This window comes from Arachis hypogaea, chromosome 3 (assembly GCF_003086295.3).
Source record: "Arachis hypogaea cultivar Tifrunner chromosome 3, arahy.Tifrunner.gnm2.J5K5, whole genome shotgun sequence".
Lineage (NCBI taxonomy): Eukaryota > Viridiplantae > Streptophyta > Magnoliopsida > Fabales > Fabaceae > Arachis > Arachis hypogaea.
In genome coordinates, this window is record NC_092038.1 from 114,456,642 (window position 1) to 114,528,730 (window position 72,089).

General features: G+C 38.3%; 1 non-coding gene across 1 annotated transcript; it reads left to right on the forward strand.

Moving 5' to 3' along the window:
- The first annotated feature begins 29,786 nt into the window (after window positions 1-29,786).
- On the forward strand, window positions 29,787-29,894 carry LOC112793890 (small nucleolar RNA R71). The gene has a single exon (XR_003198578.1). It is a non-coding gene; the product is annotated as a small nucleolar RNA R71 (small nucleolar RNA).
- Window positions 29,895-72,089: the final 42,195 nt, after the last annotated feature.

Consider the following 72,089-nt stretch of genomic DNA (forward strand, 5'->3'; position numbering starts at 1 on the left):
ATATTATATAATATAGATGGCAGCTGGGGAAAGACACATCGTTTGAAACGGAAAGAAGCTAATAAGGAATAATCAACGAAAAGGAAAGGGTAGAAAAGTTAATTGGGGCGCTTGTTGGCGCTGTCGTTCATGACGGGTAAACGCATAATATATATATAATTTTGTTCACTAAATAATATGAATCATCACTGTTGTTTCCTTCATATAATATTCAGCTTTTATTAATTGGTCATATAGTACATAACCCACCACTTGCCTTCTTAGGCCAATTGCGGTATCTATTTTATTCTCTTCCAACAATTATAGAAGCAATTTACTTTTAAACTTGGGATTCCATTCGATCGATATAAGTCCTGATTAAATTAAATCATAATCTGTGTGTATTACTATTCACTTTCAGTCATGACGACATGGCATCATTTGTAATTCCACACATGTTATCATTTTAAGAATATAAAAAGAAGATTTATTGGTTTTATTCCATGCCTGCATCTTAAACTTAATTTATTTTTCAAATGTGAATGTTGACCGCTGTTGCCAAACCCAAATCATATCATATAAATAAATAGTGTTCATATCTAGATATCATTGGGAGAAAACCAAATGTGCTTATAATGAGTGTCAAGTGGCTATGTTTTATTCCTGCATGCAAATCCTCCTTTTGCTTATCGGATTAAGTTGAATTCTAAGTTGCGCCAAAGGGACGAATTATAATATGTTCCATTAGTAATTTATAACATTTGATGTTCTAGTGAAAGAATATTTAATTAATAAATTAATTATTTATTTGTTGCGCATATAAAGATGTTTTAGAAACCAAAAAAAAAAAAAAGTTGAGAATTACCGTTGAGCCGTTGATTTTTATTTTTTGACAAATAAACTCCTGATTTTGCAATATTGTTCCTTTTATGCCATTATATAGTAATTTTACTTCTTAATATAATAATAATTATAATAATAATAATAAATATTTTATATGTTGATAATGATAATAATATTTTAAGTTAATAATTTTTTATCTAGTTTATATTTTTAAAAGTGTTATTTATAAATACTATTATATATTTACTTAATTATTAATATTACTAATGTTTAAATTTTATGCTATTATACTTTAAATTTATAAATGATTAATTTTAATCTTATTATTTTTATAATTATTCGTAAAATGCTCTCCAAAATATAAAAATATCGTATCACATATAATCTCATTACAAGAAAGATGTAACTCTTTTTTGGAAATATATGAAAATAAATCAATTTAAACATCTGCAATAGAAAAAAATAAAAACTTAAATCAAAATTATGCACACAACTATAGGGGTGGTAACACTATCTGAACTTGTGGGTACCCATCCTATTCCTACCCGTTCGGGACGGATAATTACCCACCCCCACATTGGGGCAAGGTTTTAATGAGGCGAGTTCTTGGGCGGGACAGGACGGAGTCAGATTTAGGTTAAACCCACCCCTACCCGCCCCGGTATATATAATATATATAAAATAATTAGTAAAATGATTAATAATATTGTATCATATTTAAATTTTCACTTTAATTTATGTTATGTATGTAAATGATGGTTATATAATTTTTAAAATTTAATTTTATTTATTGGATTTAATAATTATAGGGGCGGATAAGAGTGGGACAGGTACCCATAGAGACAGGTTAGGGTTTAACATTTTACTACCTACGGGTAAGAGCAGGACGGATTCGATGCGGATTTTTATAGAGCGGAGCGAGATCGGATAGAGTAAAAACCTGCCCCTACCCACCCGTTGTCACCCCTACACAACTACATAAATATCAATAAGTAATTAAATAAATAATACATAATATATATATATATATATATATATATATATATATATATATATATATATATATATATATATAAAGAATAATTGACTAGTATAGACTTCACTTAAAATAAGTTTATCTAGCTTCATTTAGGGGTGTTTTTCAAAATCACGTTGCAAATAATTAAAATCAAACTTATCATTAAATTCTCTCTAAAATATTAGTTTTTCTCTTAAAAAATGCATCACTTCTTTAATTTTTCATTGTTATAGTTAGAGAAATCCAATCATTCAAGTTTATGTCATCTATTAATCTAATATGTTGTATATTATTATAATTGAGTATGAATTTGAACCCAAATATAAGATATTGAGGTAGAAAACAAAAAATATCAACCAATTGAATAACTAATACTCCGACATGTCTACATATAACAAAATTACTAATTTTTTTTTCAAAAAATTTGGAAGGATCATGATCCTTATTGTCAAAACAAAGATCTGCCACTATATATATACAGGGGATATATCTGTTGTTTTTTTTGTCTCTGAGTTGTTAGTTATTATCGTTTATTTATATTCAAGTAAACAGAGTTGTATTTTTTTTTTCTATTCATATGTGTCTTTTTTTTTGTGATTGTAGTCAATATTTTTCTTATGAGTTGTGGTATGTTGTTAGTGAAGTGATACATGCATAATGGATGAGGATAATTTTATTGTGATGAATTGGTACTATTTATGACTCATATGACACTTGATCTGTTTTTGATGGCAATGTCAAACGGATGGGTCGTGTATTGTTGCTTTCTTTTTCTCAAAGTCTATATATATATATGTGTGTGTGTGTGTTGGATTCTAAAAAATATATCAACCCCAGCTGGATGGTAGGCAAGTGTTTTAACAATAAAATTGTATTACAAAGGCCTTGCAAGTTCATGTTGCATTACAATTACTTTGTGAAAATTTCCATAGGTTTGACTATTTATCTCGACCGCATGTGCCCATGTATTTTGAATATAAAAAGCGACTTGAGACTTGAGAGTTACGTCTTCACTCTTAAGTATTAGAAACTAATGAAATGTACAGGAATGGTCATTGTGTGCATGTTTGAATCTATGATTGCATTCTGACTAGAACGGGTAATGACATAATGAGGTATGATCCATCCATCAATTTGAAGTTCTCATCAGTATCTTCTCTGATGAAACTAACTGAGCCATATGAAAGGGTTAGAGTTAATACAACATAAACAATCTTCTTTGATTTTGTTTTCTTGCATCTCAAATCAGTGATAAAGGAAGACAATGCAGGAAAGTCAACCATATACAAACCCTTCTGGCACAAAAATTATAAATAATAATAATAATAATAATAATAATAATAATAATAATAATAATAATAATAATAATTATAAATTTGTTAGTTATATATTCAGCTCCATGAAAGTTCAAGAGCTTGGAATATAATCTGGACAAAGCAATTCGTGAAGTCTCAGGCAGAGCAAGTTGGATGATCAAATAATCATATATGAGAAGTAAAGAACCAAAAGAAATTTGATGCTGTGATGAAATGGTTTAAGACAATTATTTATATACTATAAGATGTACCGATGTATGAGTCAAAATGGACAATGATTATTGAAGATTGGAGACAGTGTGATAGATCATCATAATTGATAGATCGAAAGAATTTTGCAAGCTACACGGAGAAGGAAAATTTTAGCTTGTAAAGAGAAATATAAAAGAACTGAAAAACAATTGTTGAAATATGAACTCTTGAACATAGAAAGCATCCAAATAAATCTAGCACAATGAAAAATCTAATAACACCTTCAATCAAAATGGGAATAGCTTACTCTGTCGAAAGCAAGCACCATTTAACGTCTACATCTCCTTCTAAGCCTGCATTTAGAAGACAACTCACTTTAACATCATAGAAATAGAGATTGTAAAAGACATGGCACAGAAATCTGACATACCAGTTGTTGCACTTTCAAATTTCTTCATGACTGATGCTGTCAAATTATTAAAAATTGACCGACATCTGAAGCAACTTGTTAGGGGGTAGATCTTCTTTTATCAGCATAGCTTAGTAATGAAACATGCTTGTTGCTCCTGCTAGTTGCCATAATAGCAATGTTACTGTTATCTCGCTTTGAAGAAACAGAAGCTGCTGTTGGTTTGACAAGTGCAGAAGCAAAGTTGGAGGTTCTATTGCTCTTTAGCAATTTGAAGGAAAAAATTAACCGTTTCTTCTTGCTAATTGAAGACAAAGCTTCTTCATTATAGCTGAAACCTTGCTGACATAATAAATATTAAATCAATGTTATGGTCTTAATTCATAAACAATCAAAACAAAAAAAAGAAGATTAAATTTACATGATACTTCCTCCATAATGTCTTTTATGTGCAAGATTAAGGAAATGGCTAAATATTGTAGAATTTTATAAAAAATAGAACAAAAAAAAAACATAAGTAAATGACAAACTATCCGTAGATCGGGGAAAACAAATTACTATTGATTTGTGATTCCTTCTAATAATTTTCTTAGTGAAAATTTTCACACCCATGGATCCTGTCATCATATTATACTCTCCAAAAGCCTTTGCAGTTTTGCTGTCTGATAGTCTGCCCATTTATATTTTTTTTTCAAAACATTCTATGAAGTTCTGGTTGTTAGAAATCATACTCAAAAATATTTTAGTGAAATCAACATATCAAAAAAGAACCGTAAAAAAACTGATACGGCCGTTATAACTTGGCTATACGTCATGACTCAATTATATATATTATAAATCGGTTACCACTAACGGTCATCAAAATAAATACCAAAATACTCAAATATACTATTACTCTCCATTTAAAGCAAAATTACTCAGAAACATAATCGTTACTCTTCATTCCAGATATAAAGGAAAAGGTAAGAATATTGTTCATATTATTACAATTTGCAAAGCCTATTATTCACTTATTGACTTGAGCGTCGGATTGCCTTTTGCAGATATCTATCCTCTTGTTCTCTCATTGTCGACTATAACTCATCCCGACGAAAAGCTTGCAGATACTCATCGGCAGACGAGCTATACAACGGCCAACCTCTACAAGAACAATTGGCGCCTACCGTGGGATCTAGAGATAGAAACCCTTCTTTTTTTAGGTCCCAAAAACTCTCATACCTGTTCATGGCTGACCAGCCTCCTCCCACACCATCTAAACTTCTTCGGATGGTAACGGAGCTATAACAAGCTAATTAGCGTATGGCAGAAGAAAACCAATGAATGGCAAATCAAATAGCCAAGTTAACTAATGCTCAGATTGAAAATAATGATAATCACAATGAGCAACCAGAGGACGATGAAGAAATTCTAATCCAACACACATCTCTAAAACTCAACAATCGGAGAGAGATCAACAAAACGATGACGATGACGAATTGGACAACGCTGTTGGACCATTTTCAGCCGACGTCATGAATTTCAAACTGCCTAGATACTTCGCATTACCAATCACTTTGACTCCCTACGATGGCATGGGAGATCCAAAAAAATACGTCAAAAAATTCTAATCTATGATGATAGTGAACGGTGCTTCTGATCCTATTTTGTGTTGTTATTTTCCTACTTTTTTAAACAGTCCTGCACTTGATTAGTTTACATTTTACCTGCAGGTTTAGTTTCACGCTTTTAGGAGCTCGCTAAGCAATTCGAATATCAGTTCACTGCATATTCCATCTATTTACATGATTCCGATTATCTAAACACTATCAAACAAGGGGAAGCATGAAAGCTTAAGAAAGTATGTCACCCGCTTCACCAAAGTAGCAATGAGCATCCCAAACCTTCACCCTGAGATACACCTGCATACTATAAAGAGTGGACTCTACCCGAAAAAGTTCTAAAAGGCCATCATAGTGGCCAAACCCAAAATCTTGGCCGAGTTTCGAGAGAAATTCAAGGGTCAAATAGAGATCGAAGAGCTGCGCCAAGCTCAGAAATCCGAGAAGAATCAAACCAATAAAGATGATGATAAAGCTCGAGACAATAAGAAACCTTTCAGATTGACACCGCGTTACGATTCATATACACAATTCAATACCAAAAGGGAGTAAATCATCAAGAAAATACTGAATTCGAAGCTAATCAAACCTTCTCGAAAGGCTGGAACCTACCAAGATATGGAGAATGTGGACAAAACAAAGTATTGTGCTTTTTATCAGAAACACGGGCACACTACTGATGATTGTGTTGTAGCGAAAGACTTGCTCGAGCGCTTAGCTCGGTAAGGACATATAGACAAATACATCGGTGGCCATATCCTAAACCAGAATACATATCCATCTGACTTATCCTCTGCATGTCAATCTTCTCGGGACAAGGGCAAAGCACATACAGCTCAGCCTAATCAACCCCGAGGTGTGATGAATTGCATATCTGGGGGCTTTGCTAGTGGTGGAGCATCAAGCTCTGCTTGCAAACGCACTTACTGAGCTATGCTCACTGTAGAGAGCACCATAAACAATCATCAAACTTTGTCCAACTTCCCTGAAATGATGTTCCAATCGGCAAATTTCAATTCAACTGAACTCAACTTAGATGACCTGGTTGTCATCTCTATTCAACTGGGAGACCTAATAATTCATAAAGTATTTTTGGACCCAGGGAGTAGTGCCGACGTTCTATTTTACTCCATATTTCAAAAAATAAAGTTAAATGATAACATACTGCAACCATCCACTAGAGACCTAGTGAGATTTTTGGGTGAACGAGTACCTGTGTTGGGACTAGTGTGGTTACAAATCACACTTAGTGAGAATCCTCTAACCAAAACTCTGGATGTTCAATATCTTGTGGTTGATTATTTTAGTCCTATACAACCTAATACTTGTGGTGCACGAAATTGTGATCTCAATGGCGCCAACAACTTGGTACATACAATTGTAATCTCAACTCTTTTTCACAACTTCGCACAACTAACCAGCAAGTGCACTGGGTCGTCCAAGTAATAAACCTTACGTGAGTAAGGGTCGATCCCACGGAGATTGTCGGCTTGAAGCAAGCTATGGTCATCTTGTAAATCTTAGTCAGGCGGATGCAAATGGTTATAGAGTTTTGATAATTAAAAGATAAATAAACATAAATAAAGATAGAGATACTTATGTAATTCATTGGTGGGAATTTCAGATAAGCGTATGGAGATGCGTTATTTCTTCTGAATCTTTGCTTTCCTACTGCCTTCATCCAATCCTTCATACGCCTTTCTATGGCAAGCTGTATGTTCAGGTATCACCGTTGTCAATGGCTAGGGGTGTTCAAAACCGATCTGGACCGAACTAAATCGACAAACCGAACCGAAAAAATCGAAAACTGAATTAACCGATAACCGAAAAATTAAAAAAATTTATTTTGCTGTTTTTTGTGCGGTTCGGTTCGGTTTTCGGTTTTGAATCTGAAAACACTAACTGAACCGAACCAAACCGGTTAGGAAAAAACCCTAAACATTACCCCCACCCCCCAAACGAAACTGCGTGACCCAAACCCCCACCCCCCAAACGAAACTGGCGTCAACCCTAACCCCCAAATCCCCAATCTCTAACCTAGTCAGTACTCATTGCTCCCTCTTCTCCAAATCTCCACACCTGCCGACCTGCGCACCCAGCCACCCACTACTGCGAAGCCTTCGGCCCGTCGCAGTCACTCTTTCCTGCTCTCAGTCTCGCCCTCGCAGAGTCGCAATCCCACCAGCCACCAACACCGAAGCCTTCTTCCCAGTTCCCAGCAGGCAGCAGGGTTCTTCCCAGCATCGCCAGCGAGCACCGGCCCAGGAACGTTCTTCCCAGCAGCGCCAAGCCACCGACCCCAATTCCCACCAAGCCTCCATCGTCTTCTGTAATGGAGGCTAAGCCTCATGTTTGTTTTTTTGTTCTGATTCTATTTTTATTTTTAAATTCTGGTTTAGCCTTCTTATTGATTCTAATTTATAATTAATACTTGGTTGAGTTGTTCTTGATTCTATGGTTGAGTTGTTGATTCTGATTTTGTTTTTCAATTCTAAACTTTTTGTTCTATTTTGATTTAGGGGTTTAGGGTTAATTCTGATTCATGATTTTCAATTCTATTTGTATATTTTGGTTCATAGGTTTAGGGTTGTTGGTTCTGATTTTTTGGTTGAGGGTTGTTAGATTTTTATTCTCTGTTCTGATTTTGTTTGTTGTTGATTTACTAAATAGTTGTTTTTCTGTTCCCACTGTATGGAATGGATGTTAGCAAGCAAAGTTGTATTTACTGATCATGATATCTGGAAAGCTGTTTTTGGTTTGAAGCATAATTTTAATATACAGAACATGGATGCTTTATGTTGTTTTCCTAACTCGCATTCTTTCACTGCAGATCTTCAATCTGCTTATTTGGGTTAAAGATCTCTGTTATTCTCAATCATGGCCACTAGTAAGCAATCATATATGCCTTCCCTACTTTAGTCTTCCTTACTAGAACTCATTTTTTCTTTTTTGAGATAAGATATTGAATGTATATTATTTCCTTGCAGGACTACAATTTGAGAATAATTGTGAAATTGGAGTGTTTTCTAAACTTACTAATGCCTATTGTTTGGTTGCCAAAGGAGGATCTGAAAACTTCTACAGGTTTTCATTCTTTTTGGATTAGTGATGAATTTAATTTTAACTTATTTAAAATTGTCTTCAAATGGTTTGCCTTTTTTAAAATGGTTCTAGTTTTAACTTATTTAAAATGCCCTTATTGTGTTTTGCTTCAGTTCTTACTTCTGAGTTCAAGTTTATATTTCTTTGATTTTCATGTTTATTAAGTATGGTCATGTTAGCATAGGTGTATTATGGTACTGTAATACTAACAAAAAAATAAAAAAATGTAACATTAATTTTAGCTATACTTTTTAAGTGTTATCATCAAAATATATAATCACCATAAGTCCATAATTATTGGAATAATAACTACCATAAAATTCACCTTAAAATATATATATTAATTACATAAATTAAATCCTCTTACATTTAAATTTTTGCAGGAGTGTATTTACCAAAGCTATGTGAGAAGCACAAGACAAACCCTCACTGTGCCATGGATGAGCTAATGAGCTCAGGAGAAGCAGTCCCAAGACCTATTTCTAATCTCTTTTAAGAAATTTTATCAGTATCTGCCCCTTCTCCATAATGATCATCATCATCCTTTTTCAATCTTCTCTTCAAGAGATGGTGCAAATTTTAATGGATTGGGTTCGGATTTAAACATTGGTGTTGGTATAGAGTTTAGCATTAAGTATGTAACTAGTTATATATGTGTTATCCAAATTTGTGAAATTTTGGAAATATTGTTGGTCCTCTTTTTGAGAGAGATGATATAAACTTCGATACAATAAGAAAGTGTTATTTCGATTTGTCAATTTCAATGTTATGACTTTGCATAATAGTATGGTAGAATTTTTTTTGATTTGATTGAAAAAACCGAACAAACCGAACCAAACCAAACCGATTTTAATTGGTTTGGTTTAGTTTGGATGACCTTGACAAAAAACCGAACCAAACTGAACCGCACTTTAATTAGACAATCGGATCGGATGGCTTTTCCCTCAAAAACCAAACCAAACCGCACGACGAACACCCCTATCAATGGCTACCTCCCGTCCTCTCAGTGAAAATGGTCCAACTACGGGTTACGTAGGGCTAATCATCTGTCGGTTCTCACTTGTGTTGGAATAGGATCCAGTGATCCTTTTGCGTCTGTCACTACGCCCAACAGTCATGAGTTTGAAGCTCGTCACAGTCATCCCATCCCAGATCTTACTCGGAATACCACAGACAAGGTTTAGACTTTCTGGATCTCAAGAATGCTGCCAATTGATTCTAGCTTATACCACGAAGACTCTGATCTCACGGAATGGAAGGCTCTGTTGTCAGGAGAGGCAACCATGCGTTGTGGACCAGGAATCCAAGAGATATATATTCAAGCTTGTTTTCATGTAGAACGGAGTGGTTGTTAGGCACGTGTTCATAGGGTGAGAATGGTGATGAGCATTACATAATCATCACATTCATCATGTTCTTGTGTGCGAATGGATATCTTAGAACAAGAATAAGCATGAATTGAATAGAAAACAGTAGTAATTGCATTAATACTCGAGGAACAGCAGAGCTCCACACCTTAATCTATGGTGTGTATAAACTCCACCATGGAAAATTCATAAGTGATGAAGGTCCAGGCAGGGCTGAGAGGCCAGCCTCCAAGTCTAAGGAAAAATGTTCCAAAGATGTCAAGATCCAAAGATGACAGTATGATGAGCGGATAATTTATACGCTTTTTGGCATTGTTTTTAGGTAGTTTTTAGTATGATCTAGTTACTTTTAGGGATTTTTTCATTAGTTTTTATGCTAAATTCATATTTCTGGACTTTACTATGAGTTTGTGTATTTTTCTGTGATTTCAGGTATTTTCTGGCTGAAATTGAGGGACTTGAGCAAAACTCTGATAGGAGGCTGACAAAGGACTGCTGATGCTGTTGGAATCTGACCTCCCAGAACTCCAAATGGCGCGCTCTCAACGGCGTTGGAAAGTAGACATCCAGAGCTTTCCAGTAATATATGATAGTCCATACTTTATTCGAGATCTGACGATGTAAACTGGCGCTCAACGCCAGTTCCATGCTGCATTCTGGGCAAATGCCAGAAACACGTCACGAACCCGAGTTAAACGCCCAAAACACGTTACAACTTGGTGTTCAACTTCAAGAGAAGCCTCAGCTCGTGGATAGATCAAGCTCAGCCCAAGCACACACCAAGTGGGCCCCAGAGGTGGACTTATGCATCAATTACTTACCTCTGTAAATCCTAGTAGCTAGTTTAGTATAAATAGAACCTTTTACTAGTCTATTAGATATCTTAGTTCCATATTTGGATTTTGACATCCTGGTGATCACGTTTTGGGGGCTGGCCTCTCGGCCATGCCTGGACCTTCATCACTTATGTATTTTCAACGGTGGAGTTTCTACACACCATAGATTAAGGGTGTGGAGCTCTGCTGTACCTCGAGTTTTAATGTAAGTACTACTATTTTCTGTTCAATTCGACTTATTCTTATTCTAAGATATTCGTTGCACTTCAACATGATGAATGTGATGATCCGTGACACTCATCATCGTTCTCACTTATGAACGCGTGACTGACAACCACTTCCGTTCTACCTTAGACCGGGTGCATATCTCTTGGATTCCTTAATCAGAATCTTCGTGGTATAAGCTAGAATTGATGGCGGCATTCATGGGAATCCGAAAAGTCTAACCTTGTATGTGGTATTTCGAGTAGGATTCCGGGATTGAATGACTGTGACAAGCTTCAAACTCGCAATTGCTAGGCGTGATGACAAACGCAAAAGAATCAAGGGATTCTATTCCAACATGATCGAGAACCGACAGATGATTAGCCGTGCTGTGACAGAGCATTTGGACCATTTTCACTGAGAGGATGGGATGTAGCCATTGACAATGGTGATGCCCTACATACAGCTTGCCATAAAAAGGAGTGACAAAGATTGGATGAAAGCAGTAGGAAAGCAGAGATTCAGAAGGAACACAGCATCTCCATACACCTATTTGAAATTCCCACTAATGAATTTACATAAGTATTTCTATCCTTTATTATTTAATTAAGTATCTCTTTATATTTTCTGAAAACCACTATCAATTTGAATCAGCCTGACTGAGATCTACAAGATGACCATAGCTTACTTCATACCAACAATCTCTGTGGGATCGACCCTTACTCACGTAAGGTTTATTACTTCGATGACCCAGTACACTTGCTGGTTAGTTGAGCGAAGTTGTGGAAAGAAAGTGCTGAGTTAACAGATGCACATACCAAAGAGCCATTGTTGATGATCATAATTTCGTCCACCAAGTTTTTGGCACCGTTGCCGGGGATTGTTCGAGTATGGACAACTGACGGTTCATCTTGTTGCTCAGATTAGGTAATTTTCTTTTTATTTTCTTTTCAAAAAAGTTTTCAAAATTCTTTCAAAAAAAAATTTTCTTTATTTTTCCAAAAGAATATTTTCGAAAAAATAATAAAAATACAAAAAAATCATAAAATCATAAAAACCAAAAATATTTTGTGTTCTTGTTTGAGTCTTAAGTCAATTTTTAAGTTTGGTGTCAATTGCATATTCATATTGTTCTTGCATTTTTTCGAAAAATTCATGCATTCATGGTGTTCTTCATGATCTTCAAGTTGTTCTTGGTACGTCTTCTTGTTTGATCTTGATGATTTCTTGTTTTGTGTCTTTTGTTGTTTTTCATGTGCATCTTTGCATTCATATTTTCTAAGCATTAAAGATTTCTAAGTTTGGTGTCTTGCATGTTTTCTTTGCATCAAAAATTTTTCAAAAATATCTTGTTGATGTTCATCATGATCTTCAAAGTGTTCTTGGTGTTCATCTTGACATTCATAGTGTTCTTGCATGCATCATGTGTTTTGATCCAAAATTTTCATGTTTTGGGTCATTTTTATGTTTTTATTTCTCATCATTAAAAATTCAAAAATATCAAAAAATATCTTTTCCTTAATTTTCTCATAATTTTCGAAAATTTGAGTTGACTTAGTCAAAAATATTTAAAATTAGTTGTTTCTTACAAGTCAGTCAAATTTTCAAATTTAAAAATCTTATCTTTTCAAAATCTTTTTCAAAATTCAAATCTTTTTCATTTTTCTCACTATTTTTCGAAAATTTTTAAATTGAATATTAAAATCTTTTTCTTATCTTTAATTCATGATTTTCAAAGGCTTTACTAACAATTATTGTGATTGATTCAAAAATTTGAAGCTTGTTACTTTCTTGTTAAGAAAGGTTCAATCTTTAATTTCTAGAATCATATCTTTTAGTTTCTTGTTAGTCAAGTAATTAATTTTAATTTAAAAAAAATCAAATCTTTTTCAAAATATCTTTTTCAACCATATCTTTTTAATCATATCTTTTTAAAATTATATCTTTTTCAAAGCTTATCTTCTTATCTTTTCAAATTTGATTTTAATATCTTTTTCAACTAACTAATTAACTTTTTGTTTGTTTCTTATCTTTTTCAAAACCACCTAACTACTTCTCCCTCTCTAATTTTCAAAAATATCTCATCCTTTTTCAAAATTCTTTTTAAATTAACTAATTATTTTAAATTTTAATTATATCTTATCTTTAATTTTTGAAAATCATTAACTACTTTTTCAAAATTATTTTCGAATTCTCCCTCTCTTCTCTTCTTCTATTTAATTATTTATTTACTAACACTTCTTTTCACCTCTCTTCATCTCCAATCACTGCCTCTATCCTCACCCTTGTGATTGGATTCTCCACTTTTATTCCTTTCTTCTTCTACTAACAATAAGGAACCTCTTTACTGTGACATAGAGGACTCTTCTTTCTTTTCTTGTTCTCTTCTTTCCTATATGAGAAGGAACAAGGAAAAAGGCACTCTTGTTGAAGCTGATCCTGAACCTGAAAAGACTCTGAAGAGGAAACTAAGAGAAGCTAAATTACAACAATCTAGAGGCAACCTTTCTGAAATTTTCAAACAAGAGAAGGAGATGGCAGCCGAAACCAACAACAATAATGCAAGGAGGATGCTTGGTGATTTCACTAAACTAACGTCCAAGTTTGATGGAAGAAGCATCTCAATTCCTGCCATTGGAGCAAACAATTTTGAGCTGAAACCTCAATTAGTTGCTTTGATGCAACAGAACTACAACTTTCATGGACTTCCATCTGAAGATCCTTATCAGTTTTTAACTGAGTTCTTGCAGATTTGTGAGACTGTTAAGACAAATGGAGTAGATCCTAAAGTCTACAAGCTCATGCTTTTCCCTTTTGCTGTAAGAGACAGAGTTAGAACATGGTTGGACTCATAACCTAAAGATAGCCTGGACTCTTGGGATAAGCTCAGAACAAAGTGTTGACTCAGCAAGTCAACATGATCTCTCAAAGTCTGAATGGATGGCAAAATGCATCCAACAGTACTAAAGAGGCAGCTTCTGAAGAAGCTTATGATCCTGAGAACCCTGCAATAGCAGAGGTAAATTACATGGGTGAACCTTATGGAAACACCTACAATTCATCATGGAGAAATCATCCAAATTTCTCATGGAAGGATCAACAAAAGCCTCAACAAGGCTTTAATAATGGTGGAAGAAACAGGCTCAGCAATAACAAGCCTTTTCCATCATCTTCTCAGCAACAGACAGAGAATTCTGAGCAGAGCCCCTCTAATTTAGCAAACTTAGTCTCTGATCTGTCAAAGGCCACTTTAAGTTTCATGAGTGAGACAAGATCCTCCATTAGAAATTTGGAGGCACAAGTGGGCCAAATGAGTAAGAAAGTCACTGAAACTCCTCCTAGTATTCTCCCAAGCAATACAAAAGAAAATCCAAAAGGAGAGTGCAAGGCCATTGACGTAATCAATATGGCCGAATGCACAAGGAAGGAGAAGGACGAAAATCCTAGTGAAGAAGACCTCCTGGGACGTCTCTCAAATAAGAAGGAGTTCTCTATTGAGGACCTAAAGAAATCTGAGGCTCATATAGAGACCATAGAGATTCCACTAAATCTCCTTCTGCCATTCATGAGCTCTGAAGACTATTCTTCCTCTGAAGAGGATGAAGATATGACTGGAGAGCAAGTTGCTCAATATCTAGGAGCCATCATGAAGCTGAATGCCAAGTTGTTTGGTAATGAGACTTGGGAAGGTGAACCTCCCTTGCTCATTAGTGAACTAGATACATGAGTTCAGAAGACTTTACCTCAAAAGAGACAAGATCCTGGTAAATTCTTAATACCCTGTACCATAGGCACCATGACCTTTAACAAGGCTCTGTGTGACCTGGGATCAGGCATAAATCTTATGCCACTCTCTGTAATGGAGAAACTGGGGATCATTGAGGTACAGCCTGCCTTATTCTCACTACAATTGGCAGACAAGTCAGTAAGACAAGCTTATGGATTAGTAGAGGACGTGTTAGTAAAGGTTGAAGGCCTTTACATCCCTGCTGATTTCATAATCTTAGACACTAAGAAGGAAGAAGATGAATGCATCATCCTTGGAAGACCTTTCCTAGCCACAACAGAAGCTGTGATAGATGTTAACAGAGGAGAATTAGTCCTTCAATTGAATGGGGACTACCTTGTGTTTAAGGCACACGGCCATCCCTCTGTAACAAGGGAGAGTAAGCATGCAGAGCTTCTCTCAGTACAGAGTCAAACAGAGCCCCCACAATCAAACTCTAAGTTTGGTGTTAGGAGGCCACAACCAAACTCTAAGTTTGGTGTTGAACCCCCATATCCAAACTCTAAGTTTGGTGTTGGGAGTTCAGAACACTGACCTGATCACCTTTGTAGCTCCAAGAGAGCCCACTGTCAAGCTATTGACATTAAAGAAGCGCTTGTTGGGAGGCAACCCAATTTTTATTTATCTAATTTTATTCTTATTTTATTGTTATTTTGTGTTTTATTAGGTTCATGATCATGTGGAGTCACAAAAAAATACTACAATTAAAAACAGAATCAAACACAGCAGAAGAAAAATCACACCCTAGAGGAAGGACTTACTGGCGTTTAAACGCCAGAACAGAGCATGGATCTGGCGCTGAACGCCAGAAACAAGCAACATCCTGGCGTTTGAATGCCAGGAATATGCCCTGAGGAAAGCTGGCGCTGAACGCCAGTAACAAGCATGGAACTGGCGTTCAACGCCAGAAACATGCTACACATGGGCGTTGAACGCCCAGAATGTGCATCACTTCGGCGTTTAAATGCCAGAATTGCATGCAAAGGCATTTTACATGCCTAATTGGTGCAGGGATGTAAATCCTTGACACCTCAGGATCTGTGGACCCACAGGATCATCTCAGGATCTGTGGACCCCACAGGATCCCCACCTAACATGTTCTCACCTTACCTCCTAATAATCATATAACACACTTTCCCAAAAACCCTTCACCAATCACCTCAATCTCTCTTCCCAATTACCCCCTTCACCACTCACATCCATCCACTCTTCCCCATAAACCCCACCTACCTTCAAAATTCAAAAATCTTTCCCACCTAAACCCACCCTAAAATGGCCGAACCTACCCTCTCTCACTTCCCTATATAAACCCCTCCATTCTCCTTAATTTTCACACAACACACACCTCTCTTCTCCTTCTTGGCCGAATACACCTCTCCCCTTCTCCTCCATATTTTCTTCTTCTTCTTCTTCTTTTCTTTCTTCTCTTGCTCGAGGGCGAGCAATATTTTAAGTTTGGTGTGGTAAAAGCATAAGCTTTTTGTTTTTCCATTACCATTGATGGCACCTAAGGCCGGAGAATCCTCTAGAAAAGGGAAAGGGAAGACAAAAGCTTCCACCTCCGAGTCATGGGAGATGGAAAGATTCATCTCCAAAGCCCATCAAGACCACTTCTATGATGTTGTGGTCAAGAAGAAGGTGATCCCTGAGGTCCCTTTCAAGCTTAAGAAAAATGAGTATCAGGAGATCCGACATGAGATCCAAAGAAGAGGTTGGGAAGTTCTAACCAATCCCATTCAACAAGTCGGAATCTTAATGGTTCAAGAGTTCTATGCCAATGCATGGATCACTAGGAACCATAATCAAAGTGTGAACCCGAGTCCAAAGAATTATCTTACAATGGTTCGGGGGAAATACTTAGATTTTAGTCCGAAAAATGTGAGGTTGGCGTTCAACTTACCCATGATGCAAGGAGATGCACGCCCCTACACTAGAAGGGTCAACTTTAATCAAAGATTGGACCAAGTCCTTATGGACATATGTGTGGAAGGAGCTCAATGGAAAAGAGACTCCAAAGGCAAGCCAGTTCAACTAAGAAGACTGGACCTCAAGCCTGTGGCTAGAGGATGGTTGGAGTTCATTCAATGCTCCATCATGATTCATAGCATCATGATTGGAGAGGAAGTAGAAGTTCATGAAGTCATCTCCCATGAATTCTACAAAATAGCCGATAAGTCCTCTACTTTGGCAAGGCTAGCTTTTTCTCATCTTATTTGCCATCTATGTTACTCAGCCAGAGTTATCATAGAAGGAGACATCCTCATTGAGGAGGACAAGCCCATCACTAAGAAAAGGATGGAGCAAACAAGAGAGCCCGCTCATGGAACCCAAGAGACGCATGAGGAAGCTCATCACCAAGAAATCCCAGAGATGCCTCAAGGGATGCACTTTCCTTCCAACAACTATTGGGAACAACTCAACACTTCCTTAGAAGATTTGAGTTACAATATGGAACAATTAAGGGTGGAACATCAAGAGCACTCCATCATTCTCCATGAAATAAGAGAAGATCAAAGAGCAATGAGGGAGGAGCAACAAAGGCAAGGAAGGGACATAGAAGAGCTTAAGGACATCATTGGTCCTTCAAGAAGAAGACGCCACTAAGGTGGACTCATTCCTTGTTCTTATTTTTTTCTGTTTTTCGGTTTTTATGTTTATTATGTCATCTATATTTGTGTCTCTACTTCATGATCATTAGTAGTTAGTAACTATGTCTTAAAGTTATGAATAATTCCATGAATCCTTCACCTTTCTTAAATGAAAAAATGTTTTTAAATTCAAAAAGAACAAGAAGTACATGAATTTCGAATTTATCCTTGAATTTAGTTTAATTATATTGATGTGGTGACAATGCTTTTTGTTTTCTGAATGAATGCTTGAACAGTGCATATTTTTGATCTTGTTGTTTATGAATGTTAAAATTGTTGGCTCTTAAAAGAATGATGAACAACGAAAAATGTTATTGACAATCTGAAAAATCATGAAATTGATTCTTGAAGCAAGAAAAAGCAGTGAAAAAGCAAAGCTTGCGAAAAAAAATTTGGCAAAAAAAAAATAGAAAGAAAAAGAAAAAGCAAGCAGAAAAAGCTAATAGCCCTTAAAACCAAAAGGCAAGGGTAAAAAGGATCCAAGGCTTTGAGCATCAATGGATAGGAGGGCTCAAGGAAATAAAATCCAGGCCTAAGCGGCTAAATCAAGCTGTCCCTAACCATGTGCTTGTGGCATGAAGGTCCAAGTAAAAAGCTTGAGACTGAGTGGTTAAAATCGTGATCCAAAGCAAAAAGAGTATGCTTAAGAGCTCTGGACACCTCTAACTGGGGACTCTAGCAAAGCTGAGTCACAATCTGAAAAGGTTCACCCAGTCATGTGTCTGTGGCATTTATGTATCCGGTGGTAATACTGGAAAACAAAATGCTTAGGGCCACGGCCAAGACTTATAAAAGTAGCTGTGTTCAAGAATCAACAAACTTAACTAGGAGAATCAATAACACTATCTGAAATTCTAAGTTCCTATAGAAGCCAATCATTCTAAACTTCAAAGGAAAAAGTGAGATGCCAAAACCGTTCAGAAGCAAAAAGCTACAAGTCCCGCTCATCTAATTAGAATTAATATTCATTGATATTTTGGAATTTATAGTATATTCTCTTCTTTTTATCCTAATTGATTTTCAGTTGCTTGGGGACAAGCAACAATTAAGTTTGGTGTTGTGATGAGCGGATAATTTATACGCTTTTTGGCATTGTTTTTAGGTAGTTTTTAGTATGATCTAGTTACTTTTAGGGATGTTTTCATTAGTTTTTATGCTAAATTCACATTTTTGGACTTTACTATGAGTTTGTGTGTTTTTTTGTGATTTCAGGTATTTTCTGGCTGAAATTGAGGGACCTGAGAAAAACTCTGATAGGAGGCTGACAAAGGACTGCTGATGCTGTTGGAATCTGACTTCCCTCCAGAGCTTTCCAGCAATATATAATAGTCCATACTTTATTTGAGATTTGACGATGTAAACTGGCGCTCAACGCTAGTTCCATGCTGCATTCTGGAGTCAAACGCCAGAAACACGTCACGAACCAGAGTTGAACGCCCAAAACACGTTACAACTTGGCGTTCAACTCCAAGAGAAGCCTCAGCTCGTGGATAGATAAAGCTCAGCCCAATCACACACCAAGTGGGCCCCGGAAGTGGACTTATGCATCAATTACTTACCTCTGTAAACCCTAGTTGCTAGTTTAGTATAAATAGAACGTTTTACTAGTCTATTAGATATCTTGGTTCCATATTTGGATTTTGACATCCTGGTGATCACGTTTTGGGGGCTGGCCTCTCGGCCATGCCTGGACCTTCATCACTTATGTATTTTCAACGGTGGAGTTTCTACACACCATAGATTAAGGGTGTGGAGCTCTGCTGTACCTCGAGTTTTAATGCAAGTACTACTATTTTCTATTCAATTCGACTTATTCTTATTCTAAGATATTCGTTGCACTTCAACATGATGAATGTGATGATCCGTGACACTCATCATCATTCTCACCTATGAATGTGTGACTGACAACTACTTCTGTTCTACCTTAGACCGGGCGCATATCTCTTGGATTCCTTAATCAGAATCTTCGTGGTATAAGCTAGAATTGATGGCGGCAATCATGGGAATCCGGAAAGTCTAACCTTGTCTGTTGTATTTCGAGTAGGATTCCGGGATTGAATGACTGTGACAAGCTTCAAACTCACGATTGCTGGGCGTGATGACAAACACAAAAGAATCAAGGGATTCTATTCCAACATGATCGAGAACCAACAGATGATTAGCTGTGCTGTGACAGAGCATTTGGACCATTTTCACTGAGAGGATGGGATGTAGCCATTGACAACGGTGATGCCCTACATACAGCTTGCCATAGAAAGGAGTGACAAAGATTGGATGAAAGCAGTAGGAAAGCAGAGATTCAGAAGGAACACAGCATCTCCATACACCTATCTGAAATTCTCACTAATGAATTTACATAAGTATTTCTATCCTTTATTATTTAATTAAGTATCTCTTTATACTTTCCAAAAACCACTATCAATTTGAATCAGCCTGACTGAGATCTACAAGATGACCATAGCTTGCTTCATACCAACAATCTCTGTGGGATCGACCCTTACTCACGTAAGGTTTATTACTAGGACGACCCAGTACACTTGCTGGTTAGTTGAGCGAAGTTGTGGAAAGAAAGTGCTGAGTTAACAGATGCACATACCAAAGAGCCATTGCTGATGATCACAATTTTGTCCACCATAGTACAATAGTAAAAAGTTCTATTTATACTAAACTAGTTACTAGGGTTACAGAAATAAGTAAATGATGTAGAAATCCACTTCCAGGCCCACTTGGTGTGTGCTTGGGCTGAGCATTGACACTTTTGTGTGTAGAGACTTTTCTTGGAGTTAAACATCAGCTTTTATGCCTGTTTGGGTGTTTAACTACAGCTTCTATCCTATTTCTGGCGTTTAACGCCAGAATAGGGCAGGAAGTTGGCGTTTGAACGCTAGTTTGTATCGTCAAAACTCGAGCAAACTATGGACATTATATATTGCTGGAAAGCCCTGGATGTCTACTTCCCAACGCAATTGAGAGCGTGCCATTTGGGTTTCTGTAGCTCCAAAAAATCCATTTCGAGTGCAGAGAAGTCAGAATCCAACAGCATGAGCAGTCCTTTTTCAGCCTTTGAATCAGATTTTTGCTCAAGTCCCTCAATTTCAGCCAGAAAATACCTGAAATCATAGAAAAACACACAAAATCTTAGTAAAGTCCAGAAATGTGAATTTTTCTTAAAAACTAATAAAAATATACTAAAAAGTAGCTAGATCCTACTAAAAACTACCTAAAAAAATGCTAAAAAATGTATAAATTATCCACTCATCACAACACCAAACTTAAATTATTGCTTGTCCCCAAGCAACTAAAAATAAAATAGGATAAAAAGAAGAGAATATACAATGAATCTCACAATATCAATGAAACTTAGTCCCAATTAGATGAGCGGGGTAGTAGCTTTTTGCTTCTGAACAGTTTTGGCATCTCATTTTATCCTTTGAAATTCAGAGTGATTGGCATCTATAGGAACTCAGAATTTTAGATAGTGTTATTGATTCTCCAAGTTCAGTATGTTGATTCTTGAACACGGCTACTTTATGAGTCTTGGCCGTGGCCCTAAGCACTTTGTTTCCCAATATTACCACCGGATACATAAATGCCACAAACACATAACTGGGTGAACCTTTTCAGATTGTGACTCAGCTTTGCTAAAGTCCCCAATTAGAGGTGTCCAGAATTCTTAAGCACACTCTTTTGCTTTGGATCACGACTTTAACCACTCAGTCTCAAGCTTTTCACTTGGACCTTCATGACACAAGCACATGGTTAAGGACAGCTTGATTTAGCCGCTTAGGCCAGGATTTTATTCCTTTAGGCCCTTCTATCTATTAATGCTCAAAGCCTTGGATCCTCTTTACCCTTGCCTTTTGGTTTAAAGGGCTACTGGCTTTTTCTGCTTGCTTTTTCTTTTTCTTTCTTTTTTTTTTCGCCATTTTTCTTTTTTTCTCTTTTTTTTTTCGCTATTTTCTCTTTTTCACTGCTTTTTCTTGCTTCAAGAATCAATTTCATGATTTTTCAGATTACCAATAACATTTCTCTTTGTTCATCATTCTTTCAAGAGCCAACAATTTTAACATTCATAAACTTCACTATAAAAAATATGCACTGTTCAAGCATTCATTCAGAAAAACAAAAAGTATTGCCACCACATCAAGATAATTAAACTAATTTCAAGATAAAATTTGAAATCCAAGTACTTCTTGTTCCTTTGTAATTAGGCACATTTTTTATTTAAGAGAGGTGAAGGATTCATGGAGTTATTCATAGCTTTAAGATAGAGACACTAGACACTAATGATCATGTAATGAAGACACAAACATAGACAAACAATAAGCCTCAAATTTGAAAAACAGAAAAATAAGAACAAGGAAATCAAAGAACGGGTCCACCTTAGTGATGGCGGCTAGTTCTTCCTCTTGAAGATCCAATGGAACGCCTGAGCTCCTCTATGTCTCTTCCTTGCCTTTGTTGCTCTTCCCTCATGGCTATTTGATCCTCTCTAATTTCATGGAGAATAATGGAGTGCTCTTGGTGCTCCATCCTTAGTTGCTCCATGTTGGAACTCAAATCTCCCAAAGAGGTATTGAGTTGCTCCCAATAGTTGTGTGGAGGAAAATGCATTCCTTGAGGCATCTCAGGGGTTTCTTGATGAGGGACTTCCTCATGCTCTTGTTGAGGTCCATGAGTGGGCTCTCTTATTTGCTCCATCATCTTTTTAGTGATGGGCTTGTCCTCTTTAATGAGGATGTCTTCCTCTATGACAATTCCAGCTGAATTGCATAGGGATCACCTTTTTCTTGGCCATAACTTTATAGAAGTGGTCTTGATGGACCTTTGAGATGAATCTCTCCATTTTCCATGACTCGGAGGTAGAAGCTTTTGCCTTCCCTTTCCTCGTTCTAGAGGTTTCTCCGGCCTTAGGTGCCATAAATGGTTATGGCAAAACAAAAAGCAATGCTTTTACCACACCAAACTTAAAAGGTTTGCTCGTCCTCGAGAAAAAGAAGAAAGAAAGAAGGGGAAGAAGAAGAAAATGGAGGAGATGGAGGGAGAGAGTGAATTCGGCCAAGGAGGTATAAGGTGATTGTGATGTGTGAAAATGAAGGAGGGATGATGGGTTTATATAGGAGTGGTGGGAGGGTTGGGTGCATATATTTTGGGTTGGGTTTGGGAGGGAAAAAAGATTTTGAATTTTGGAGGTAGGTGGGGTTTTTGGGGAAGAGATATAGAGGTGATTGGTGAGGAGTATTTGGGGTAGAGAGATAGAGGTGAGGTTGGTGGGGATCCTGTGGGATCCACAGATCCTGAGGGATCAAGGACGTCTCATCCCTGCTCCATTTAGGCGTGCAAAACACCCTTAGAGTGCAATTCTAGCGTTTAACGCCAGACTGTGCCTGTTTCTGGCGTTAAATGCCAGCTTTTATACCTTTCCTGGCGTTTAATGCCAAGCTGTTGCTTGTTTCTGGTGTTTAACGCCAACTTGATGCTCTGTTCTGGCGTTAAACGTCAGTCTGGTGCCCATTTCTGGCATTAAACACCCAGAATGGTGCCAGACTGGGCGTTTAACACCCATCCTGCTACCCTTACTCGCGTTTAAACGCCAGGAAGTTTTTTCTCTAGGGTGTGCTATTTCTAATGCTGTTTTTGAATTTGCTTTGATTTTTGTAGTTGTTTTTGTGACTCCACATGATCATCAACCTAAAGAAAACATAAAATAACATAGATAAATAAAAATTGGGTTGACTCCCAACAAGCACTTCTTTAATGTCAATAGCTTGACAGTGGGCTCTCATGGAGCCTCACAGATAATCAGAGCATGGTTGGGGCCTCCCAACACCAAACTTAGAGTTTGGTTGTAGCCTCCCAACACCAAACTTAGAGTTTGGTTGTGGCCTCCCAACACCAAACTTAGAGTTTAAATGTGGGGACTTTGTTTGACTCTGTATTGAGAGAAGCTTTTCACGCTTCTTCTCTATGTGTACAGAAGGAGAACCTTGAGTCATGAATACAAGGTAGTCCTCATTCAATTGAAGAACCAACTCTCCTCTGTCAACATCAATCACAACTTTTGCTGTGGCTAGGAAAGGTCTGCCAAGGATGATGAATTCATCCTCATCTTTCCCAGTGTCTAGGATTATGAAATCAGCAGGGATGTAAAGGCCTTCAACCTTTACTAGCACGTCCTCTACTAGTCCATAAGCCTATTTTATTGATTTGTCTGCCATCTCTAGTGAGATTCTTGTAGCTTATTGGTAGCGCGAAATTGTGATCACTACAACTTCGCACAACTAACCAGCAAGTGTACTGGGTCGTCCAAGTAATAAACCTTACACGAGTAAGGGTCGATCCCACAGAGATTGTTGGTATGAAGCAAGCTATGGTCACCTTGTAAATCTTAGTCAGGCAGACTCAAATGGGTATGGTGATAAACGAATAAAACATAAAGATAAAGATAGAGATACTTATGTAATTCATTGGTAGGAATTTCAGATAAGCGTATGAAGATGCTTGTCCCTTCCGTCTCTCTGCTTTCCTACTGTCTTCATCCAATCCTTCTTACTCCTTTCCATGGCAAGCTTAAGCAAGGGTTTCACCGTTGTCAGTGGCTACCTCCCATCCTCTCAATGGAAATGTTCAACGCACCCTGTCACGGCACGGCTATCCATCTGTCGGTTCTCGATCAGGCCGGAATAGAATCCAGTGATTCTTTTGCGTCTGTCACTAACGCCCCGCCCTCAGGAGTTTGAAGCACGTCACAGTCATTCAGTCATTGAATCCTACTCAGAATACCATAGACAAGGTTAGACCTTCCGGATTCTCTTGAATGTCGCCATCAGTTCTAGCCTATACCACGAAGACTCTGATCTCACGAAATGGCTGGCTCGGTTGTCAGGCGAGCACTCGGTTGTCAGGCGATCAACCATGCATCGTGTATCAGGAATCCAAGAGATATTCACCCAATCGAAGGTAGAACGGAGGTGGTTGTCAGTCACACATTCATAGGTGAGAATGATGATGAGTGTCACGGATCATCACATTCATCAAGTTGAAGAACAAGTGATATCTTAGAACAAGAACAAGCGGAATTGAATAGAAGAACAATAGTAATTGCATTAATACTCGAGGTACAGCAGAGCTCCACACCTTAATCTATGGTGTGTAGAAACTCCACCGTTGAAAATACATAAAAACAAGGTCTAGGCATGGCCGAATGGCCAGCCTCCCAGTGATCTAAGATAGCATCAGAACAGAGATAACTACCCAGATGTCTCAATACAATAGTAAAAGGTCCTACTTATAGAGAACTAGTAGCCTAAGGTTTACAGAGATGAGTAAATGACATAAAAATCCACTTCTGGGCCCACTTGGTGTGTGCTTGGGCTGAGCATTGAAGCATTTTCGTGTAGAGACTCTTCTTGGAGTTAAACGCCAGCTTTTATGCCAGTTTGGGCGTTTAACTCCCATTCTTGTGCCAGTTCCGGCGTTTAACGCTGGGAATTCTGAGGGTGAATTTGAACGCCAGTTTGGGCCATCAAATCTTGGGCAAAGTATGGACTATCATATATTGCTGGAAAGCCCAGGATGTCTACTTTCCAACGCCGTTGAGAGCGCGCCAATTGGTCTTCTGTAGCTCCAGAAAATCCACTTCGAGTGCAGAGAGGTCAGAATCCAACAGCATCTGCAGTCCTTTTTAGTCTCTGAATCAGATTTTTGCTCAGGTCCCTCAATTTCAGCCAGAAAATACCTGAAATCACAGCAAAACACAAAAACTCATAGTAAAGTCCAGAAAAGTGAATTTTAACTAAAAACTAATAAAAATATACTAAAAACTAACTAGATCATACTAAAAACATACTAAAAACAATGCCAAAAAGCGTACAAATTATCCGCTCATCACAACACCAAACTTAAATTGTTGCTTGTCCTCAAGCAACTGAAAATCAAACAAGATAAAAAGAAGAGAATATGCAATGAATTCCAAAAACATCTATGAAGATCAGTATTAATTAGATGAGCGGGGCTTTTAGCTTTTTGCCTCTGAACAGTTTTGGCATCTCACTCTATCCTTTGAAATTCAGAATGATTGGCTTCTTTAGGAACTCAGAATCCAGATAGTGTCATTGATTCTCCTAGTTAAGTATGATGATTCTTGAACACAACTACTTTATTGAGTCTTGGCCGTGGCCCAAAGCACTCTGTCTTCCAGTATTACCACCGGATACATACATGCCACAGACACATAATTGGGTGAACCTTTTCAGATTGTGACTCAGCTTTGCTAGAGTCCCCAATTAGAGGTGTCCAGGGTTCTTAAGCACACTCTTTTTGCCTTGTATCACAACTTTATTTCTTTCTTTTTCTTTCTTTTTCTTTTTCTCTTTTTTTTTTGAAATTTTTTTTTGTATTCACTGCTTTTTTCTTGCTTCAAGAATCATTTTTATGATTTTTCAGATCCTCAGTAACATGTCTCCTTTTTCATCATTCTTTCAAGAGCCAATATTCATGAACCACAAATTCAAAAGACATATGCACTGTTTAAGCATACATTCAGCAAACAAAAGTTTTGCCACCACATCAAGATAATTAAACTGTTATAAAATTCAAAATTCATGCAATTCTTCTCTTTTTCAATTAAGAACATTTTTTATTTAAGAGTGGTGATGGATTCATAGGACATTCATAACTTTAAGGCATAGACACTAAGACACTAATGATCACAAGACACAAACATAGACAAACATAAGCACTAAAATTCGAAAAACAGGAAAATAAAGAACAAGGAAATTAAAGAACGGGTCCACCTTAGTGATGGCGGCTCTTTCTTCCTCTTGAAGATCCTATGGAGTACTTGAGCTCCTCAATGTCTCTTCCTTGTCTTTGTTGCTCCTCTCTTATGATTCTTTGATCTTCTCTAATTTCATGGAGGATGATGGAGTGTTCTTGATGCTCCACCCTTAGTTGTCCCATGTTGGAACTCAATTCTCCTAGGGAGGTGTTTAGTTGCTCCCAATAGTTTTGTGGAGGAAAGTGCATCCCTTGAGGTATCTCAGGGATCTCATGATGAGTGGGGTCTCTTGTGTGCTCCATCCTCTTCTTAGTGATGGGCTTGTCCTCATCAATAGGGATGTCTCCCTCTATGTCAACTCCAACCGAATAACAGAGGTGACAAATGAGATGAGGGAAGGCTAACCTTGCCAAGGTAGAAGACTTGTCCGCCACCTTATAAAGTTCTTGAGATATAACCTCATGAACTTCTATTTCTTCTTCAATCATGATGCTATGAATCATGATAGCCCGGTCTATGGTGACTTCGGACCGGTTGCTAGTGGGAATGATTGAGCGTTAGATAAACTCCAACCATCCTCTAGCCACGGGTTTGAGGTCATGCCTTCTCAATTGAACCGGCTTCCCTCTTGAATCTCTCTTCCATTGGGCGCCCTCTTCACATATGACTGTGAGGACTTGGTCCAACCTTTGATCAAAGTTGACCCTTCTAGTGTAAGGATGTTCATCTCCTTGCATCATGGGCAAGTTGAATGCCAACCTTACATTTTCCGGACTAAAATCCAAGTATTTCCCCCGAACCATAGTAAGATAATTCTTTGGATCCGGGTTCACACTTTGATCATGGTTCTTGGTGATCCATGCATTGGCATAGAACTCTTGAACCATTAAGATTCTGACTTGTTGAATGGGGTTGGTAAGAACTTCCCAACCTCTTCTTCGGATCTCATGTCGGATCTCCGGATATTCACTCTTTTTGAGTGAGAAAGGGACCTCGGGGATCACCTTCTTCAAGGCCACAACTTTATAGAAGTGGTCTTGATGCACCCTTGAGATGAATCTTTCCATCTCCCATGACTCGGAGGTGGAAGCTTTTGCCTTCCCTTTCCTCTTTCTAGAGGTTTCTCCGGCCTTGGATGCCATAAATGGTTATGGAAAAACAAAAAGCAATGCTTTTACCACACCAAACTTAAAAGGTTTGCTCGTCCTCGAGCAAAATAAGAAAGAAGAGAGTAGAAGAAGAAGAAATGAGGAAGAAGGGAATGGCTTTGTGTTCGGCCAAAAAGGGGTAGAAGTGGGGTGTATGTTGTGTGAAAATGAAGGAGTGAAGGAGGGTTTATATAGGAGTGGGGGAAGGGTAGGGTTCGGTCAAGTGAGGGTGGGTTTGGGTGGGAAAGTGGTTTGAATTTGAATGGTGAGGTAGGTGGGGTTTTATGAAGGATGGATGTGAGTGGTGAAGAGAAAGATGGGATTTGATAGGTGAAGGGTTTTTGGGGAAGAGGTGTTGAGGTGATTGGTGAATGGGTGAAGAAGAGAGAGAGTGGTGGGGTAGGTGGAGATCCTGTGGGGTCCACAGATCCTGAGATGTCAAGGAAAAGTCATCCCTGCACCAAATGGCATGCAAAATTGCGTTTTTAGCCATTTCTGGTGTTAAACGCCGGGCTGGTGCCCATTTCTGGCGTTTAACGCCAGCTTCTTGCCCTTTTCTGGCGTTTAACGCCAGTCTGGTGCCCCTTTCTGGCGTTAAACGCCCAGAATGGTGCCAGACTGGGCGTTAAACGCCCAACAGCTAGCCTTACTGGCGTTTAAACGCCAGCACGCTCTCCTCCAGGGTGTGCTGTTTTTCTTTCTGTTTTTCATTCTGTTTTTGCTTTTTCAATTGATTTTGGGACTTCTCGTGATCATCAACCTACAAAAGAACATAAAATAACAAAGGAAAATATATAAAATATAACATTGGGTTGCCTCCCAACAAGCGCTTCTTTAATGTCAGTAGCTTGACAGAGGGCTCTCATGGAGCCTCAGAAATACTCAGAGCAATGTTGGAACCTCCCAACACCAAACTTAGAGTTTGAATGTGGGGGTTCAACACCAAACTTAGAAGTTGGTTGTGGCCTCCCAACACCAAACTTAGAGTTTGACTGTGGGGGCTCTGTTTGGCTCTGTTTTGAGAGAAGCTCTTCATGCTTCCTCTCCATGGTGACAGAGGGATATCCTTGAGCCTTAAACACCAAGGATTCTTCATTCACTTGAATGATCAACTCTCCTCTATCAACATCAATCACAGCCTTTGCTGTGGCTAGGAAGGGTCTGCCAAGGATGATGGATTCATCCATGCACTTCCCAGTCTCTAGGACTATGAAATCAGTAGGGATGTAATGGTCTTCAACTTTTACCAGAACATCCTCTACAAGTCCATAAGCTTGTTTTCTTGAGTTGTCTGCCATCTCTAGTGAGATTTTTGCAGCTTGCACCTCAAAGATCCCTAGCTTCTCCATTACAGAGAGAGGCATGAGGTTTACACTTGACCCTAAGTCACACAAGGCCTTTTTGAAGGTCATGGTGCCTATGGTACAAGGTATTGAAAACTTCCCAGGATCCTGTCTCTTTTGAGGCAGTTTCTGCCTAGACAAGTTATCCAGTTCTTTGGTGAGCAAAGGGGGTCATCCTCCCAAGTCTCATTTCCAAATAACTTGTCATTTAGCTTCATGATTGCTCCAAGGTATTTAGCAACTTGCTCTTCAGTGACATACTCATCCTCTTCAGAGGAAGAATACTCATCAGAGCTCATGAATGGCAGAAGTAAGTCCAATGGAATCTCTATGGTCTGATTTTGAGCCTCAGATTCCCATGGTTCCTCATTGGGGAACTCATTGGAGGCTAGTGGACGTCCATTGAGGTCTTCCTCAGTGGCGTTCACTGCCTCTTCCTCCTCTCCAAATTCGGCCATGTTGATGGCTTTGCACTCTCCTTTTGGATTTTCTTCTGTATTGCTTGGAAGAGTACTAGGAGGGAGTTCAGTAATTTTCTTGCTCAGCTGACCCACTTGTGCCTCCAAGTTTCTAATGGAGGACCTTGTTTCAGTCATGAAACTTTGAGTGGTTTTGATTAGATCAGAGACCATGGTTGCTAAGTCAGAGGTATTCTGCTTAGAACTCTCTGTCTGTTGCTGAGAAGATGATGGAAAAGGCTTGCTATTGCTAAACCTGTTTCTTCCACCATTATTGTTGTTGAAACCTTGTTGAGGTCTCTGTTGATCTTTCCATGAGAGATTTGGATGATTTCTCCATGAGGGATTATAGGTGTTTCCATAGGGTTCTCCCATGTAATTCACCTCTTCCATTGAAGGGTTCTCAGGATCATAGGCTTCTTCTTCAGATGAAGCCTCCTTAGTACTGCTTGGTGCATTTTGCATTCCAGACAGACTTTGAGAAATCATATTGACTTGTTGAGTCAATATTTTGTTCTGAGCCAATATGGCATTCAGAGTGTCAATCTCAAGAACTCCTTTCTTCTGACTAGTCCCATTGTTCACAGGATTTCTTTCAGAAGTGTACATGAATTGGTTATTTGCAACCATTTCAATCAGCTCTTGAGCTTCTGTAGGCGTCTTCTTCAGATGAAGAGAGCCTCCAGCAGAGCTATCCAAAGACATTTTGGATAGTTCAGAGAGACCATCATAGAAAATACCTATGATGCTCCATTCAGAAAGCATATCAGAAGGACACTTTCTGATTAATTGTTTGTATCTTTCCCAAGCTTCATAGAGGGATTCTCCTTCCTTCTGTCTGAAGGTTTGGACTTCCACTCTAAGCTTACTCAATTTTTGAGGTGGAAAGAACTTTGCCAAGAAGGCATTGACTAGCTTTTCCCAAGAGTCCAGGCTTTCTTTAGGTTGAGAGTCCAACCATGTCCTAGCTCTGTCTCTCACAGCAAAAGGGAATAGCATAAGTCTGTAGACCTCAGGGTCAACCCCATTAGTCTTGACAGTGTCACAGATTTGCAAGAATTCAGCTAAAAACTGATGAGGATCTTCCAATGGAAGTCCATGGAACTTGCAATTCTGTTGCATTAGAGAAACTAATTGAGGCTTAAGCTCAAAGTTGTTTGCTCCAATGGCAGGGATAGAGATGCTTCTCCCATAGAAGTCGGGAGTAGGTGCAGTAAAGTCACCCAGCACCTTCCTTGCATTGTTGGCATTGTTGTTGTTTTCGGCTGCCATGTGTTCTTCTTCTTTGAAGAATTCTGTTAGGTCCTCTACAGAGAGTTGTGCTTTGGCTTCTCTTAGCTTTCTCTTCAAGGTCCTTTCAGGTTCAGGATCAGCCTCAACAAGAATGCTTTTGTCCTTGCTCCTGCTCATAAGAAAGAGAAGGGAACAAGAAAATGTGGAATCCTCTATGTCACAGTATAGAGATTCCTTTAGGTGTCAGAGGAAAAGAAAAGTAGAAGACAGAAGTAGAAAATTCGAACATATCAAAGAAGATGGAGTTCGAATTTTGCATTAAGGAATAGTGTTAGTCCATAAATAGAAGGATGTGAGAAGAAGGGAAGTAATTTTCGAAAATTAAGTAAAAGATTTTGAAAACATTTTTGAAAAACACTAATTGATTTTCAAAAATGAAAGTGGAAAAGAAATCAAGAGATTTTTGAAAAAGATTTTGAAATTAGAAATAAAAAAGATTTGATTGAAAACTATTTTGAAAAAGATGTGGTTAAGAAGATATGATTAGTTTTAAAAATATGTGATTGAGAAGATATGATTTGAAAAACATTTTAAAAAGATTTGATTTTGAAAATTAAAAACTTGGCTAAGAAGAAAAGATATGATTCAAACATTAAACCTTTCTCAACAGAAAAGGCAACATACTTGAAATGTTGAATCAAATCATTAATTGATAGCAAGTATTTTTAAAAATAGAAAGAAATTGATTTTGAAAACATATGATTGAAAAGATATGATTTGAAAAAGATTTGATTTTGAAAAACTTTGAAAACTTGAAAAAAAATTGCATTGAAAACAAAATCTTCCCTCTTGTGCCATCCTGGCGTTAAACGCCCAGAATGGTGCACATTCTGGCGTTTAACGCCCAAAACTATACCCTTTTGGGCGTTAAACGCCCAACCAGGTACCCTGGCTGGCGTTTAAACGCCAGTCTGTCCTTCTTTACTGGGCGTTTTGAACGCCCAGCTTTTTCTGTGTAATTCCTCTGCTGTATGTTCTGAATCTTCAATTCTCTGTATTATTGACTTGAGAAGACACAAATTACAAATATTTTTGGATTTTTAATAATAAGGAAAAATCAAAATGCAACAAGAATCAAATAACAATGCATGCAAGACACCAAACTTAGCAGTTTGTATACTACTAACACTAATGAGAATGCATATGAGACACACAAAACACTCAAGTCAAGAGAATTTAAAGATTAGAGTAAGAAATCATCAAGAACATCTTGAGGATCACTAAGACACATGAATGAATGCATGCAATTGACACCAAACTTAACATGAGACTAGTGTCTCAACAAGAAACATAGAATATTTTTTTGTTTTTATGATTTTGTAAATTTTTTTTTGTGCTTTTTCGAAAATTAAGTGGAAAAAGATATCAAAGTTCTTAATGAGAATTCCAGGAATCAGTGCAATGCTAGTCTAAGACTCCGGTCCAGGAATTAGACATGGCTTCACAGCCAGCCAAGCTTTCAAGGAAAGCTTCGGTCCAAAACACTAGACATGGCCAATGGCCAGCCAAGCCTTAGCAGATCACTGCTCCAAAAGCAAGATTGATAGAAATCAACAAGCTCTTGTGATGATAAGTTGAAACCTCGGTCCAATGGAATTAGACATGGCTTCACAGCCAGCCAGATTTCAACAAATCATCATGAAACTCTAGAATTCATCTTTAAGAACTCCGAAAAAAAAATACCTAATCTAAGCAACAAGATGAACCGTCAGTTGTCCAAACTCAACAATCCCCGGCAACGGCGCCAAAAACTTGGTAGCGCGAAATTGTGATCACTACAACTTCGCACAACTAACCAGCAAGTGTACTGGGTCGTCCAAGTAATAAACCTTACGCGAGTAAGGGTCGATCCCACAGAGATTGTTGGTATGAAGCAAGCTATGGTCACCTTGTAAATCTTAGTCAGGCAGACTCAAATGGGTATGGTGATAAACGAATAAAACATAAAGATAAAGATAGAGATACTTATGTAATTCATTGGTAGGAATTTCAGATAAGCGTATGAAGATGCTTGTCCCTTCCGTCTCTCTGCTTTCCTACTGTCTTCATCCAATCCTTCTTACTCCTTTCCATGGCAAGCTTAAGCAAGGGTTTCACCGTTGTCAGTGGCTACCTCCCATCCTCTCAGTGGAAATGTTCAATGCACCCTGTCACGGCACGGCTATCCATCTGTCGGTTCTCGATCAGGCCGGAATAGAATCCAGTGATTCTTTTGCGTCTGTCACTAACGCCCCGCCCTCAGGAGTTTGAAGCACGTCACAGTCATTCAGTCATTGAATCCTACTCAGAATACCACAGACAAGGTTAGACCTTCCGGATTCTCTTGAATGCCGCCATCAGTTCTAGCCTATACCACGAAGACTCTGATCTCACGGAATGGCTGGCTCGGTTGTCAGGCGAGCACTCGGTTGTCAGGCGATCAACCATGCATCGTGTATCAGGAATCCAAGAGATATTCACCCAATCGAAGGTAGAACGGAGGTGGTTGTCAGTCACACGTTCATAGGTGAGAATGATGATGAGTGTCACGGATCATCACATTCATCAAGTTGAAGAACAAGTGATATCTTGGAACAAGAACAAGCGGAATTGAATAGAAGAACAATAGTAATTGCATTAATACTCGAGGTACAGCAGAGCTCCACACCTTAATCTATGGTGTGTAGAAACTCCACCGTTGAAAATACATAAAAACAAGGTCTAGGCATGGCCGAATGGCCAGCCTCCCAGTGATCTAAGATAGCATCAGAACAGAGATAACTACCCAGATGTCTCAATACAATAGTAAAAGGTCCTACTTATAGAGAACTAGTAGCCTAAGGTTTACAGAGATGAGTAAATGACATAAAAATCCACTTCCGGGCCCACTTGGTGTGTGCTTGGGCTGAGCATTGAAGCATTTTCGTGTAGAGACTCTTCTTGGAGTTAAACGCCAGCTTTTATGCCAGTTTGGGCGTTTAACTCCCATTCTTGTGCCAGTTCCGGCGTTTAACGCTGGGAATTCTGAGGGTGACTTTGAACGCCGGTTTGGGCCATCAAATCGTGGGCAAAGTATGGACTATCATATATTGCTGGAAAGCCCAGGATGTCTACTTTCCAACGCCGTTGAGAGCGCGCCAATTGGGCTTCGGTAGCTCCAGAAAATCCACTTCGAGTGCAGGGAGGTCAGAATCCAACAGCATCTGCAGTCCTTTTTAGTCTCTGAATCAGATTTTTGCTCAGGTCCCTCAATTTCAGCCAGAAAATACCTGAAATCACAGAAAAACACACAAACTCATAGTAAAGTCCAGAAAAGTGAATTTTAACTAAAAACTAATAAAAATATACTAAAAACTAACTAGATCATACTAAAAACATACTAAAAACAATGCCAAAAAGCGTACAAATTATCCGCTCATCACTTGTACCTCAAAGATTCCTAGTTTCTCCATTACAAAGAGTGGCATGAGGTTAATACCAGACCCTAGGTCACACAGAGCCTTCTCAAAGGTCATGGTGCCTATGGTATAGGGTATTAAGAATTTACCAGGATCCTGTTTCTTTTGAGATAAAATTTGCTGAACCCAAGTATTTAGTTCATTAATGAGCAATGAAGGATCATCCTCCCAAGTGTCATTACCAAATAGCTTGGCATTCAGCTTCATGAGCCTCAGATTCCTTTGGTTCCTCATTGGGGTACTTCTTAATGGCCAGTGGATGTTCCCTGAGGTCTTCCACACTGGGAATCATTGCCTTTTAACTCTCTCTAGGTTCAGCCATGTTGGTCACGGTTATGGCCTTGCACTCTCTTTTGGGATTCTCTTCTATATTGCTTGGGAGAGTGATAGGAGGAGTTTCAGTAACCTTTTTACTCAGCTGACCCACTTGTGCCTCCAAGTTTCTGAAGGAGGACCTTGTTTCAGTCATGAAACTGAAAGTGGCCTTAGATGGATCAGAGACTATGTTTGCTAAGCTAGATGGGTTCTACTCAGAATTCTCTATCTGTTGCTGAGAAGATGATGGAAAAGGCTTGCCATTGCTAAACCTATTTCTTCCACCATTATTATTGTTAAAGCCTTGTTGAGGCTTTTGTTGATCCTTCCATGAGAAATTTGGATGATTTCTCCATGACAGATTATACGTGTTTCCATAGGCTTCACCCATGTAATTCACCTCTGCCATTGCAGGGTTCTCAGGATCATAAGCTTCTTCTTCAGAAGATGCTTCTTTAGTACTGTTGGATGCATTTTGCAAACCATTCAGACTCTGAGAAATCATATTGACTTGCTGAGTCAACATTTTGTTCTGTGCCAATATGGCATTCAGAGCATCAATTTCAAGAACTCCCTTCCTCTGAGGCGTCCCATTACTCACAGGATTCCTTTCAGAGGTGTACATGAACTGGTTATTTGTAGCCATTTCAATGAGTTCCTGAGCTTCTGCAGGCGTTTTCTTCAGGTGAATAGATCCACCTGCAGAATGGTCCAATGACATCTTAGACAATTCAGACAGACCATCATAGAATATATCCAGGATGGTCCATTCTGAAAGCATGTCAGATGGACACTTTTTGGTCAGTTGCTTGTATCTTTCCCAAGCTTCATAGAGGGATTCACCTTCTTTCTGCCTGAAGGTTTGAACAACCACTCTAAGCTTTCTCAGCTTTTGAGGAGAAAAGAATTTGGCTAAGAAAGCCATGACCAGCTTATCCCAAGAGTTTAGGCTATCTCTAGGTTGAGAGTCCAACCATATTCTAGCTCTGTCTCTTACAACAAAAGGAAAAATCATAAGCTTATAGACCTCAGGATCAACTCCATTGGTCTTAACAGTATCACAGATCTGCAAGAATTCAGTTAAGAACTGAAAAGGATCTTCTGATGGAAGTCCATAAAACTTGCAATTCTGTTGTATCAAAGAAACTAATTGAGGCTTTAGCTAAAAATTGTTTGCTCTAATGGTAGGGATTGAGATGCTTCTTCCATGGAAGTTGGAATTTGGTGCAGTAAAGTCACCAAGCATCTTCCTTGCATTGTTGTTGGGTTCGGCCATTACTTCTTTTTCGAGATTCTCTGTAAGGTTTTCTCTGGATTGTTGTGCTTTAGCTTCTCTTAGCTTCTTCTTCAGAGTCCTTTCAGGTTCAAGATATGCTTCAACAAGAATGTCCTTTTCCTTGCTCCTGCTCATATGAAAAAGAAGAGGACAGAAAAGGAAGCGGAATCCTCTATGTCACAGTATAGAGATTCCTTTATGTGAGTAGAAGAAGAAAAGAATAGAAGAATGATGTAAAGAGAAGATATGAAGAATTCAAACACAGAGAGGGAGAGAGGGTTCGAATTATCAGAAGAAGAGAAGAGTGTTAGTGATTAAATAGATAAATAGAAGAAGATGAGAGAGAGAGTTTTCGAAAATAATTAAAAGGAAAAGGAAAATATTTTTGTTTTTATTTTAAAATTTAGTTAGAATTCGAAAATTAAGAGAAGAGATAAAATTAAAATTAAAATTTGAAACAATTAGTTAATTAAAAGAATTTTGAAAAAGGGTGAGGAGTTTTCAAAAATTAGAGAGAGAAAATTAGTTAGGTGGTTTTGAAAAAGATTTTGAAATTAATTTTGAAAGATAAGAAGTTAGAAAAAGATATTTTGAAATTAAAGTTTGAAAAGATATGATTTAAAAAAAAGATATGATTGTGAAAGGATATGATTGAATATGATTGAAATTTATTTTTAAAAAGGATATGATTGAAAAGATATAATTGAAGAAGAAATTACAAAGATTTGATTTTTGAAATCAGAATTAATGACTTGACTCACAAGAAATCAAAAGATATGATTCTAAAATTTAAAGTTTGAATCTTTCTTAACAAGAAAGTAACAAACTTGAAATTTTTGAATCAAAACATTAATTGTTAGTATAATTTCGAAAATAAAAGATGAAATTAAGAAAAAGATTTTTGAAAATTAATTTTAAAGAATTTTCGAAAATAATAAAAGGAAAAAGAAAAGATTTGATTTGGAAAAAGATTTAAAAAGATAAATTTTGAAATTGAAACTTTGACTTGACTAACAAGAAACAACCAAATTTTATAATTTTTTGACTAAGTCAACCCAAAGATTTCGAAATTTATGAGTGAAATAAGGAAAATATATTTTTTTGATTTTTTTAATTTTAATGAGGAAAGAGAAAAATCACAAAATGACTCAACACATAAAAATTTTGGATTAAAACAAATGATGCATGCAAGAACACTATGAATGTCAAGATGAACACCAAGAACACTTTGAAGATCATGATGAACATCAATAACTTATTCTTGAAAAATTTTCAAGAAAAGAAAAACATGCAAGACACCAAACTTAGAAATTTTTAATGCTTAGACACTAACAAACTAAAAATGCATATGAAAAACAAGGTAAGACACAAAACAAGAAAATATGAAGATCAAACAAGAAGACTCATTAAGAACAACTTGAAGATCATGAAAAATGCTATGCATAAATTTTCAAAAAAATTTTTAGAAAAATTAAAACATGCAAGACACCAAACTTAAAAATTGACACTAGACTCAAACAAGAAACACAAAATATTTTTGGTTTTTATGATTTTATTAAATTTTTATTTGAATTTTTTTTTGAAAATTATTTTGGAAAAACGAAAAAGAAGAAAAATTTTTGAAAGATTTTTGAAAATAAAATAAAGGTTGAAACAAGAAGAAAATTACCTAATCTAAGCAACAAGATGAACCGTCAGTTGTCCAAATTCAAACAATCCTCGGCAATGGTGCCAAAAACTTGGTGCACGAAATTGTGATCTCAATGGCGACAACAACTTGGTACGCACAATTGTAATCTCAACTCTTTTTCACAACTTCGCACAACTAACCAGCAAGTGCACTAGGTCGTCCAAGTAATAAACCTTACGTTAGTAAGGGTCGATCCCACGGAGATTGTCGGCTTGAAGCAAGCTATGGTCATCTTGTAAATCTCAGTCAGACGGATTCAAATGGTTATAGAGTTTTGATAATTAAAAGATAAATAAACATAAAATAAAGATAGAGATATTTATGTAATTCATTAATGAGAATTTCAGATAAGCGTATGGAGATGCCTTATTCCTATTGAATCTCTGCTTTCCTACTACCTTCATCCAATCCTTCATACTCCTTTCTATGGCAAGCTGTATGTTCGGGTATCACCGTTGTCAATGGCTATCTCCCGTCCTCTCAGTGAAAATGGTCTAGCTACGGGTTACGTAGGGCTAATCATCTGTCGGTTCTCACTTGTGTTGGAATAGGATCCAGTGATCCTTTTACGTCTGTCACTACGCCCAACAGTCATGAGTTTGAAGCTCGTCACAGTCATCCCATCCCAGATCCTACTCGGAATACCACAGATAAGGTTTAGACTTTCCGGATCTCAAGAATGCTGCCAATTGATTCTAGCTTATACCACGAAGACTCTGATCTCACGGAATGGAAGGCTCTGTTGTCAGGAGAGGCAACCATGCGTCGTGGACCAAGAATCGAAGAGATATACATTCAAGCTTGTTTTCATGTAGAACAGAGTGGTTGTCAAGCACGCATTCATAGGGTGAGAATGGTGATGAGCGCCACATAATCATCACATTCATCATGTTCTTGTGTGCGAATGGATATCTTAAAACAAGAATAAGCATGAATTGAATAGAAAACAGTAGTAATTGCATTAATACTCGAGGAACAGTAGAGCTCCACACCTTAATCTATGGTGTGTAGAAACTCCACCGTGGAAAATTCATAAGTGATGAAGGTCCAGGCAGGGCCGAGAGGCCAGCTGGTGCACGAAATTGTGATCATCAATGGCACCATCAACATGGTACGCTCAATTGCAATCTCAACTCTTTATCACAACTTCGCACAACTAACCAGCAAGTGCACTGGGTCGTCCAAGTAATAAACCTTACGCGAGTAAGGGTCGATCCCACAAAGATTGTTGGTATGAAGCAAGCTATGGTCATCTTGTAAATCTCAGTCAGGCGGATTCAAATGGTAATGGAGGATTAATGATTAAAAGATGAATAAAACATAAAATAAAGATAGAGATACTTATGCAATTCATTGGTAAGAATTTTAGATAAGCGTATGGAGATGCTTTGTCCCTTCCGTCTCTCTGCTTTCCTACTGTCTTCATCCAATCCTTCTTACTCCTTTCCATGGCAAGCTGTATGTTAGGCATCACCGTTGTCAATAGCTACAGTCCTGTCCTCTCAGTGAAAATGTTCAACGCGCTCTGTCACAGCATGACTAATCATCTGTCGGTTCTCAATCAGGTTGGAATAGAATCCAGTGATTCTTTTGCGTCTGTCACTAACGCCCAGCCTTCAGGAGTTTGAAGCTCGTCACAGTCATTCAATCCTCGAATCCTACTCAGAATACCACAGACAAGGTTTAGACCTTCCGGATTCTCTTGAATGCCGCCATCAATTCTAGCTTATACTACGAAGATTCTGATTAAGGAATGCAAGAGATAAACATTCAAGCCTTGTTTGCTTGTAGAGCGGAAGTGGTTGTCAGGTACGCGTTCATAAGTGAGAATGATGATGAGCGTCACATAATCATCACATTCATCATGTTCTTGGGTGCGAATGAATATCTTAGAACAAGAATAAGCTGAATTGAATAGAAGAACAATAGTAATTGCATTAACACTCGAGGTACAGCAGAGCTCCACACCTTAATCTATGGTGTGTAGAAACTCCACCGTTGAAAATACATAAGAACAAGGTCTAGGCATGGCCAAATGGCCAGCCTCCCATAATCTAAGAACTAGACGTCCAAAGATGATCCTCAGATCTAAAGTGATCAAAAGGTTCCAGGATGTCAAATACAATAGTAAAAGGTCCTATTTGTAGATAACTAGTAGCTTAGGGTTTACAAAAATGAGTAAATGACATAAAAATCCACTTCCGGGCCCACTTGGTGTGTGCTTGGGCTGAGCATTGAGGCTTTCATGTGTAGAGACTTTTTTTGGAGTTAAACGCCAGCTTTTGTGCCAGTTTGGGCGTTTAACTCCCATTCTTGTGCCAGTTCCGGCGTTTAACGCCGGGCAGTCTTGAGCTGATTTGGAATGCCGGTTTGGGCCATCAAATCTGGGGCAAAGTATGGACTATTATACATTGCTGGAAAGCCCAGAATGTCTAATTCTCAACGCAATTGAGAGCGCGCCAATTGGGCTTTTGTAGCTCCAGAAAATCTACTTCGAGTGCAGGGAGGTCATAATCCAACAGCATCTGCAGTCCTTTTTAGCCTCTGAATCAGATTTTTGCTCAGGTCCCTCAATTTCAGCCAGAAAATACCTGAAATCACAGAAAAACACACAAACTCATAGTAAAGTCCAGAAAAGTAAATTTTAACTAAAAAATAATAAAAATATAATAAAAACTAACTAAAACATACTAAAAACATACTAAAAACAATGCCAAAAGGCGTATAAATTATCCGCTCATCACAACACCAAACTTAAATTGTTGCTTGTCCCCAAGCAACTGAAAATTAAATAAGATAAAAGAAGAGAATATGCAATGAATTCCAAAAACATCTATGAAGATCAGTATTAATTAGATGAGCGGGGCTTTTAGCTTTTTGCCTCTGAACAGTTTTGGCATCTCACTCTATCCTTTGAAATTCAGAATGATTGGCTTCTATAGGAACTCAGAATCCAGATAGTGTTATTGATTCTCCTAGTTAAGTATGATGATTCTTGAACACAGCTACTTTATGAGTCTTGGCCGTGGCCCAAAGCACTCTGTCTTCCAGTATTACCACCGGATACATACATGCCACAGACACATAACTGGGTGAACCTTTTCAGATTGTGACTCAGCTTTGCTAGAGTCCCCAATTAGAGGTGTCCAGGGTTCTTAAGCACACTCTTTTTGCCTTGGATCATGACTTTATTTTTACCCTTGCCTTTTGGCTTTTTTTTCTACTTGCTTTCTCTCTCTCTTTTTTTTCGCACATAATCTCTCTTTTTTTTGTATTCACTGCTTTTTCTTGCTTCAAGAATCATTTTTATGATTTTTTAGATCCTCAGTAACATGTCTCCTTTTTTCATCATTCTTTCAAGAGCCAACATTCATGAACAACAAATTCAAAAGACATATGTACTGTTCAAGAATACATTCAGAAGTCAAAGTATTGCCACCACATCAAAATAATTAATCTGTTATAAAATTCAAAATTCATGCAATTCTTCTCTTTTTCAATTAAGATCATTTTTCATTTAAGAAAGGTGATGGATTCATAGGACATTCATAACTTTAAGGCATAGACACTAAGACACTAATGATCATAAGACACAAACATAGATAAACATAAGCATGAAAATTTGAAAACAGAAAAATAAAGAATAAGGAGATTAAAGAACGGGTCCACCTTAGTGATGGCGGCTTGTTCTTCCTCTTGAAGATCTTATGGAGTGCTTGAGCTCCTCAATGTCTCTTCCTTGCCTTTGTTGCTCCTCTCTCATGATTCTTTGATCTTCTCTAATTTCATGGAGGAGGATGGAATGTTCTTGGTGCTCCACCCTTAGTTGTCCCATGTTGGAACTCAATTCTCCTAGGGAGGTGTTGATTTGATCCCAATAGTTTTGTGGAGGAAAGTGCATCCCTTGAGGCATCTCAGGGATTTCATGATGAGTGGGATCTCTTGTTTGCTCCATCCTTTTCTTAGTGATGGGCTTGTCCTCATCAATGAGGATGTCTCCCTCTATGTTAACTCCAACTGAATTACAGAGGTGACAAATGAGATGAGGGAAGGCTAACCTTGCCAAGGTAGAGGACTTGTCCGCCACCTTATAAAGTTCTTGGGATATAACCTCATGAATTTCTACTTCCTCTCCAATCATGATGCTATAAATCATGATAGCCCGGTCTATAATGACTTCGGATCGGTTGCTAGTGGGAATGATTGAGCGTTGGATAAACTCCAACCATCCCCTAGCCACGGGCTTGAGGTCATGCCTTCTCAGTTGAACTGGCTTCCCTCTTGAATCTTTCTTCCATTGAGCGCCCTCTTCACAAATGTCTATGAGGACTTGGTCCAACTTTGATCAAAGTTGACCCTTCTAGTGTAAAGGTGTTCATCTCCTTGCATCATGGGCAAGTTGAATGCCAACCTTACATTTTTTGGACTAAAATCTAAGCATTTTCCCCGAGCCATTGTAAGCCAAATTTTGGGTCCAGGTTCACACTTTGATCATGGTTCTTGGTGATCCATGCATTGGCATAGAACTCTTGAACCATTAAGATTCCGACTTGTTGAATGGGGTTGGTAAGAACTTCCCAACCTCTTCTTCGGATCTCATGTCGGATCTCCGGATATTTACTCTTTTTGAGTTTGAAAGGGACCTCGGGGATCACCTTCTTCATGGCCACAACTTCATAGAAGTGGTCTTGATGCACCCTTGAGATGAATCTCTCCATCTCCCATGACTCGGAGGTGGAAGCTTTTGCCTTTCCTTTCCTCTTTCTAGTGGTTTCTCCAGCCTTAGATGCCATAAATGGTTATGGAAAAACAAAAAGCAATGCTTTTACCACACCAAACTTAGAAGGTTTGCTCGTCCTCGAGCAAAAGAAGAAAGAAGAGAGTAGAAGAAGAAGAAATAGAGGAGATGGAGGTGGCTTTGTTTTTCGGCCAAGGGGGAGAAGTAGTGTGTAGGTTGTGTGAAAATGAAGGAGTGAAGATGGGTTTATATAGGGGTGGAGAGAGGGGTAAGGTTCGGCCATTATGGGTGGGTTTGGGAGGGAAAGTGGTTTGAATTTGAATGATGAGGTAGGTGGGGATTTATGAAGGATGGATGTGAGTGGTGAAGAGAATGGTGGGATTTGATAGGTGATGGGTTTTTGGGGAAGAGGTGTTGAGGTGATTGGTGAATGGGTGAAGAAGAGAGAGAGTGGTGGGGTAGGTGGGGATCCTGTGGGGTCCACAGATCCTGAGGTGTCAAGGATAATTCATCCCTGCACCAAGTGGCGAGCAAAAATGCTCCTTCTGCCAATCCCGGCGTTAAACGCCGGGCTGGTGCCCATTTCTGGCGTTTAACGCCAGCTTCTTGCCCATTCCTGGCATTAAACGCTAGTCTGGTGCCCCTTTCTGGCGTTAAACGCCCAGAATGGTACTAGACTGGGCGTTAAATGCCCATTTGCTGTCTTCACTGGCGTTTAAACGCCAGCAAGTTTTTCTCCAGGGTGTGCTATTTTTCTTTTTGTTTTTCATTCTGTTTTTGCTTTTTTCAATTGATCTTGTGACTTCCCATGATCATCAACCTATAAAAAACATAAAATAACAAAAGGAAAATAGATAAATATAACATTGGGTTGCCTCCCAACAAGCGCTTCTTTAATGTCATTAGCTTGATAGTGGGCCCTCATGGAGCCTCACAGATACTCAGAGCAATGTTGGAACCTCCCAACACCAAACTTAGAGTTTGAATGTGGGGGTTCAACACCAAACTTAGAATTTGGTTGTGGCCTCCCAACACCAAACTTAGAGTTTGACTGTGGGGGCTCTGTTTGACTCTGTTTTGAGAGAAGCTCTTCATACTTCCTCTCCATGGTTACAGAGGGATATCCTTGAGCCTTAAACACAAGGGATTCTTCATTCACTTGAATGATCAATTCTCCTCTGTCAACATCAATCACGGCCTTTGCTGTGGCTAGGAAGGGTCTGCCAAGGATGATGGATTCATCCATGCACTTCCCAGTCTCTAGGACTATGAAATCAGCAGGGATGTAATGGTCTTCAATCTTTACCAGAACATCCTCTACAAGTCCATAAGCTTGTTTTCTTGAATTGTCTACCATCTCTAGTGAGATTCTTGCAGCTTGTACCTCAAAGATCTCTAGCTTCTCCATTACAGAGAGAGGCATGAGGTTTATGCTTGACCCTAGGTCACACAGAGCCTTCTTGAAGGTCATGGTGCCTACTGTACAAGGCATTGAGAACTTCCCAGGGTCCTGTCTCTTTTGAGGTAATCTCTGCCTAGTCAAGTCATCCAGTTCTTTGGTCAACAAAGGGGGTTCATCCTCCCAAGTCTCATTACCAAATAACTTGTCATTTAGCTTCATGATTGCTCCAAAGTACTTAGCTACTTGCTCTTCAGTGACATCTTCGTCCTCTTCAGAGGAAGAATACTCATCAGAGCTCATGAATGGCAGAAGTAAATCCAATGGAATCTCTATGGTCTCAGTGTGAGCCTTAGATTCCCATGGTTCCTTATTTTGGAACTCATTGGAGGCCAGTGGATGTCCATTGAGGCCTTCCTCAGTGGCGTTCACTGCCTCTTTCTCCTCTCCAAGTTCGGCCATGTTGATGGCCTTACACTCTCCTTTTGGATTTTCTTCTGTATTGCTTGGAAGAGTACTAGGAGGGAGTTCAGTAACTTTCTTACTCAGCTGACCCACTTGTGCCTCCAAGTTTCTAATGGAGGATCTTGTTTCAGTCATGAAACTTTGAGTGGTTTTGATTAGATCAGAGACCATGGTTGCTAAGTCAGAGTGGCTCTGCTTAGAATTCTCTGTCTGTTGCTGAGAAGATGATGGAAAAGGCTTGCTATTGCTAAACCTGTTTCTTCCACCATTATTGTTATTGAAACCTTGTTGAGGTCTCTGTTGATCCTTCCATGAGAGATTTGGATGATTTCTCCATGAAGGATTATAGGTGTTTCCATAGGGTTCTCCCATGTAATTCACCTCTTCCATTGAAGGGTTCTCAGGATCATAAGCTTCTTCTTCAGATGAAGCGTCCTTAGTACTGCTTGGTGCAGCTTGCATTCTAGACAGACTTTGAGAAATCATATTGACTTGCTGAGTCAATATTTTGTTCTGAGCCAATATGGCATTCAGAGTATCAATCTCAAGAACTCATTTCTTTTGATTCGTCCCATTGTTCACAGGATTCCTTTCAGAAGTGTACATGAATTGGTTATTTGCAACCATTTCAATGAGTTCTTAAGCTTCTGCAGGCATCTTCTTCAGATGAAGAGATCCTCTAGCAGAGCTGTCCAATGACATCTTGGACAGTTCAGACAGACCATCATAGAAGATACCTATGATGCTCCATTCAGAAAGCATGTCAGAAGGACACTTTCTGATCAATTGTTTGTATCTTTTCCAAGCTTCATATAGAGATTCACCTTCCTTCTATCTGAAGGTTTGGACTTCCACTCTAAGCTTACTCAATTTTTGAGGTGGAAAGAACTTTGCCAAGAAGGCATTGACTAGCTTTTCCCAAGAGTTCAGGCTTTCTTTAGGTTGTGAGTCCAACCATATCCTAGCTCTGTCTCTTACAGCAAAAGGGAATAGCATAAGTCTGTAGACCTCAGGGTCAACCCCATTCGTCTTGACAGTGTCACAGATTTGCAAGAATTCAGCTAAAAACTGATGAGGATCTTCCAATAGAAGTCCATGGAACTTGCAATTCTGTTGCATTAGAGAAATTAATTGAGGCTTAAGCTCAAAATTGTTTGCTCCAATGGCAGGGATAGAGATGCTTCTCCTATAGAAGTCGGGAGTAGGTGCAGTAAAGTCACCCAGCACCTTCCTTGCATTGTTAGCATTGTTGTTGTTTTCGGCTGCCATGTCTTCTTCTTGTTTGAAGATTTCTGTTAGGTCCTCTACAGAGAGTAGTGCTTTAGCTTCTCTTAGCTTTCGCTTCAAGGTCCTTTCAGGTTTAGGATCAGCCTCAACAAGAATCTTTTGTCTTTGCTCCTGCTCATATGAAAGAGAAGAGAACAAGAAAGTCTGGAATCCTCTATGTCACAGTATAGAGATTCCTTGAGATGTCAGAGGAAAAGAAGAATAGAAGGAGGAGGTAGAAGAAGAATTCGAACTTATCAAGAGAGATGGAGTTCGAATTGTTGATAGTGGAGGAGTGTTAGTCCATAAATAGAAGGATGTGAGAAGAGGGGAAGAATTTTTGAAATTAAAGTAAAAGATTTTAAAATAATTAAAAGAAATTTTGAAAATTTGATTGATGATTTTTGAAAACTAAGATTGAGAAAGAAATAAAGTGATTTTTGAAAAAGATTTTGAAATTAGAAATCAAAAAGATATGATTTGAAAATTATTTTGAAAAAGATGTGACTAAGAAGATATGATTGAAAAGTTATGGTTTTAAAAAGATATGATTGAAAAGATAAGATTGAAAAACAATTTAAAAAGATTTGATTTTTAAAATTAATGACTTGGATATCAAGAAAAGATATGATTCAAACATTAAACCTTTCTCAACAGAAAAGGCAACATACTTGAAATGTTGAATCAAATCATTAATTGTTAGCAAGTATTTTTGAAAATGGAAAGAAATTGATTTTGAAAATATATGATTGAAAAGATATGATTTGAAAAAGATTTGATTTTGAAAAATTATGAAAACTTGAAAAAAATTTGAATAAAAAAAACAAAATCTTCCCTCTTGTGCCATCCTGGCGTTAAACACCCAGAATGGTATCCATTCTGGCGTTTAACGCCTAAAACTCTACCCTTTTGGGCGTTAAACGCCCAGCCAGGCACCCTGGCTGGCGTTTAAACGCCAGTTTTCCTTCCTCACTGGGCGTTTTGAACGCCCAGCTTTTTTTTCTGTGTGATTCCTCTGCTGTATGTTCTGAATCTTCAATTCTCTGTATTATTGACTAGAAAAGACACACTTTTGAAAAAAAATTTTGGATTTTTAATGATGAGGAATAATCAAAATGCAACTAAAATCAAATAAACAATGCATGCAAGACACCAAACTTAGAAGTTTGTATACTATTGACACTAACAAATTGAGAATGCATATGAGAAACAACAAAACACTCAAGACAAGATAATTTAAAGATCAGAGCAAGGAAATCATCAAGAACAACTTGAAGATCAATGAAGACACATGATTGAATTCGAAAAATGCAAGAAGAATATAAACATGCAATTGACACCAAACTTAAAATGAGACACTAGACTCAAACAAGAGACATAAAATATTTTGGGTTTTCATGATTTTGTAATTTTTTTGAATTTTTCAAAAATTATGTAAAAAAAAGAAAATAAAGAGGATCAAAACTTTTAATAAGAATTCCAGGAATCATGCAATGCTAATCTAAAGCTGTAGTCTAAAAAGATTAGACATGGCTAGCCAAGCTTCAGCAGGACATTGCATTCAAGAGCTAAATTGATGAGAATCAATTAGCTTTGGTGATGATAAGTACATCACCTTGAAACTCTAGAATTCGTTCTTAAAAATTCTGAAGAAAAATACCTAATCTAAGCAACAAGATGAACCGTCAGTTGTCCAAACTCAAACAATCCCCGGCAACGGCGCCAAAAACTTGGTGCACAAAATTGTGATCATCAATGGCGCCATCAACATGGTAAGCTCAATTGCAATCTCAACTCTTTATCACAACTTTGCACAACTAACCAACAAGTGCACTGGGTCGTCCAAGTAATAAACCTTACGCGAGTAAGGGTCGATCCCACGGAGATTGTTGGTATGAAGCAAGCTATGGTCATCTTGTAAATCTCAGTCAGGCGGATTCAAATGGTAATGGAGGATTAATGATTAAAAGATGAATAAAACATAAAATAAAGATAGAGATACTTATGCAATTCATTGGTAAGAATTTTAGATAAGCGTATGGAGATGCTTTGTCCCTTCCGTCTCTCTGCTTTCCTACTGTCTTTATCCAATCCTTCTTACTCCTTTCCATGGCAAGCTGTATGTTAGGCATCACCGTTGTCAATAGCTACAGTCCCGTCCTTTCAGTGAAAATGTTCAACGCGCTCTATCACAGCACGGCTAATCATCTGTCGGTTCTCAATCAGGTTGGAATAGAATCCAGTGATTCTTTTGCGTCTGTCACTAACGCCCAGCCTTCAGGAGTTTGAAGCTCGTCACAGTCATTCAATCCTCGAATCCTACTCAGAATACCACAGACAAGGTTTAGACCTTTTGGATTCTCTTGAATGCCGCCATCAATTCTAGCTTATACCACGAAGATTCTTATTAAGGAATCCAAGAGATAAACATTCAAGCCTTGTTTGCTTGTAGAATAGAAGTGGTTGTCAGGCACGCGTTCATAAGTGAGAATGATGATGAGCGTCACATAATCATCACATTCATCATGTTCTTGGGTGCGAATGAATATCTTAGAACAAGAATAAGCTGAATTGAATAGAAGAACAATAGTAATTGCATTAACACTCGAGGTACAGCAGAGCTCCACACCTTAATCTATGGTGTGTAGAAACTCCACCGTTGAAAATACATAAGAACAAGGTCTAGGCATGGCCGAATGGCCAGCCTCCCATAATCTATGAACTAGACATCCAAAGATGATCCTCAGATCTAAAGTGATCAAAAGATTCCAGGATGTCAAATACAATAGTAAAAGGTCCTATTTGTAGATAACTAGTAGCTTAGGGTTTACAAAAATGAGTAAATGACATAAAAATCCACTTCCGGGTCCACTTGGTGTGTGCTTGGGCTGAGCATTGAAGCTTTCATGTGTAGAGACTTTTCTTGGAGTTAAACGCCAGCTTTTGTGCCAGTTTGGGCGTTTAACTCCCATTCTTGTGCCAGTTCCGGCGTTTAACGCCGGGCAGTCTTGAGCTGATTTGGAATGCCGGTTTGGGCCATCAAATCTGGGGCAAAGTATGGACTATTATACATTTCTGGAAAGCCCAGGATGTCTACTTTCCAATTCAATTGAGGGCGCGCCAATTGGGTTTCTGTAGCTCCAGAAAATCCACTTTGAGTGTAGGGAGGTCAGAATCCAATAGCATCTGCAGTCCTTTTTAGCCTCTGAATCAGATTTTTGCTCAGGTCCCTCAATTTCAGCCAGAAAATACTTGAAATCATAGAAAAACACACAAACTCATAGTAAAGTCCAGAAAAGTGAACTTTAACTAAAAACTAATAAAAATATAATAAAAACTAATTAAAACATACTAAAAACATACTAAAAACAATGCCAAAAAGCGTATAAATTATCCGCTCATCACCAGCCTCCAAGTCTAAGGAAAAATGTTCCAAAGATGATCTAAGGATAATCCAAAGATGTCAAGATCCAAAGATGTCAGTACAATAATAAAAAGTTCTATTTATATTAAACTAGTTACCAGGGTTACAGAAATAAATAAATGATGCAGAAATCCACTTCTGGGCCCACTTGGTGTGTGCTTGGCTAAGCATTGAAGCTTTTGTGTGTAGAGACTTTTCTTAGAGTTAAACGCCAGCTTTTATACTAGTTTGGGCATTTAACTACAGCTTCTATCCTGTTTCTGGCGTTTAACGCCAGAATAGGGCAGGAAGTTGGCTTTTGAACGCCAGTTTGCATCATCAAAACTCGAGAAAAGTATAAACTATTATGTATTGATGGAAAGCCCTGGATGTCTAATTTCCAACGCAATTAAGAGTGGGCCATTTGGGTTTCTGTATCTCCAAAAAATCCATTACGAGTGCAGGGAGGTCAGAACCCAACATCATCAGAAGTCCTTTTTCAGCCTCTGAATTAGATTTTTGCTCAGGTCCCTCAATTTCAGCCAGAAAATACATGAAATCACAAAAAAACACACAAACTCATATTAAAGTCCAAAAATGTGAATTTTGCTTAAAAACTAATAAAAATATACTAAAAAGTAGCTAGATCCTACTAAAAACTACCTAAAAACAATGCCAAAAAGCGTATAAATTATCCGCTCATCAACTTGACCAACCTTTTTTGAATAAGTTCGGTGTTATTATCTCCACAATTCATTTTTGTGTTAAGTTTCATGTGCAGGACAACCTTGTTGCAACAATTCACAGTAATCACCGTGACGCTCGGCATTATTATAACATTATTCTCAAAATGCCTATATCTAACCGAGCTATAGGTGCACAAATAAATGCTGTCCACAACTTGCTCGAGCTTCCCTCTTTAGCCGAGTTAGACCCACGTGCTGAGTTTCAAGATCAACCTATCCCATGGAGGAGTTACAAAAAATCTCTTTAACTAATGATCCAAACAAGTTCACTTTTGTAGGATTAGTCATGCAAGAAGACGAAACAGAAAAGCTCAGCCAATTTCTTCAACAAAATGCCGACCTCTTTGCTTAGACTCCTGCTTATATGGCTAGCTTTGATCCTTCTGTAATATCTCATAGGCTGGCAATGAAGTCATCAATCTAACCTATAGTACAGAAAAAGCATAACCTTGGCTTGGAAAAGAAAGAAGCATCCTTGGAGGAGACCAAAAATCTCATTGATGTTAATTTCATTCGAGAAATCAGGTTCACAACATGATTAGCTAATGTTGTCATGGTAAAGAAACATAATGGTAAATGGCACATGTGCATCAGCTTCATTGATTTAAATAAAGCATGTCCTAATGATGCATACCCTTTACCATCCATTGATGCTTTAGTTGATAATTCATCTGGCTTTGACACTTTAAGTTTTATAGATGCGTATTCTGGTTATAACTAGATCCTCATGCATCCATCAGATGAAGATAAAACTGCTTTCATAATTGAATACATAATTTTTGTTATAAAGTTATGCCTTTTGGCTTTAAGAATGCAGTGGCTACTTACCAACGACTTATGGACAAAATGTTCGCTAAGTAAATTAGTCGGAACATCGAAGTCTATGTTGATGACATGGTTACAAAAACCAAAATCGGCAAATCTCACGTAGATGACCTTATAGAGATTTTCGCACAAATCCAAAAATACATGAGATTAAATCCTGAAAAATGTACATTCGGTGTCCAAGGAGGGAAATTCCTCGACTTTTTACTAACAAGCCGAGGTATAGATGTAAACCCTAAAAAATATTGAGCTATTCTTGTAATGCAAAGTCCTCAAATAGTCAAAGAGGTCCAATGATTAATAGGGAGACTCACTTCTTTATCAAGAATTTTTACCTTGCTTAGCTTCCAAATCTTTCTACTTTTTCAATCACTCAAAAAAAAAAAAACCTTCAAATGGAATTGTGGGTGTGATGGATAGATAAAGACAAAGCTTTTCTCTAAATTCAGGGTTTTGCAAAATGGAAGGTTTTGAAGAAAAAATAGTTACGCATCCATAGTTATAACTTGAATTTGGAGAAAAGCTTTATCTTTATCTATCCATCACTGACTGGTCAATCAGTTCTATTCTTGTTACAGAAAGAGACAAGATGCAAAATCATGTTTACTTCATTAGCAAATCTCTCCAAAATGCCGAGCTTCGCTATCCAAAGATAGAGAAGCTTGCCTTGCCTTAGTCTTCTCAGCTAGGCATCTCCAATCTTATTTCCAGAGACATATCATCAATGTTCGAATTGAGCAATTGCTACAACAACTCTTGACAAAGCTAGAGTTAGCTGGACGATTAATAAAATGGTTGATCGAACTATCTGAGTTTGATATCAGATATCAAGCTTGAGGATCCATAAATCTCAATACATTGCCAACTTTGTTGCCGACTTTACTGCTCCCACCTTCGATGATATGCCAGCAGAATGAACACTATATGTCAACGGCGCTTCTAACTCCTAAGGGTCAAGAGATGGAATTCTTCTTGAAGATACCAATGGGATTGTTCTGGAACATTCTCTACGCTTCTCCTTCAAGACTAGCAACAATCAGACCAAATATGAAACACTAATTGCAGGCTTAAGGTTAGCCATTAAGTTAAATATTTTTGAAATAAAGGTACACTGTGACTCATTACTAGTAGTACAATAGGTAAATCAATCTTTTCAAGTAAAAGATCCTCTCTTAACAAAATACTTAGATGTGGTCAAATCACTCATACCTCATTCTTCAAAATATGAAATTCTTCATATTCCAAGGGAATAAAATCACCGAGCTGACATTCTGTCAAAGCTCGCCAGTACACAATCATAGACTGCTACTCTCATTCAATCCACTTTAGTTATGCCAAGCATCCATTTCATTAATATTTTCAACATTTCTAAAGAGGATGATTGGTGATGGCCTCATATCCAATATCCAAAAACTGAAACCATTTCCTCCGAAATTAGTAATTTGAAGAAATTTAGGAGACAAGCTTCATTCTTTACATTGTTCAATGATAACTTGTATAAGCGAGAATAGACACAACCTCTATTAAAGTGTCTAAACAGGTCCGAAGCTGATCTCGCCTTAACCAAAGCCCATGAGGGAATATGTGGCACGCATGTAGGAGCACAGAGTTTATCCTCCAAAATTCTCTATGTCGGCTTCTTCTGGCTGAGCTTACAGAGAGATTGTCATCAAAAGGTGAAAACATGTACAAACTGTCAAAAACATACTCTGATGATACATGTATCCAGCCGAGCTATTGCATAACTCTGAGGTATGTTGGCCCTTCTATCAATAGGGAATTGATATCCTCAGCTCATTTTCCATTGCATCAAGTCAGATAAAATTTTTAGTTGTAACTATTGACTATTTTTCTAAATAGATTGAAGCACAACCTTTAGCCAAAATCATAGCATAGCAAATGATTTCCTTTGTTTGGAAACACGTTATCTGCAAATTTGGTATACCACAACATATTATCACTGATAATGGTCGCAAGTTTGTCGATCATAATTTCACATCTTTTTTACAAAATTTAAAAATTCAGTAACACTTCTCTTCAGTGGAACATCAACAGACTAATGGATTAGCTGAAGCCGCAAATAAAGTCATCTTACACGCTTTGCGAAAGAAATTGGATGATGCAAAAGGACTTTAGGCTAAAGTAATCCCTGAAATACTTTGGGAATACAACACCATTACACATTCTACTACTAAGAAAATCTCATTCCGATTAGTCTATAGATCTTATGCTATGATCCCTCTAGAGATCTCTCAATCCTCACTAAGGACACACACAATCAATCAAAATGAAGCTCAAAGACTCGAGCTAGATTCGATTGAAGAGATCCAAGATATAGCCACTCTTCATCACCAGACAATGCCACAAAATATAGATCGGAGATACAATCAAAAGGTCAATCCTTACTCATTTTAAGTCGGCGACTTAGTACTCAGAAAGATCGAGCAAGCCAGATGGCCTCTATCTCATGAAAAATTGGCAGCCAAATGGGAAGGCCCATTCTGAGTTGTTGAAGTCTTAGGAAATGAAGCATATAAACTCCAATTTTTAGATGGTACACTTTTACATAATACTTGGAATATTTCATCTTTAAAGTACTATTACAGTTAAAAGACAGGGACATACTTGTACTCTTTTTTCTACTCACAAGATTTTTTCCAAAGAGGATTTTGTTTCGAGATGTTTTAACGAGGCAAGCCTACCTGCACCTTTGTAAACAAAGGTCATATAACAATTCATTGTGGCTAGAGAAAAGGCTAATCTATATCAACTATCTTCTTTCTTCCGATCTAGATCAATCCAAATTACGACTACCTACAGTCAACTAACTCATTCAATCAAGTATTGAACAATCACAAAAATTTATCTACTAGTGATAACTCTTCAATTCAAAATCACAATCCTCAAACAATGCCAATCTAACTCGATGACATTCAATTATCAAACAAAGTCCAATAAGCGAAAAATTCTCATCAAATATAAGTGCACTTCTATCAAACCTATGATAAATACGAACCAAAAGTTCGTTATAATATGAAACCAATTATTGGCAATCCAAAATAACCATTACCTGGTTCTCAATCCACAAGTCATCAAATCATAAAACAGTCAAATAATGATCAGATATTATCTAAAGAAAGTCAGTTCAAAGCACTATCTATTACAATCCAAAATAGCCAAAGCAAATTGGCGAAATCATTCAAAAGTTTTTAAACCAAACTACAAACATCAATCTGCCAGGTTGTCAACCTCATCCTCTGCAGCATCGTCGTCATCCATCAACACTCTTTCTCGAACAACTTTGCCTGGATCTATCACCAAGAAATCACTCTCGGAAACTAATAGTTTCGCTTGAGTACCAGCACATTCAAAGCCTTCAATAAATGCATCTAGAATCTCAGTCTCATGAACCTTCTCCATATTTTTTAGTTTCACAGTGACCTCAATAACTTGATCATTCAAATTGGAAAGATCACTTTCCTTTTTCTTTAATAACTCTATATCTTTGTCATGATTACTCTTCTCCACTTTTAAATCTTTTTCTTTTGCAGCCAACTTCTTTTTTAGATTGGTATAGAATTCAAAGTCCACAAACTAACCGGCAAGTGCATCAGGTCGTACCAAGTAATACCTTAGGTGAGTGATGGTCGATCCCACGAGGGTTGATGGACCAAGCAACAATAGTTGAATGATTCACTTAGTCAGACAAGCAGAAAATGATATTTTGGGATTTTAATTACATTAAACAGTAACTCATAAATTTAGAAGGAAAATAGTGAATTTGGTGTGAAGAATATATGATAGAATAGTTAAGGTTTCAGAGTTGTTTATTTTCTGGATTTCTATTTCTTACCAACTATTTTAATCATGCAAGATTCAATTCATGGCTAACTATGATTGACTAAATCCTAATTCCTTAGTAATTTAGTCTCCTTTAGCCTAATCAACCACCAATTCCTTGGTCACTTAATGTTGATTAGAGGTTTAAGTCCAAGTATAGTTTATCAGCCACAAAAATCCTAATTACCCAGATATAAGAGGATTATATGTCATGTATCTCGTTAAGTCCAAGCAATTAGTAATTTAGGAGGAATTGTTTTCAAGCTTATGTTCAAGTAAATTACTTTTTCAAGATTTAACAAGAGCTCAAGTAGAACAAGGGTTATCTTCCAATATACCATAATCCCTAAGGTGAAGAACGAAAGCAATTCCTTGAAATTGAAATCAATACATAAATCAAAATAGAATGGCAATAGTATCAATTCATAGAATAAACAGAGCTTCTAACCTTAACCAAGAAGGTTTAGTTGCTCATGACGCAGAGAAAAGATAGGGTTCAAAAATGTGTAAAGTGCGGAATAAAGTGCGTAAGAGAGAAGATTTTTCAAAGGGCTGAATCTTTTCCCTTTTATATCTAACCTAATTTAGTTTTGAAATAAAATAAACTAATAATTACCAAAGTCCAAAAATTATGTTTGAGAATAAAAATACTTAAAACAAAACAAAATATAATAATTAACAGCCTAATTCAACTAAAGATGCTCCTTTGGGTGAGGTGGATCTGCATAACTAGCGCTAAACGCCAATGTTGGCGTTTGGTGCCCCAGGTGGCAGAAACTTCAATTTCAATTCTGTCTTCCTGGCTTGGCATTTAGTGCCCCTGATGGCAGTGGCTCCTATTCATTTCTGACTTCTTGGCGCTAAATGCCAGGATTGACGTTTAGCGCCCACGGTGGCAGAAGCTTGACACGAATCACAAGGCTCCTAGCGTTAAACGCCCAGGTTTGCGTTTAGCGCTAGCTTGGCAAATTCAAAATTCTTTTCTTTTCTAGTATATGAACTTTGCCAAACCGATCCAAACTTCACCTGAAATAATTAAAACACTAAAGCGACTCAAAGTAGCATCCAAATGGGCTTCAAATACTAAAATCTAATTAAAACTCAATAAATTCATATCTAAAATAAATAGAAAATAAAGAAAAGATGATTACGCATCAAAACACCAAACTTGAATTGTTGTTTGTCCTCAAGTAACCAAAAATAATATAGAAATGAGAAGTGAAATTACCTAAGACTTGAGTTTTTATTTAAGTTCCTGTCCATTCATTGAGTGGGGTTGATGACACAGTGATTCTAAATATGTTCGACATCTCCTCATCCTTTGAAGCTTAGAAAATGTTAATGTCCTTTAGTACTAGAAATCGGATAATATTATGAATTCTCTTCCTTTTTAACCTTTGATTAATCCTTGAACACAATTTTTTCTTATCTTTTCTTTGGTGCTTTGCACCTTGAGCCTAGCTGTGACTCTAAATATTTTGTCTCAAGCTTAACTTGACACAAAAATACCATAAGCACTTAACTTGGGAGTTTTTTGAGTTGAAATTTTTCTTTTAATTTCTCTCAGTCAGTGGTGCTCATAGCCTTTGGCATACCCTGTAATTGCACTTGGTCTCGACTCTTAGTGCTCTGTCTCAAGGATTACTTGACACATTCACGCCACAAGCATATGGCTAGGAAAACAACTCTTTGAGCTTTTAATCATATTTGATCTTCATAGCCATTGATGCTCAGAGTCTTGGACCTTGCTTTTCTTTTTCTTGTTCTTTCTGATGTTTGTTTTTCTTTAAGGATTGATTTTTTGTTTAATTTTGAGAATCTATAATATTTTTCTAAATTCCTGAACCTCAAGAATTAAAATTCTTGACTTCAATATCAATCATGAACTATTCATTTCATACATTTAGAATCATAGATAATACCACCACATCAAAGTAAATACACAACTCAAAATATGTAACTCAAGTCTCATGCATTATACTACTTCTTTTCTTTCTTTTTTTTCTTTTGATTTTTCAAGCTCAGTGAGCAATACATGAGACAACTTTTTTAAAATAAGCATAAAATACTAAATTAATTAACTGAACTAGAAAAATTAAAAATACTACTAATCATGCAAAAGAATTAAACAGATAACAGCAAATAAGACACAATAACTGAAAGACAGAAAATAGGAAAAATAGTAGACAAAGAAACTCAACCATTTCTGTCATGGTGGCTGCTCCCTCTTTGGATCCTCTCCAAGCTCCAAAATCACGCCTCAGCTCATTCCATATCTCGCCTTTGGCTCTGCTACTCCTCTACTAGCTGCTGGAGAAATGTTGAGTTGCCCTCATGGTCTATCCTCAGCTGATCAACAGACGAGGCCAGCTGCCCAATGAAGGATGTCAGCTGATCTCAATAATCCCATGGAGGAAAGTAATATCCCTGAGGCATCTTAGGTTGCTCCAGCTGAGGAGGGGGAACTGGCTCCTGCAGCAGTGCTCGGGTATTCTCTTTCGTATACTCCATACCCCTCATATGTCAATGAGGATCTGGTCCAGCCTTTGATCATTGTTGATCCTCTTAGTGTAAGAGTAAGGGTCATCTCTGGATGGTGGTAACTGAAGTACATCCCTCATCCTCTCTAGACCGAACTCTAGGATCCTCCCTTGGACCATAGTGCGCTAGTTCTTCGGGTTGGGTTCACGTCTTTGACATGCTTGTAAGTTACACAAGCATTGGCGTAAAACTTCCGAACCATCAGAACACCTACATCAGTCACGAGATTGCACAAAACTTTCCAACCCCTCCTCAGAATCTGCTCCCGTATCTCCTAATATTCATCTGGCTATTAGTCAAATCGCACCTCTAGAATCACCTTCTTCTTGCTCACAATCTCATAGAAGCGATCCTCGTGGGTCTTGGAGTGAAACCGGTTCACATCAAAAGGACTCGTTCTGTGAGCCTGATGAGCGGATAATTTGTACGCTTGTTGGCATTGTTTTTAGTATGTTTTTAGTATGATCTAGTTAGTTTTTAGTATATTTTTATTAGTTTTTAGTTAAAATTCACTTTTCTGGACTTTACTATGAGTTTGTGTGTTTTTCTGTGATTTCAGGTATTTTCTGGCTGAAATTGAGGGACCTGAGCAAAAATCTGATTCAGAGACTAAAAAGGACTGCAGATGCTGTTGGATTCTGACCTCCCTGCACTCGAAGCGGATTTTCTGGAGCTACAGAAGCCCAATTGGCGCGCTCTCAATGGCGTTGGAAAGTAGACATCCTGGGCTTTCCAGCAATATATGATAATCCATACTTTGCCCAAGATTTGATGGCCCAAACCGGCGTTCAAAGTCACCCTCAGAATTCCCAGCGTTAAACGCCGGAACTGGCACAAGAATGGGAGTTAAACGCCCAAACTGGCATAAAAGCTGGCATTTAACTCCAAGAAGAGTCTCTACACGAAAATGCTTCAATGCTCAGCCCAAGCACACACCAAGTGGGCCCGGAAGTGGATTTTTATGTCATTTACTCATCTCTGTAAAACCTAGGCTACTAGTTCTCTATATATAGGACCTTTTACTATTGTATTTGGAGCTTTTGATCATGTTTTTATGATTGAACCCTCTTCGGGAGGCTGGCCATTCGGCCATGCCTAGACCTTGTTCTTATGTATTTTCAACGGTGGAGTTTCTACACACCATAGATTAAGGTGTGGAGCTCTGCTGTACCTCGAGTATTAATGCAATTACTATTGTTCTTCTATTCAATTCCGCTTGTTCTTGTTCCAAGACATAAAAATATGTTAATTCTTAGAGAGTTCTGCAATAATAGATGCCAAGTCAGGAACACTCTGAGATTGAGAAGGTCCTTACTGTGGTTGAGAGGGCTGGAACTGATGATTGTTGAAGTTGTTCTGATTAAAACTGCCCTAAGAATTATTGTTGAAGTTCGGTTGTCTTTGAGATTGGTCTTTCCATCCAAAGTTTGGGTAATTCCTCCACCCTTGATTAAAAGTCTTGGAATAGGGATCATTGTTGGGATTTCTGAAGGAATTTTCAATGTAATTAACCTGTTAAGGAGGAAATTGAGCATAATCATAACTCTCACCTTGAGGGGAATCATCACTTATATTATAGGATGTTTATTGAGTATTGACAGTTGAGACTTGCATTCCACTCAAGTGTTGTGTAATAGCATTAATTTGCTGACGCATGGCCTTGTTCTAAGCAAGAATATCATCCAAAGCATCTAATTCCATGACTTTTTTTTCACAGAGGTTCTCTCAGAAGAATATAAATACTAGTTTTTAGCAAGTATATCAATCAACTCCATAAGCTCATCAAGGGTATTTTTCATGTGGAGGGACCCACCTGCAGAATTATCCAGAGACATTCTAGCTATCTCAGAAACCCAATCATGGAAAATCAACAATTGAATCCAGTCTGAGAACATATCAAAAGGATATTTTCTGAGCATTAACTTGTACCTCTCCTAGGCTTCATAAAGAGACTCATCTTCTCTCTGCCTAAAAGTCTGAACGTCAGTCCTCAGCTTAGTCAGCGTCTGAGATAGAAAGAACTTGGTTAGAAACCTGTTGACCTTATCCCAAATATCTAAGCTCTCCTTGGACTGGGTGTCAAGCCACTACTTATCTCTGTCCTTTACAGCAAATGGGAAGAGAAGTAGCTTGTAGACATTAGGATGGACTCCATTTGTCTTCACAGTATCACATATCTACAAGAAATTAGAAATAAACAATTTTGGGCCTTCCTACGGGAGTCTGTGAAACTGGCAATTCTGTTGTACCATAGGAATCAACTGAGACTTCAGCTCAAAGTTGTTAGCAGCAACAGGGGGTAGAACAATGCTATTCCCATAAAAATCAGGGCTAGGAGCAGCATATGAGCCAAGTGTTCTCCTAGGTTGTTCATGCATATTAGGAGGATTAACAACATTGGCATTAACCGTATTGTTGTTGTTGTTGAGCTCCATAGTGGACTCTTCAGCTTTCTCAAAATTATCCTTGAGATTCTCACTGGCTTTGTAAGCTCTAGCTTGCTGCAAACGCCGCCTCAAAGTCCTTTCAATCTCAGGATCAAAGTCAAGAAGAGGTTCTTTGTTCCTGTTCCTGCTCATAAACAAACATAAAATAAGAGAAAGCGGAAAATCTCTACGTCAGAGTGAAGATATTTTTCAGTGAGGTAACTTAAGTAAAAGAAATACAATAAAATAAACTGAATAAATAACACTAGAATTTCAAAAATCAACAAGGAAAAATAGGCTACTAATTTCGAAAATAATGAAGAAAAAATAACCAGGAAAAACAAAATAAAATTACTAACGGAATACCAAACTTAATTTCGAATATTAAGGAAAAATAATGTAGGCTAAGTTCGAAATTTAAAGAAAAAATCAAATAAAACTAAAGCGAAAATGCCTAATCTAAGCAATCAAACAACTAGTAGTTGTCAATCACAGTCGATCCCCAGCAACGTCGCCAAAAAATTTGGTGTGGAATTCAAAGTCCACAAACTAACCGGTAAGTGTACCGGGTCGTATCAAGTAATACCTCAGGTGAGTGAGGGTCGATCCCATGAGAATTGATAGACCAAGAAACAATGGTTGAATGATTCACTTAGTCAGACAAGTAGAAAATGATGTTTTGGGGTTTTAATTGCATCAAACAGTAAATCAGAAATTTAGAAGGCAAACAGTGAATTTGGTGTGAAGAATATGTGAGAGAATAGTTAAGGTTTCAGAGTTATTTATTTTTCGGATTTCTGTTTCTCACCAACTATTTTAATCATGCAAGATTCAATTCATGGCAAACTGTGATTGACTAAATCCTAATTTCTTAGTAATTTAGTCTCATCTAACCTAATCAACCGCCAATTCCTTGGTCACTTAATGTCGATTAGAGGTTTAAGTCCAAATCTAGTTTATCAGCCACAAAATCCCTAATTACCCAGATATAAGAGGATTATATATCACATATCCCATTAAGTCTAAGAAATTAGTAATTTAGGAGGAATTATTTTCAATCTTATGTTCAAGTAAATTACTTTTCCAAGATTTAACAAGAATTCAGTAGAAAAAGGGTTATTTTCCAATATACCCTAATCCCTAAGGTGAAGAATGAAAGCAATTCCTTGAAATTAAAATCAATACATAAATCAAAATAGAATGACAATAGTATCAATAATCAATCCATAGAATAAATAGAGCTCCTAACCTTAACCAAGGAGGTTTGGTTGCTCATGACTCAGAGAAAAGCTAAGGTTAAAAAATGTGTAATGTGCGGAATGAAGTGCGTAAGAGTGGAAGATTTTTCGAAGGGCTGAATCTTTTTCCTTTTATATCTAACCTAATTTTATTTGAAAATAAAATAAAATAATAATTACCAAAGTCCAAAAGATTGTGTTTGGGAACAGAAATACTTAAAACAAAACAAAATATAATAATTAAAATTCTAATCCAACTAATGATGCTCCTTTGGGTGAGGAAGATCTGCATCACTAGCGCTAAACGCCAATTTCATGATTTAGCGCCCCAAGTGGCAGAAACTTCAATTTCAATTATGTCTTCCTGGTGCTAAACACCAGGCTTGGCATTTAGCGCCCCTGATGATAGTGGCTCCTATTCGTTTCTGACTTCCTGGCGTTTAGCGCCCCTGGTGGCAGAGGCTTGGCACGAATCACAAGGCTCTTGGCACTAAACGCCTAGGTTCGCATTTAGCGCCAGCTTGGCGGATTCAAAATTCTTCTCTTTTCTTGCATATGAATTTTACTAAACCGATCTAAACTTCACCTAAAATAATTAAAACACTAAAGTGACTCAAATTAGCATTCAAATGGATTCAAATACTAAAATCTCATTTAAACTCAGTAAATTCATATCTAAAATAAATAGAAAATAAAGAAAAGATGCTCGCGCATCACGGATGCATGATAACAATCTCTTCTAAGTCGAGCTCTTCTTTTAAACTTAAAGATTCATCATTCTTCAACAAAAGCTTCTTATGCCTCCTCTTTTAGCTTCAACCAATGCTAGCCAAGTGGAATCTCAAATCTTACACAAAACAAAGAAGTTATACAACATATAATTCATCTCTATCAAATATCTACAAAACAGATTCACACTAATGCCTGTAGATATTGGTCTACCGCCATATCCCTAACCTCATCAATCAGAGAAATATCAGAAGATGACTGCAACACCTCGCTGCCACGACCATAAATGGAAACCTCTTATCCTACACCGAGGAACCGTCCCCATCTTCGACAAAACCATGTAGTTTCTCTTGCTTGTTCACAAACATAGTCATCTCTTCCAAAGGTATCTCCCTGTCCTTCTCACCAATATCATCACCTAAGTTGATAACATCGACCTTTCTTTTCTTAAAGACCAAACTATTCTTCTTGGGGGCTGGTTGATTCACCTCTCCCTCCCCATCAATTTTCTCGAAATTAGAAGATGACCCCTCTTTCTCAAAATTCTTCGTCTTCAAACGAGCTCTCAAGCCCGCCGCTGATACACCTGGGTACCTCCCATCTGCGAAACAATTGAACAATTATACAAATATAGCCAACTAACACGTCTTCAAAAAATAACTTATCAACTCTCACCAAGATAGTTCACCACGGATATTCTATCTTCCTCCCATGGAAGCAAATCAAAGACAGATATTAAATTTTTTCTATTAACAACCTCCATCAAATACCCTATTATACACTCATTTCAAGGAGTTGTCTCTTCTGGACCGAATATATATTGTGGTTGCAAACACCAAAACCAGGAGAACTTCTCACCTAAATGCTTGTCCAAATGGAAGGTAAAATTCTCGTTGACTGACTTTACTTCCAAAAACATCTCCTTGAAATCTTTAAAAGATGATTTATAGATTTTGAAAATAGCAAAATCTGAAGAACTGTTCAAATTAACCCAAACCCCTCTTACTTGAAACAAAGAGGAAAACAACTCAATAGAAGGTTTTATTTCTAGAAAATCTATCAAAATTTTAAAACATATCAAGAAAGCCCAACCATTTGGGTGGGGTTGAGAAGGGGAACAATTTAATTATTTTAAAACATCACATTCAAAGATAGTAAATGAAAATTTCACGCGAGGTTCTTCGAGAACATAGCTATGCATGTAAAAATATTCAAAATCCATTTTTCTATGAAAAACACGATCAGCCTTAGTACATGGCAGCAATTCAACCCTCACTCTAGAGCCTCTCCTAACTATTTTTGAAACATCAATCTCACCCACACTATCTGTATCCACAAAAAGAGAACCTTGAATTTTAACATCATCGCTAACTATTCATACACCAGTCCGAGCTACAAGGTTCGAGTTGGCCTAAAGCAAATGAACCAACCTCCAGAGTTGGGCCCGCCACCGACCTCTTCAAAAAAAGCTCGACCAAATTGCATAGAGGCCAAAATCCAGAAGATCTCGTCCGAGATCGACCTCTCAGTTTTAGGTAACCCTCGGAACATTGGTGCCGTTGCCGGGGAATCTGGAAGTCATCCCATCACCATGGCAAACAACCCTGCCAACGACCTTAACTCTGGATTAGAAGAAGGAATGCCATTTAAGAACACGGAGGCCACGCCAAACTCCCCAAAGAACACACACCAATCCAAGGGAGACAAGCAGACTCAGAACAAAAATATTTAGAGGCCATTCGTGAACAACAGGATCACATCAAAAAGCTTGAACAAGAAGCCGAACGTCAACGTGAAGCCGAGCGAGATCTCTGGAGAGAAAGAAAACGGCGTCGAGAGTTGGAAGACAAACTCTTAAAGCTCGAAGCCGACCTCAAAACTAAAACCGCTCGGCCCAACCGCAAAGATAGCCCCCACAAAGACCAAGATCCATTCACGAAAGAAATCATAAAGGCTAAAGTCCCGAAAGACTTCAAAGCCCCTGACATGACCCCATATGATGGTACGTCTGACCTAAGTCATCATCTTAGCAACTTTAGGAGCCGAATGTACCTCTGAATGCCTCAGACGCAACCCGTTGCAAAGCCTTCCCGACCACCTTGACTAAGACGGCAATAAAGTGGTTTGACAGCTTGCCACCAAGATCAATCACAAGCTTCGATGACCTCGCCAAGAAGTTCTTAGCCAGGTTCTCCATCCAGAAAGACAAAGTGAAGCACGCTTCAAGCCTGCTAGGGATTAAACAAGGAGATTGGGAGAGCCTCCGTAGTTACATGGAGTGGTTCAATAAAGCATGCCTTGACATATAGAATCTTCCTACAGAAGCAGCGATTATGGGACTCATCAACGGTCTACGGGAAGGACCCTTTAGCCATTCCATATCCAAGAGGCACCTAATGTTTCTGAACGAGGTACAAAAACGGGCAGAAAACTACATGAACATGGAGGAGAACTTCCGATTAGGAGAAACCTCAAAAACCAGATTCTCCTATCCACCCCGGGATAAGAATAAAGAGTCCAGGAAAAAAAAAGACCAATTTGCAGAGAAACCCAAAAAATACCACAATTATACACCCCTTCGGGTGTCTCTTGTAAATGTTTATCGAGAAATATGCAACACTGAGAAGATCCCACCCCATTGCCCGATTAAACATAAGAGAGGAGGAAGTCGGACCGAGTATTGCGAATACCACTGAATCTACAGGCACCCTACCAACGAGTGCTACGATCTGAAGAATGTCATAGAAAAACTGGCCCGATAAGGGAGACTAGATCGATTCATATCCAACAGAGTGGACGAACCAAAAAAGAGAAGAAGGGGTGAAGAAGGTGGATGAGTTGAACGTCCCCCTCACACCCTTGAGCGACATGTTCACATGATCAACAGAGGATTCGCAGGAGGTAGGATCTCTAAGTCATCCCGCAAAAGACATCTTAAAGAGGTATATCATGTCGGAGAAGGAGACAGGTCTCCCGACCTTCCTATTATCTCCCGACCTAGGCATGATGACCCCGTAGTCATTACTATCATACTTGCCAACACCAATCTCTACTGAATATTGGTCGACCAAGGGAGCTCCGCGGATATCCTGTTCAAATCTGCCTTCGACAAGCTCGGGCTACAAGAAAAGGAGCTCAGAGCATATCCCAATAACATGTTCGGACTAGGAGATGCCCCAATCAGACCGCTCGGATACATCTCATTACACACTACCTTTGGAAAAGGAGCACGGTCTAGAACACTGAGTATTGACTACATCGTTGTTGACGTAAGCTCCGCATACAACGCTCTCATAGGTCGGACAATGTTAAACCAGCTCACTGCAGTTGTCTCCACTCCACACTTGTGCATGAAATTTCCAACCCCGGAAGGCATAGCCACTGTCAAAGGAGATCAAAAACTAGCGCGACACTGCTATAATGAAAGTTTGAACCTAAAGGGCGACTCTAGCGGCAAGGAATCCAACACCATTGAACTCGGAGGAGTCTGGGCTCGATAAGAACTCCGGCCGCAACCAGAAGGCGAAACAGAAGAGGTCCAAATCGAAGACTCCCAATAAAAAACAACAAACATTGGTGCAAACCTTAAAGAAGACCTAAAAGAGCTGCTAACAAAGTTCTTAAGGGAGAATTTCGACCTATTCGCATGGAAGGCCTCGAACATGCCCGGCATTGATCCCGGCCTAATGTGCCATGAACTGGCAGTATACCCTGGATCTCGGCCAATACAACAGAAGCGTAGAAAGCTCGGCCCAGAGAGATCCCAAGCCGTGGAAGAACAGGGACAAGCCTTACTAGAGGAAGGGTTCATAAGGGAGGTTAAATACCCATTATGGTTAGCCAATGTCGTATTGGTCAAAAAGTCAAATGGAAAGTGGCGGATGTGCACTGATTACACTAACCTCAACAAAGCCTGCCCAAAGGATCCCTACCCACTCCCAAATATAGACACCCTAGTCGATGCTTTATCGGGATACAAGTACCTTTCCTTCATGGACGCCTACTCGGGGTACAACCAAATCCCGATGTATCTACCCGACCAAGAGAAAACCTCATTCTTAACTCCAAGGGCAAACTTCTACTACGTAGTCATGCCATTCAGACTTAAAAACACAAGGGCTACATACCATAGGTTGATGAAAAAAGTTTTTTCCAACCACATCGGAATGCTAATGGAGGTCTATGTAGACGACATGCTGATAAAGACACAAAAAGAGAAAATGCTATTACCCGATCTCGCTGAAGTGTTCGACACCATAAGAAAGCATAGGATGAGATTAAATCCTGCAAAGTGCACTTTTGGGATGGAAGCTGGCAAATTCTTGGGCTTCATGCTCACCCAGAGAGGGATTGAAGCAAACCCAGATAAATGCCAGGCCATACTCAGCATGAAAAGCCCAACCTGCCAAAGAGGTACAACAGCTAAATGGCAGACTAGCGGCCCTGTCTAGATTCCTAGCTGGGTCGGCCTTGAGATCTCTCCCTTTCTACGCAACATTAAGGAAAGGAAAGAGGTTCGAATGGACCCCAGATTGTGAACAAGCCTTACAGGACTTCAAGACATTCTTGGGGCAACCACCCATTCTTACCCGACTTCGGCAAGGAGAAGAACTGATCCTATACCTCGCCGTGGGAAGTCGGGCGATAGCCTCATCCCTAGTCAGAGACGATGAGAATGGGCAATAGCCCATCTACTTTATCAGTAAGGCTCTACAAGGGGCTGAACTAAACTACCAAAAAATAGAAAAGTTCACCTACACTCTTATACTCACTTTCCGACGACTCCGACCATACTTTCAGGCCCACACCATCAGATTACAGACCAACTAACCCGTAAAAGGTATCCTACAGAAAACAGACTTAGCTGGAAGAATCCTACAATGGGCATTTGAGTTGTCCGAATTTGACTTTAAGTATGAAGCTCGGACAGCCATCAAGTCCCAATACCTGGCTAACTTCATCGCAGAATACACCGATACCCCAGACACCCCACTAATTGGAACCTCTATGTTGATGGTTCACCAAACAAAGCCGGGAGCAGAGCCGGTGTAATCCTAGAAAGTGATCAGGGAACCCAACTCGAACTCTCCTTAAGGTTTGAGTTTCCTGCCTCAAATAACCAAGCCGAGTACGAAGCCCTACTGGCAGGTTTGAAGCTGGCTAGGGAAGTTGGAGATCAAAAGCTTACATCTTTAGCGACTCACAGGTAGTCACCTCGCAAATAGAAGGGAGCTACCAGGCCAAGGATCCTACTATGAAGAAATACCTAGACAAGACTAGAGAACAGCTCAGAAAATTCACGGGATATGAAATCCGACATATACCCTGGGAACAAAACACCCGAGCTGATGCACTTTCGAAACTAGCCTGCACCAAACCAGGGGAACAATAGAAGCCTCATCCAATAAACATTACAAAATCCATCAACCTCGGAAGAAAAGAAGGTCTTAAACATATCAGACCAGGACTGATAAACCACTATTTTATGGTTTATCTTGTGCTCAATTGAGTGGTTTTTATCAACTCTTTACCCACTTATTCATACTATTTGCATGGTTTTATATTTGCCTTCCTAATTATGTGCTTTGATTGAAAACATGCTTCTTAGGCTTTTATTTCCTTTTATTTAATCCTCTCTTATTACCATTAGATGCCTTGATATGTGTGTTAAGTGATTTCAGGAATTACAGGGCAGGAATGGCTTAGAGGATGGAAAGGAAGCATGCAAAAGTGGAAGGAATACAAGAAGTTGAAGGAACTGCAAAGTTGTCAGCCTGACCCTCTCGCACTAAAACGATAATAACTTGAGCTACAGAGGTCCAAATGATGCGGTTCTACTTGTGTTGGAAAGCTAACGTCCGGGGCTTCGATTTGATATATAATTTGCCATAGTGGCCGTACAGATAGGCGATGCAAACGCGCACTTCACGCGGATGCGTTGCATCTGCGAATCTCATTCCGCGCGGACGTGTGGATGACGCCTCCGCGTCACTTTGCCCGCGACCTGTACGGACCAGATTTCACAATCAGCGATTTCTGGGCTGTTTCTGACCCAGTTTTCGGCCCGGAGAACACAGATTAGAGGCTATAATGTGGGGGAATGCATCCATTCAGAATTATGCTTTCATAATTCACTTTTCATAGTTTTAGATGTAGTTTTTAGAGAGAGAGTTAGGAATTTAGGATCAGGATTTTTAGAAATTAGGGATTTATCTCATCTTCATATCAGGTTCAATATTCCTTTATTTTTACTTCTCTTCTACTTTGAGATACTCTAATACTTTTATCTGTTTATCATTTATGTTGCCCATTTGGCTTATGAATATTGTCCATGTTAGATTTTATTGTTTTGAATGTATGTTATTTGAGGTATTTCAGATCTAAGATTCATATTTAGCTTTTTATATTATTGGCTTTAATTGATTAACTGGAAGCTCTTGAGTTATCAACTATTCATGATTGATTGTTATGTCGACTAATTAACTAGAATTCCACTAACTCTAGTCTTTTCTCAGGAGTTGGCTAGGACTTGGGAAATCTAACCAATTAGTTCACTTGACTTTCCCTTGCTTACGCAAAGGTTAACTAAGTGGGATTAACTTCCATTCTCATAGGAGTAACTGGGATAGGACTTCTGAATTTTCATATCTTGCCAAGAGTTTATTTTATAGTTATTTATTTATTTCGCTTATCATTTATCATACCTGTTCCTCATTCTCAAAACCCCCAAAAATTTACCTTTTTCATAGCCAATAATAAGCCATACCTCCCTGCAATTCCTTGAGAAGACGACCCGAGGTTTGAATACTCGGTTATCAATTTTAAAAGGGTTTGTTACTTGTGACAACCAAAACGTTTGTAAGAAAGGTTGATTGCTTGGTTTAGTAACTATACTTACACGAGAGTTTACTATAACTTCTAAACCATCAATCTTCAGTTCTTCAAAATGGTGCCGTTGCCGGGGAATTACAAACGTGTGCCTTATTATTGGTTATTGTAAATATTTTTCAAAAAAAAATTTCAGATTTTTATTTTTAAAATTTTTTATCTTATCTTATCTTAGTTTTAAATTTCAAAACTCAAATCTTTTTCAAAAAAAAAAAATTTATATCTTTTTCAAAATCTTATCTTATCCTTTTTCAAAAATCATATCTTTTTCAAAATCCTATCATATCTTTTTCAAAATCTTATCTTTTTGCAAAATATTTTCTTTTTGTTAGTTTTTTGTTTTTATTTTCTTCTACTACTATGAACTCTCACCCCTTTGGCTATGAGTCTGGTTACAACTATGTTGCAGGAAGAGGAGATTATAATGGGAACAGGCATCAAAGTTGGAACAATCAAAGATGGGAGGAGCCACAAGGATTTAATCAACCCTCATGGCAACAACCACCTCCAATGGACTATCAACAACCGTTCTGTGATGCATATCAAGGCAATGGCTATGGTGAGCACTCTTTTAATTATCAACAACCACTACCATACACCTATGAACCCCCTCCTTAACATAGCTTTGGACCACCATACTCACGAGCCCCTTACCACCAAACACCCTCATACGATCCTAACCCGTACCCACCATACCAACCACCTTATGAGCCAAATGAACCATACACAGAACCACCACCTCAATATACACCATCTCCTTATTATTATCAAGATGAATCACCTTCCTACCATGAACCCCTTCTCCCAACAAATGAACCCTCCTATCCACCCCAAACCTCCATGGATAAAGCATTTACCGATCTAAACTCTACTATACAAGCTCTCGCCGCCCGAATCAGACCACCAAATACCTTCAACAATCAACCCTCAAGCTCTAGTGCACTTCCTTTTCAACCACATAATGATCCACCCATCCCATCACCACCATCCATGGAAGAGCACCCACATCCATCAATCCAAGAGCAAGATGATCCCAATGATGCTATTGATATAGAACAGAGAGAGAAGATCATCTTCGCGAATCCATACTTCATAAGGAGCTAGAGGAGGCACTAAAGGTGAAGGTAGGAGAGACCCTTGAAGATGAAGGAGTAATTGAATGGAGTTGTCATGGAAAGGTAATCATCAAGGAGGAACAAGACTCAAGGGATCATTTCCCGAAAACAGTAGATCAATTTCATGCAACCCTTCATCAATTGGAGCAAGCAATAAATCAATTAGCTTCCCGACGTTCGAACACTCAAGGAACCCCCATGGCTTCATGTGGATAATCTAATGAAGAACGTAACATGAAGGAGACATTAGAAACTCCGGTGGACAGTAAGGAGCATGAATTTGTACTGGAACTAGTGGAGGAAGCCGAAATTATTGAAGAAGAAGAAGTGGTTAAAGACTTAGAAGATGCTAAACCTCTATTGGAAAGTCCATTCATAAAGCCTCCTTTCAAGGAGTTTGAATTTAATGTCGAGGAAGGTGTACAACCTCCAAGGCATGTCATGGTTGAAGGCTTGGAAGAGGTTGATCAAGAGATGGAGACTAAAGAAGAAGAAGCACAACATCCTATGCCCTTGGTGAACAATGAAGAAGAGATTGAATTGGAAGAAGTTCACCAAGAGGAAAAGGTTGATATTGAAGAAGATTGCAAAGAGGTGGAAGATGTCGAAGAAGAGCACAAGGGAGTGGAGCTTGCACGTTCATTAGAAACACCTCCCCCTAAGTTGCCATCATCCTTCACAACATTCAAGTGGGTAAAATTCATATCCCTTAGCTCTCTAATCCCACTTGAATATGGGCTACTGGAGACAGATGGTCAACTTAGAGCTCTTTGTGGCATTAAGAGTAAGAGGAAGATGGTCAGTGGTAAGAATTGTCCTGCAAGGTTCATTATGGTTGGAAGCTCAAAGTTTAAACGCAAAGGTTGGTATAGAGCTCAGCTGAATGGGTCTAGGAAGTTGTTTGGCTGCTTCAGTGAGAATTCAGACTGCTTACCACCCGGATGGAACAATATTGCTCAACAAGAAGACGGGTGCAAAAGCAAGGTTTGGGACCTCGGAATTCAATCTAGAAATCAATACTCTTGGGACCTTGTTACTTGCTTTAGCTTGCTTGAAGGCTCTCTGCGCCTAGTTTGGGACCCCGGAGGCTGTTGGAATTCCAAACACTGGTGGAGATTCTTGGATGAATACAAGCACAAGCCGCCATAACAAGAAGCTCGCCAAATGTCCAACTTAAGGACTTTAACTAAAAGTGTTGGGTGGGAGACAACCCACCATGGTATGATCGTTTCTTCTTCAGTTTGAATTTTTGTCTATTTTTGAATTTTGATTGAACCTGAAATTTTTGCATATCATTCATTGCATTTTTCATTCTACATACTGCATAAAAAAAAACTCCGCATGCGATGCGAGCGCGTCGCTGACGCGTCCGCGTCACCAGTGCGTTTTGAAGAAAGGATAATTGAACAGAGAGTCACGCGAGAGCGTGGCTGGAGGCGTGCCTTTGGCACAAATTGATCAACGTGACCGCGATGCTGACGCGTCTGCGTCATGTGGAAAAAATGCCTCCTACGCGTCCGCGTCACCCATGCGAACGCGTGCCTCAAATTTGACATAAAAAGGATGTATGGCCGAAAGTTGAGCTAGAATTGGGCTGGACTCGTGCTAGAAGCACAAGCCCTACCACGCAAACGCGTGCCCCACGCGTCCGCGTCATTTTTCAAATAAGCCATCCACGCGATCGTGTCAACCCACGCGATCGCGTCACCCAAATTTTTGGCAAAAATGCATTTAAACAGAGAGTTGTGCGAATGCGGAGCTGCACTCGTGCCCTAGCACAAAAATCAAGTCACGCGTCCGCGTGCCACACGCATCCGCGTCACTTGAGAACACCGCACCCCATGCGACCGCGTCACGCACACGTCTGCGTTACCAGCGGCGCACAACTTATTTTACTCTGCCAAAATATCTTATCTTTTTTCTTCCCTAAATCCTACTTTTTCTTTTCCTTTCTTATTTTCTCCCTTCCTCCTTCTTCCCTCTTTCTCCTTCCTTTTTTTTATTTTCATGCATTTTTATGTTGGTGTTAGAAATTTATTTGGTCATTGTGGATTGTTACAAAATTGTTTGGCAATTATGTTTTTCAAGGATTGCTTGCATGTTCAATTTATTATTTTTATTGGATTATTTACCATACATGCTATGTGTTTGTGAAAAAGCCCATATGGCATCTTGCACTTTTCTACATTATTCTATTCTACTATTCAATGCCTGCTTTTCACAAATTTCCTTTACTATTGTATTAATTGAATTTAATTGTCAATACAAATGTGATAGTTTGTTACGAGGTGATGCTTGATCTATGCTACTCATGCCCTTGCCAGCATGCCAATAAACATCTTGCATCTACTTACCCTATCGTGCACTTGTTCTATTCCCTTTGATGAACTTTTCACATGTTGTCATGACCATGTGTTCACTTCATTCATCTTTACCGTGCACTGATTATCACTCATTCAATCCTCTTCCTTGCTCTATCTCTTTAGATTTAATTTACTTTCTCTTTCCTTTTTCAGGATGGCCACCTAGAAGGGTAGAGAGAAAGCTACTCCCAAACCACCGGCAAAGAAAGGAACAAAAAAAGAGGACCAGCTGAGGAACCACAATCCCCATCCATCTGCACATCTCAGCATGCACCGAGGACGGTGCAATCTTTAAGTGTGGGGAGGTCGATACCGATCTCCACGGGTTAGTTAGTCCCTTCTCAACACCAATGTTAATTTGTTAATTGTTGCATTTGCATGTTTGTTTGACTTTATGCATTTAGTCACTACTTGGTTGAAGTAATATCTTCTTTTTCAAGAAATTTTTATAGTATTTCACTAATTTAAATTGAAATTTTTTTGTTAAATTTGTTTGAAGTTGTATTTGGAACATGGTTTTTGAGCCAAAGAACACACAACCCGTGAGATTTTGAGCTTATTTATATGGTTACATTATTTAACCATGATATTCTATTCTTGTGTGTTTTACTTCTCTATGATTGCAATCTGTATTTTGTTCCAGTCTATATGTCCAATATTTAGTGTATTTACATACTTGCATATGATTGAGGCCATCATTTGAAGTTTTCCTCACTTATCCCAAATTAGCCCACCTTTTACATCACCTTTGTTAGTCCCTTGAGCTTTTAATCCCCTCTTGTTCTATAAACCACATTACTAGCCTTAAGCAGAAAAACAAAATAAAAATCCCAAGTTGAATCCTTGGTTAGCTTAAGATAGAAATTGTGTAATTGTTTAAGTGTGGGGAAACTTTATGGGAACATGGATGATAGAAACAAGGTAGATAGTTGAAAAGAATAAAGATATTTCAAAATAAAAATTTTTGGAAAGCATGTTCATGTGAAATCAAAGTAATTAAATTACCATGTGCATATAAAAAAATTCAGTATTTAAATAAAGGGGATACAAAAGAATTCCCCAAAATGCA